General features: G+C 39.6%; 4 protein-coding genes across 5 annotated transcripts in view; 1 reads left to right on the top strand and 3 right to left on the bottom strand.

Moving 5' to 3' along the window:
- fzd4 (frizzled class receptor 4) overlaps positions 1–96 on the top strand; it is a 9327-nt gene extending 9231 nt beyond the window's left edge. The window contains exon 6 of the mRNA XM_046074407.1: positions 1–96. This exon is cut by the window's left edge and continues 3235 nt beyond it. The gene's annotated coding sequence lies outside the window, so the exon portion shown is untranslated.
- A 30553-nt stretch (positions 97–30649) lies between these two features.
- On the bottom strand, positions 30650–39060 carry rab38a (RAB38a, member RAS oncogene family). The gene is made up of 3 exons (XM_046074315.1): positions 38770–39060; positions 34757–35037; positions 30650–31442 (listed from the first exon to the last, which is right to left on the bottom strand). The coding sequence occupies exons 1-3, from the start codon at positions 38969–38971 to the stop codon at positions 31287–31289; spliced, it is 639 nt and encodes a 212-aa protein (XP_045930271.1). The 5' UTR covers positions 38972–39060; the 3' UTR covers positions 30650–31286.
- A 965-nt stretch (positions 39061–40025) lies between these two features.
- ctsc (cathepsin C) lies at positions 40026–50292 on the bottom strand. Its single transcript, XM_046074348.1, has 8 exons — positions 49772–50292; positions 49107–49252; positions 48122–48276; positions 45928–46083; positions 45490–45608; positions 43919–44050; positions 43220–43452; positions 40026–42429 (listed from the first exon to the last, which is right to left on the bottom strand). The coding sequence occupies exons 1-8, from the start codon at positions 49935–49937 to the stop codon at positions 42163–42165; spliced, it is 1374 nt and encodes a 457-aa protein (XP_045930304.1). The 5' UTR covers positions 49938–50292; the 3' UTR covers positions 40026–42162.
- Positions 50293–65525: 15233 nt separating this feature from the next.
- The window catches only part of grm5b (glutamate receptor, metabotropic 5b), an 87947-nt gene continuing 81383 nt past the window's right edge, over positions 65526–72089 (bottom strand). Inside the window, exons 8-14 of one of the 2 annotated variants that reach the window (XM_046073662.1) lie at positions 71977–72089; positions 71571–71717; positions 71021–71179; positions 70639–70764; positions 70018–70200; positions 68862–69028; positions 65526–66786 (exon numbers count right to left, since the gene is read on the bottom strand). The exon at positions 71977–72089 is cut by the window's right edge and continues 74 nt beyond it. In XM_046073662.1, the coding sequence (XP_045929618.1) occupies positions 65706–66786; positions 68862–69028; positions 70018–70200; positions 70639–70764; positions 71021–71179; positions 71571–71717; positions 71977–72089 (1976 nt within the window). In that variant the 3' untranslated portion in view covers positions 65526–65705. The remainder of the gene's footprint in view (positions 66787–68861; positions 69029–70017; positions 70201–70638; positions 70765–71020; positions 71180–71570; positions 71718–71976) is intronic. The other variant, XM_046073661.1, reaches the window with a different exon arrangement.

Raw genomic sequence — 72089 nt, 5'->3', positions numbered from 1 at the left:
TTGCTAATTTATCCTTGTAAAAAGTGACAAAAATTGTTATTTAAAAACACTTTTGTATCAGAAGAAGATGATGAATAAAAACGTTTTGGTTTCCAACATGGTGATGCCATTTTGTGTGTTTATGTATGAACATGTGTGTGTGCTACAAATTAGTGCAATAGAAATTGGGCTGCAGCAAATTTTTAGTTTTCATTATTTTTCAATATTAACTGATTAATCTTTATACAATGTTAGAAAATTTTGAAAAGCGCCTGTGTGTCAATTTTTCTTAATAATTAATTCATAGAATTAACAAACATGTAATAGATTCAGAGGAGGCATTAAAGATTAGACTGATGAGTAATCCTGCCTCAGTGTGACATATAGTGACATTTCCTTGCTTCCTAAAAGCCACAGCCAGCAAGTTAAGAATATGAGTGAGTGAGTTCGGGGTTCATGTAGTACATTGCATAAAGTCTTCTGCATGTCCTCGCATTTGTGTTCAGTTAATGGGTTGAGCAATGCTGCCACCTCTTGTCTGATGAGACAAATTAAATGCTTGTGCTGTATGAGGTACTAACGCTCTTGAAGATTTGTTTGCAGCCCCTTAAACTATCTAACTGTGCACATCTATACAGCAGTGACTCTGTTTTGTGTTTCTTTCGAACAGTTACTGTGGGTTAGGATACGAAAAATGCTCCATAACCACTACATTTGTTTTGAATCCACAGCGGAAACACATGATTATACTGTGTAAACATTACCCTATCGTCAATCACATCTCATCAGCTATGAACTTAAGACCCACCCAACACACGCTAACTTACAGCACACCCAGAAACATTCACAGGAGCACACACTCACAGCTCCTCTCACTTTAAAAGTTGTTGCAATTTGGTTTTAAAACTATACTTAATGCACGCTAGATTGCAATTTACCAGCGCAGGGGTAAAATTGCATCTAGAGAAACTGATTAATTCTGGTACTTGAATGTGTGTGTGTGTGTGTGTGTGTGTGTGTCAGCAAGTCCAAATATCTAAGTCTGCAGCTCAGATTGCCTTCCTGTAATTTACTGTGAGTGAATTGAGTGTTTGTTTAAGAACTCACTCAAAAGCCTGAGGTATAGGGAAAGTGACAGCATCTACTGCTCTATTGTTTCCAGATGTGGCTCCACTAACACACACACACACACACACACACACACACACACACACACACACACACAACATGCACAAGCAAGCACGCATGTTCACAAACTGACATGCACAATCACACATACACAGAAAGAAAAAGGAGGAGTTAAATGAGTTCAATGCTCTGAAATTCATACCCTAAATGGTGGTTTCTGTATACGAGAGTGTGCATGTGTATGCGTGAGTTTGTGGCAAAGCATACAACATGCTGCAGTTGTTCTTTCTAGTCTGTTACAACTTCCCTTTTCACTGAATGCAACTGGTCATTTTATCTCCAGGTTTCTCCTCCTAGGCAGCGGTTTCCACATTTCTGTGGTTTATTTAGAGATTCAGTGTCTACTTTCAACTCAACAGCTCACGGCTCACCCTAAATTATGATTTTCCAACCTTAAGAATATCAGAAAATTACATTTCTAACTTCAATTCTTACTCACAAATGACAGCTTTCACAGCGTAACCTCTGGATATCCGCTCTTGTGGTGACATTTGGACACAACCAGTTCATACTGTAAACACACACACACTGTTCCACTAGCGAACAGCATGTTAGTTTCTTTCTTTTTTTTACGAGGCTGAAAATGTGAAAGGGCCCCATTAAAATTCCTAGGGCTAATATTCCTGGGAATGTATTTTCAGAGTTGGGATCCCTTGTGTGTAATTGTGTGTATGTGTCTGTGTGTGTGTGTGTGTGTTCATGTGGGTGTAGAGGGGAGAAAGAGACTGGAATAAAAAGTGAGTGGGAAAGAGCGGCAGAAAGGCTGAAAAAAGGACCATGAGATGGAGAAAACTGAGAAAAAGAAGAAATTAAAGAAAAACTGAATATGGAGACAAAAATAGAGAAGAGAGAGTAAGTGAGAGGGGTTGAGTGAGAGGAAGAGGGGAAAAGGAAATCTGTAATCCTCCAACAGCAGAATCCTGCAGCTGTTCCCTCTCAGCAATGTTGAAATCATTTTCCCATTCTGCTCAGTGTCTATGTTGTATGAATCGTTTTGAGTAATGGCCACCACTAGGGATTCTGGGTGACGTAGTTGTCTTGGCCCGAGAGTCAATTCAGTGCAAGAAGGATTTGTAAATCCTGGTTCTTGGGCCAAACAAGCTAACGAGCAGAGACTGAAATCCAAAAGCCCGGCCAAGAGAGAGATTGGAGATTTATTCACCATCAAGTTGAGAACAGAGAGCTCTTTATGCATGGCAGGAGGGTGTGAAAGATTTTAGAATTTATTTAATGCCAGACAAAGATGTACTGTATGTTTAAAAGGTCAGGTCAGATAATTGAAAATACATATTATTGTAATTTCAAAGAACAATGCATGGTAAGCAGTGGTGGAATACGTACATTTACTCCAGTACTGTCCTTAAGTGCAAATTTGAGGTACTTGGACTTTACTTGAGTATCTCCATTTTATACAACTTTATACTTCTACTGCACTACATCTCAGAGGCAAATACTGTACTTTTTACTTCTGTGCAGTGAAAACCGTGTATTTTAAATTTAAATGTTTCTGATAAACTGAAGGATGAAGTGTTCCTCCATGGGTAGAGAACATTCTCTAAAAATAACTTACGTAAAACCCCCCTTGGATTAGCTGGAAAATGCATCGACACAAAGCTGACATAAATAAATAAACGTGATGATCTTACAGAAAACGATGCATTGCTATAGATGAAAGTGGTTCTCAAACCTTTTCATGTCAAGGACCACTGACAAACTGACAAAAATTAGATCACGATCCCCCCATTTTCCCCCATCTGATAGGAGTTTTGCTTTTAGATGAGACCAAAATAGTTATACATTCTGTTACTGTAATTACAGTGAAAAAAATGATTCCCCTATTTGCTACGAACCCTGGGATCCCACTTTTGAGAACCACTGAATTGAACTACCCCCAGTTAATTGATGGGGATTATGTAGGAATGTAAGTGTTTAATGTTATTGCAGTGTGACTGTATATGTGGATGGCTGTGTTCTGCCAGGGCACTGTGGTCCATCGAATGCCCGAGACAAATTTCTATAATCCTATATAAAATGACATAAAATATGCTCAACCTTAAACATCTCCAGCAGTAAAATGCAATTTACACATTAATGCACCAGTAATATTAATCCAGAAACATCAAATATAATAGTAAAAAACTGACAGGGACCACTTTTCTGCAGAATTTGAACTTTTACTTTTGACATCAGTAAAGTTTGCTGATTATGGTTACAATCTTAAGTAATGTTTTGAATGAAATACTTTTACTTGTAGTGAGGCAATGCTACTTTTATTTACTTAAAAGATATGAATACTTCTTCCACCTCTGATAGAAAGAATTATGTTTTGATATGATGGAACTATGTTGGAACTGCACTGAACATCAAGAAAACATTGATCAGTCAGGTAGTTCTCTGGCTTTACAAAGAAAAGCTTATCTGTATATTAGTTGGTCTGTGGTATATGGAAAGCAAAAACATGTGCATGTCTTCATAGTAGATTTTATTCCTCACAGTCATAATATGTCATAACCATAACCTGAAACAACTAACACTGGACTACACCTCATAAACCCACTTAACACATGTCAACTGTGCTACTGCAATCTCTTAAACCACATGCCTTGTCCCAATGTCACCACTAGATGTCCATCTTTGTCCAGACCACCTCCTTACCATCTGTGGCAGTTTTTTCAGTTTCTCTAACTGTAAATGTAAATGCTTGACTTAAGGTTATGCTCCCATTTATCTTAATGTTTTAATCTGTTTTAGGGTTAATCAGAAACTAATCTGAGAAATTTAAAATTTAAAGTTTTTAATTAACCACAGACATTGTATCCAATTTACCAGCCTACTGAGATCATCTCTACTGGTTGGCCAGAAGAGAAGCATAATCTGACGTAATTTGTAACAACAAAACCCAGTTTTAATATTTTACCTATGACTTTCTGCCAACCCAATTCTGATTTTGATTTCAAAAACATCCCAACAATTGAGAATGTATTTCAAATAAAAGATGAAATCGTTGTATTGCATTTATGGAAGGCAATGGTGGAATGTAGGATATTTATTTAGGGAATTTACTTACATTAGGTACTTGCAAGTATTTTTATGTGATGCTACTTTAAACTTTAACTCTGTTTCAATTGTACTGTATTGCTACTGTACTTTTTACTTCACCACATACAAGGTATTACTTCACCAGTTACTTGATGCTTTGCAATTTAAAGGCTCTGCCCACTTACACAGGTGTTTTCAATCACTCTTGTTTGAAATGATTAGACCTCTAGTCAGGCGTAAGATGGATGGACCTTTGTTGTGAATTACATGATGCTGGCAAACTCCATGTGCTAATAATGAATGTTGAAAGAACACCAAAACCAACAGAAGGGTGAAGGAAATGTTAGTCAAGCACAGTTTGTACATGCCCATGCAGTCGAGAGGAGAACTCTAATAAGGTAAAATGCACTTGTGTAGGGGGACTACATGTACAGGGGCTTTACATTTGTACTGTATGGACATAATACATAAAATATTATGGATTAAACTACAAAATAGTATAATATGTAGTTGGAATTTGCTCTGCCTCTATAACATTTAAATGCCCATATATTTTACTGTATCAGCAGTAGAAAAGAGTATTTTGTAATATTTCTAGTTTTGCTTAAGAAAAGCATCGAAATGCGTCTCCCACCACAGTTTGATCTCACAAATTTATAATTAAAACAACACAAATCAGACATCTCTTAACCACCAAAGATATTAGGTGATAAGTGAGCTAGTGAGCAACGACTCACAAACTGATAGCTGAGTGCTCACTTTTTATTATATGAAAGCATCTTGATTAATAACCACATAATACAGGTACATGTTTGTCTATCTCATATGGTACATGAAGAACACGTCAGGGGTGCTATTGTACAAAGGCTGTGCTGTTGCAAATGTGTTACAATGAATAAATACGGTACCATGTGGGAGAAAGGCTGAGTGATTCCATGTTATTTCAGCAGGACATTTATCAACTTTAGAAATGTCAACCGGTCAATACAGTCACTTCATCTCTGTCTCACTCTCTCACAGAGAGAAAGCAAGAGCGGGGGGGGGGTTATAAAAAAAGGGACTAAAAGGGTAGGGGGGGAGACCGAGGGAGTCAGGGAGGGAAGGAAAGAAAGGGCAAGAAGGGGGGAAATGAGTAAGAAAATGAGAGTGGTGGTGTTGTGTGGTTGTGGAGAAAATTCAGATGGAGGGAAGAGTCTAACAAGCAGAAAACAAATGAATCCATTGTTTTCCTCAATCAGAAAGCCAGTTTGGCAAGCTAAATGACTGGAAAATGACTCATACAAACACAATCCATCTCCAAGAGCCTGTCTGGGTTTGTTTCCTGTTAGTTTTGTCTTGTGTGTCTGCACTCAGAGTACAGAAATAGAAGGCATTGAAAGGCCTCCCTATGGTAGATCAGTTTCTTGGTGTCTTCTGCTGGTTTGTGGTATTAAAGCTGGGCTAGGAAATTTATTTCAGAAGCATGTTTTGTTATATTTGCTGAAATTCTCTTTACATTTGACAGCAACTGGCCTACCTACCTGCCCGTGCACTCACTGTGCATGAAAATACGTTTTGGAGGATTGGCATGTGAGGGAAGTCTGAAGGGAGGGGTATTCCTTTTTTGGTTGGATGCTTTCAAACTTTAGCTTCCTCTTGCTAGTTCTCCAACGTTGCCTAACCTAGCTTTTAAGGTATCCTATGGTATTTCTACCATGTTCATCATCTAAGTTAAGCATGTTAGCATGCAGGAAGGTCATTACTTACTAAAATTAAACTTTTGATCTGATGGTGCTGGAGAAAAAATCAGCCAGTCTGAACAATGTTTAATCTCTAGAACCATGGCTAATAAAACAAATCTAGTTATTATGACTTACTACTTGTAGATTTCCTATTACTTGTCAAAGTAGAGCAACACAATTAAAGCCTACATTTTAATTAGGAGCTTAGTATCCCCCTTTATTGCATCTTACATTTTGCAACATATGAACAGCTGGCCAATGGATTTGTGTGCAAGTTTGTGTGTTTTTATTGTGTGCTTCCATGCCTTTATTCCTCCATCCTGATTGAATGGATTGTGTGTCTGTATGTTTTGTTGTTATTGTGCCACCTCATGTTTGACAGTGTTTGTGGGTATGTATGTGTGTCTTTTTTTTGTTTACTCATGGGTCAGTGACTTTGAACTGCCAGTTTTAAACTTTATTGGATGCCTGAATAGCAATGAGACAATTATCTAAAGCCTATGATCCAGGACTCACTGTGCCCCGCTTATTAGAACTGGTCTGACACACCACAGCTGCACCCCTGTCACACCGATATGGAAATTAAGTGACATGCACACGCTGTGCCCACACAGACAAACACACACAGTAACAAATCAAAAGTCAGATAAGCAATAGAAAGGCAGGAATACAAAAAAGAGAGGCCTAGAGGGTAAATTATAGCATCTATTTTTCTTTAATGTTTAAACAGCCATATGACTTATAAATATATGACTTGTTTTTTAGAGTCTGTACTGTAAAATAAGCCCCATACTGAATCTATCATAGATTATTGATATCCTGCTTAAAACTATTACTGGGAACTTGGCTGCTCAAGCTATACAAATGTTTCCACTTTTGTAAATGATTGTACCTTGCAACTAAATCGCCAGAATATGAGAAGACAAACTTCAGTTCTGAGATTAGTTTTCCTTCAGTACAGACTAATGTCCACGCATCCATCCATCTTCATCCGCTTATCCGGGGTCAATTTGCGGGGACAGACTAATGTATCTAACAATATAGAACATTTTCTGCAGTGACACTAATAAAACTGTCAAAGATGGACTGGTATGGGTTTTACTGCAGCGGCACCTAATTTGCCCTGTCAGTATAATTATTGATAAAATGTTGAGTTGGAGAGTTTACCTTCAAATAGTTTGGAGGAAAATGACAACAATCACCTCACAATGTATAAACCCAACCATTTATCAAACGGGGGATTTGTAGAGGGGTCGATAAAGAATTTAATTGAATAATTCTAACCCCCGCCTTGCGCCCGATGTCAGCTGGGATTGGCTCTAGCCCCCCCGCGACCCTGTATGCAGGATAAGCGGTTGACGATGGATGGATGGATGGAATTCTAACCCCATGGGACACTGTCAGCCTCAACACTTGGAAAGCAAGTAAAACATACTGTAGGTTTAGAATTGGGGACATTTATTAGACTTATTTTTAACCTGTGGCACATATCCAACAGGCCATTTTAGATAAGTATGTCACAAAATCCGCCTTGGGGAAATGCAGAAAAAGTATTATTGGCAGTTTTCATTTGAAACAACTACAAAACTGGGTAAAAGGAAGAAAAGAAATGTTTTGAGAAATGTGTTTCCACATTAATGTAAGAATAGTACAGAATGATTCTGAAAAACTATTCGGGGCCATTTAGTTCTAAAATGTGAAACATACCAAGTAAAAATACTAAATTTTGATTATATAATAAATTACAGGATGTTAATTGAAGTCAATAAACGTGATGAAATAAAAGGCCCAAAGCTATTGGAAGGTACATCTAAAATCTTGTTAAAATTCATATATGGATGTGCAAAACATTTAATGATTCAATTAAATCACCTTATTTTAGTCTGCATTTTCTGATGCAAATCCAAACACTTGTTGGTGGGCATTCTTAATACGCAAATAAGGCTGAAAATGACATCATACAAACCGGTACCTAGGTGACAGTGATGTTGGTTCATTCATTCCACAGTGAAGTGATGATGGTGATTAAAAAAATTCCGAACCATTCACTGTATGTGCGAAGCAGAGAAAGACAAACATCTGAATAGCTTGAAGAGAAGCCAAAACAATTGGAGGAGAATATTTGTTCACCTCAACAAGCAACAGAGTAGTAACTTTATTTACTAAATCTTAGGGACAGTGAATTCTGAGGAAGCACGTGAACAGTAATTAGAAATGGGCACCAGCTTTATGTCACACTTTACACATACTTTACAAGACCGACATAATCACAGTAATAGTGTTTCACAGTATGTTTGAGACCAACAGAGAGACAGCTCTACTGTTATTTACAGAAGTTAATGATGCAAAGCTGCGACATCTCACAGATTCACCCACAGCTACAGCTCTAAGATTAAATACTCTAAGACATTGTGACAGATTTTGTGAAACTCTGTTGCTGAGTTCTTCAAAATGCAACAATGGAACCACAACATCCTGCAGATTTGCCTGTTAGTACATTTTCACTATTCATCAAAAACAAAAATACTTGTCTCTTTTGTTAACATTTTGACATGTCACAGTAGGAAAAGCAAGGTGTAAACAATCAAATTAATGATGGCTGAATTCTATTTAGCTGCTTCAGTTTTAGGGTCCTGGCTCACTGTCACACTGTCATGACTAAGTGGGACATTATTATTATTATCAATATATTAGCAACATCTGTACTCAAACAACAAAAACAAAATTATTATTAGAGCCTTCATTAATAATTTTAGTAACTTTTCAAGCAAAGATGTTGTTGTGGAAATTGTATATTTCCCAGTAAAGAATTAGGCAAATAGAAGAATGACAACAAATGTTGTCTTTTAATATTTATTAAAGAAAAGAACAAGGAAGTACGCAAACCAGCTGGTCCAGAGACCTGCCACCTAGGGCAGCTTCGAGCCTCTGGCCACAAGCAAAGGACAATCATAACATTAAAAGCAGAGTGGCCTTAACAACACCAGTTCACTTGGGAACGGAGAGGCATGAGACAAAACAATTCCTCAGATGTTCATACATTCTAACACACCCTGACATTAACTCTTGTATGGCATAGTGAGCAGTAGAGTGGCGCAGAAGTTGCCATCATTAGCAGAGGGATATAGACCTACAAGGTCATTACAAATGTCCTGTTGTTAGAGAGGGAACACCCTGAAATTAATGTCTGCTGTATTACTGGCAGAATAATGTTCACTAACCCTAGCCCTACAAGTTAAATGGCGCATGGCTAATGACTGACACCAGCTGCAGGAAAATGTAGCCTAGTGCTCTATGAACTGTGGTAGGCTGTGATACAGATTTAAAAAACTACTTTCTGTGGGTACAGAGTAATTGAAATTACATTGGTGACATACCCGCATAAAAATAATTCATTTTAAGTATAAGATTCTCATATGGTTATAAAATGCACAGCGTTCTGCAGAGCACAGGGGAAGAGGAAGTGCCTGCGAGAGATTGATGAAGCCTATCCTTTTCCATTAGTGAGGCCCAGATCATATATCTCATCCCTAATGAGACAAATATTAGCTACAAACCCAACCACACGCACACACGCTCCCACGCGCCTGTGTGTATATATACATATATAAAAGGAATACACACTATAAAAGCATTGACTGTACACAGTTTTTGGTCATACCAAATAAATATGTTGCTCTGGATTGTACTTTTTTGTGTTCCTCTCCTGTATAACTACATATACAGACACATACACACATGATTATAACTGTGTGTGTGTGTGTGTGTACGTGTGTTTTTGCCCAAGTAACCATTCAGCTTTGGCCTCAGGTAGGTAAAGTAGCTGCTGAATAATGCGGTTACTGTGCATCACATATAGTGAGAACATTCTTTGCTCTCTGGTTATTTCTAATCATGATGACGACTCTGGAGTTTAAACGCCTAAAACAAGAACAAAGGTTTGTTTCTGCTGCGGATGGGTTATTTCACAAATTGGGGTTTGAATGTAATGCCAGGTTTGCAACACCGGTATCACCAAAACCAGTAGTTTAAATTGATAAGAACTTTAAACCTTTGATGGCAGAGTAGAGAATGAAGTAAACCTACCTGGGTACTCTTAGAAACATTCATCCTTTAAATCTGTTTGGGTATTACTGGGGCCTCTCCCTCCTCTCACTGTTTGGTTATTTTATGTGCCCTTTCAATTATGTTTGATCAAATCTGTGGTATTATGGCTGTACCAGACAGCTTTTTTGCAAATATCCCAGCTGGGAACATTCTCATTAGCAGACTAGAAAACTGCAAAAATATGCTGAATTTTCAGCCAGAAACCAGCTGGGCCACTGTGGCCAGGTGATGGCTATCTCTTCTTCTACTGTCAGTGGGGATAATGCTGTGGTGTGGTTGCAGTTCAGCAGTAATTGCATAAAGAAGTTTTGAGCAAAACACAAAGGAAATAGACTGCCATGTTTACACTTAATTGCAGACCTACATTTGTAAAAGATGAGGGGTTCAGGTGGTTTCTGCACAAACTGGACCCTAATTATGTTACCCCCCAAAAGGCATGTGTACAAACAGTATGTGTGCGCTTGGATAAAGCGTACATAAGCACATACATAAAGGTCTATTTGGGACCACCAAATACTACACCACTTTAAGTATGGATGCATACCTGCTGTTCTGCTGTGCTGGCGACCATAAATTAAACAGTTTTGTTTTGGGAGTGGGAACATTGCCAAAGAGTCATACTGCCAAATAAGAGCCAGAGCTTCTCTCGTGGAGGTTTCAGGAAAAAAATCACAGATGCTGCAAATATGAACCTCGGGCATGCAATTTGCATTGCACATGCACTGACTTTAGTCTTTAAAAACAGTTCTGTCCCAACTCAGAAGCAGCAAGGGTATTGAATATGGTATTTATTGCATTGAATAACCATAAGAGCTTAATTGTTTTGTCTATAAAATGTCAAATATTTCATAAATGTCTATAATATTGGTCTATAAAATTGTGAAAAATACCCGTTGAAATTCATGAGAGCAGAAGATCCCATCTTCTTGTCTTTTTTGTTTGTCATCACAGGAGACTATAAACCAAGCAAATATTCACATATTAGAAGCTGGAAAAATGAATTCTAGGCATATTTGCTTGAAAAGTTACTAAAAGTATTAATCAAAGCTCTAATAATAAATTATGTTTGTTGTTTGCATATTTTTTATTATATATTTGGTTTGACAGACTTATCTTCCCCAGGGATACGCATCCTATCCCACCTTATCCTGACCTGTCCTAACCAATCCCATTTCTAAGTAGAGGATTATACCTGCTGAAGTGCAGCTATGAGAACAAGTTGGATTACCACCACCTGCACTTATCCTGGATGTAGATGTAACCGGGTAGACCTGTATCAGCCAATTTTGAGTGCAGTGGTAGTGTGAGGGGTGAGCACTTAGAGTGAGTGTGTATTTGGTGGGTGTGGTTTTGCACTTGGGTTGATTGCATGGGTATGGACTAATGGCAGACAGGTGTGCTTGGGCATGACCTCATCTGCAAACTATTTAACCAGCCACACACTAGGTTCAAGAGTGTTCTGTTTGTCTCCTGTGTGCAGGTAGAGTGATTTTGACTGTCTTCTTCCCTGGGGGTAGCTCTTGTTATGTGGGCTGGTGGTAGTGTCTGTATGGGATGGTTTATAAATTGATGTTGTTGGGTCTTCTGTTTGTCTCCTGTGTGCAGTGTGCGGGTGTGCTGAGGCTGCTGACTCTTTGCAAGAGTGTGGTACGCAGCTGGGTCGTGGTCTGGGGAGCTGCCAGTGTAGAGCCACCGCTACTTAGTAGAGTTACCAGAGGCCCAAGCAATGAGGCTACAACCGACCAGCCTGTGACCAACAGCAGACCCGTTCCTGTTGTGTTTGGCTTCGCCCACGCAGGAAGACGAAGTTGAGCACACCCAGCTACGACGAACTGCACTTCTGTTTAACTAACAGTTTCCCCCATTTGAGCTCTTTTTAACTATCTTAGCCTCAGTCTGGTTTTAACCCTTTGCATGTCCATTTTATACAAATAAATTTGGAGGTTATATTTTGTACAGCGTGTTTTATTGTTGCCCTCTTAGTTTATACACTGGTTGGTCAATTGGGAACTAGATTGGGGGTGTTACATAGACACTTGTTGGAAAAGTTCCTTCCACATACTGTGGCATCTGTTCAAGCCACTGGCTCCATCCTGGTATGACTAGAAAATCTATCCCCCAGCGACTGCAGAGGAATATAATAATACAGGTGACTGCTTCAGTGTGCTGTCAACCTTCAATGATGCCACCATGGAGCTGTCAGAGGAGGAGAGGGGCTCTGGCTCCAAGGCAAAACCACTATTAAAAATGATTGAATTCTCTGTCCTTGAAAAACATTCCTACTGTGACCACTCATTGCGGCCCACCTATCCACAGAGCTGCCGAGACAACAACATGGCTGAAATCATAGGGCCCGATTTACTAACATCCCGAATAAAGAGTACTAAATTGCGTTGCATTCTAAAATAGTGCACTTGCAATTTTAGTACCCATTATTGGTGATTTACTAAGAATTATTGCGTAGATGACAACAGGAGCAAACACAAAGGAGGTGGGAGTATTTAAATGAGGGTTTTGCTTGTTTTAATGGTTTCCGCCATGGAGAGTCAGGAGGGAAAGCAGCCACAGCGTAAAAACCCTAAGATTGCACTAAGTACTTGGGACAGAACACCTGGAAAAACTGCTTTGGGAAACCCCAGCAGAAACCGATACAGTATGCTAGATGACCCAGACGTGAGGAAATGCCAGCAAGTCGTGCTTCATCCAGCCAGAGTGAACAATCTCAGACCCTGATTAGGCATGGTGGTTGTCATGTCTGGAAACATATTCAGAATATATAGAGAAAAAACTGATTTTGAGGTAAGAAAGTAAATTTTTTGACCAAGACTATTTTTTGTCTAATATCTATACTATTGCAGATAGAATTGTTTGATTTATATTAGATTGAAATATAGTTTCTTAGGCAACATGTGATGCATTTTTTTCCTTTCTAATTTCAAACCACTATGGTAATACAGCTAGCTAAACATTGGCTGACAGGGGTGGGGTGGGTTATAACACTTCTTTAAAAAGTGTTACAACCATCCACGATACATAAAACTAGGTACTTTCTTGATTTTAATATTTTCCAGATTGCCCTATGCAGTCTGGGCCCACCAAACCCACACTCCAGGGTTACCAGCATTAATTTGTCAGCACTGTGACCAGTCCTCCCCATTCACATGTTGTACACATGTTGGCGTGTGTATCGTCACTCGACCTTTTCCATACTCGGTCTCCACCGGTGGAGAGGGTAGAAAAGTGTATGGGCAGCTTGTGAGAAGTGTCCGGTATGCTAAAGAGTAAAATATAGAAGTGCTGGTATACTCACCGGTACGGTGAATACCGGCCCACTTCAAGCACTGACTGACTCTGAATAAGAATATACACACATTGACACACACACACACACACATACACCTCTTTTTATTTAGACCTAAAGATGTACAGAGATGTTCTTTAATTAATTACATTGTAGTAGTATTTATTAAGTATACTTTTTAGTAAGTTTATTCTGTAGATAAATTTACATACACATACTGTACATGTGTGAGTCATCAGACAAAGGCTGTTATAGCAAGAGAGAAACCTTGTTCTTTTATATAACTACCTGTTTTGGAAGCATATCATATAGTATGGCATCTATTTTTGATTCTTTTGTGTGATTGTTACAACTTACCCCAGCATGTGTTGCAACCTACCCCGCTATTGGGGTAGGTTGTAACAAGGGAACACATTGCATTTGACATCAACTCACGAGGTCTGTGATATTCTTGTAGAGGATTGAATTGGTTCCATTTGTAGTGAACAAATGTGGGTATTTTGTATAACAATTTGAGAACTCTAGCTAAAAAATTCAGTGAGTTATAGATACTGAAGCAAAAAGTGTTACAACCATACCCGGTCCATGCCCCAACGCCCCATTCCCTCTCCGATACATACAATTGGTTTTGTCGCTATATTACGACCGGCGCGCTGTGAACAGTTGGTGATCGTTCCCTCTGGCTGGATGAATTTTACGAGTGATCCGTGCTCTACTGCAACTGGAGGCTCTCTGCAGCGCCACTCAACTTTCTTTACTCTTCCATCTCATGGAGGAAATAAATCAGGTCGAAACTAAATTTGCTTTATTGGCATGAATGTTAATACAACAGTATTGCCAAAGCTAAAGGAAAATACAAAAATATCTATTCATATAGTTCATCGAATAAATAAGATAAAATAATTGTATTTCTATATAGCCTATCAGATATAGAATAATATTATCTAATATTGTTAATACTCTACGTTTTCTTTCATTACGGCTGTGTCTCCTTCTGGCAACAATAACAGAAGCCATCTCTGCGCAACACTTGGCGGTTTGCACCTTCCTCTCAAACGTATTAAATACAGAGGCTGATAATGATGTCTTTTTCTTGTCTCTCCTCCATATTTCTGGGGACACATAAGCACTCATGACTCACTTGTGTTGGCTGCACATTGAGCCACCCTTCTCTCTCTTTAAAATGCATTTGCTTGTGTCATATTTGTGTGAGTCACCCACAAAGGTTAAATACTGCAGAACCCCCCCCTGTAGGTTAAGTAAGACTTAACGCTGAAGTGAGACTGTAAGACTACACAGTAAGACCAACTGCATTAGTCCAGAGTGGTAGCGACACTGAGGTCTTATTCTGTTTTTTTTAGAGCCAGAATTGACTTGGATTTGGCTGCTTTAGATCAAAACATACATTAAAATAAACAAATTCCAGAATGATATTCTTGGCAGTGTTGGGAGGGCTTCGAAACAGCATTTACACACAAGATTGACTTTTTTCATTATTGCAACATAGCTAAAAAGAAATTCTGTCCTTGGCTGATGCAAAGATCCAAATTAATGCCTTTGTTTAATCTACATTTGATTAATGTAACAATTTGATGACTGTCACTGAAAGTCTTCAAAAGGTTCCTAATGCTGCAACTAGGATCTAAACCACAAAATTTGGCCATATTTCACCAATTTTAGCTTCACTTTATTTGTATCAGATCAGACTTTAAGGTACTTCTTATGACTTTTAAAAATATAAATGGGTTTACACCTTCTTATCTCTCTGATCTCATTAAACCTTATGTCAAATCCTCTCCACTCTCAGGCCTCCGATGTGTCCCAGAGTTAAAAAGAGTCAGCTGGCTGCTGAGCCTTTTCCTTTCATGCCCCTTTTCTCTAGAATAATGTTTGTGCTGACATCTGAGCTAAATTCCCATATTTTTGAGAAAGACAAACACCTGACAACTTTCAATTAGTACTTATCCTTCCGTACTTTACGCCTCATATCTGGGACTAATTTGCTTCCGGCAGGTTGGTCTCAGTCTCAGTCCATGTTTATCCAGCCAATGAGAAGTCAACAACTAACAGACTGCAAACGTTTTGATATTGACTGCATTTCTCTAACCCTCTGTGTTTTTTGTGCCCTAAAAGCTGCCAAGCTGTGTATGCTCCCCCTCCGCTCTCTCCCTCCTTCCCCCTAGCCTTCTGAGGCTTCTCTGTGCTTGACCACTGGACCACACCATCCATGGACCGTGCTGAGGCCTTGTCATTGATCAGGATCTTTGTCGCCCACAGGAGATTCAGCCTCTCCCCATCTCTCCCTCTCCCTGTAGTTTGCATGTTATCATGGCTCTCTGTCTCTCTGTTCGTTTCTCCTCTTGGTGTAGGTTTTCCTCTTCTGTTTTTGTGTGACCAATCCTCTTTCCAGGTTTCCATGGTGGCGAGGAGGTGGTGTGGTGAAACTAAGAATTGCAGAAAAAACATGTGAAGACTCCACAATCAAACATTTCTTAGGGAGGGTGAGATTGCACGGGAGGCACTTTAACCTCAGTCTCTCTAAAATCCTGGCCACGGCCCTGCTTTTCACCTACATTCACTAGATATCGTATGACCTGGATGACTGACAAACCATTACAGACACAAAATGGGTGCCTTTGGCAACTGATGCAACTGGAGAAGTTAGCTTCAGGATTGCTGACAAGTTATTTGTAGAAGAAATGTTTGATTTTTGCCAGTCTCTTGCCCTGCTCTGCCTCTCAGTTCTTACCATAGTCTAGGGATGATCTGACAATACCTAAATAAAATGCCCTTGAAGCTGACACCTCTCTGGTTCAGACTACATAGTGAAATAAAAGCTGACACTTCTACATCTGTGGTTACATATTAATTGATGCTTTAGGGAAAATACAGAATAATCAGTCAAAGATTACACTAACGTAAAACCAATTAACCTACATTATGAATATGCTGTGTGCCATCTTCAGGTTCTAATTTAATGGTGTAGTCTGTGACTATAAGGAAATGTTTCTTTTCTTTTCCTTGTTTGTTTATTATGCTGTGTGATAATCCAGGTCTATAAAATGTGTTATTAAAAAAACTAATTAGCACCTTTCAGATATACAGCACCACTGTGTCTGCTTCAAGAAACGCACATAGATAAGTAACTCTTATAGGAGCAGCCATAAAAATGACTTCTAAGAGGATTGGTCCTGGTGGGCAGCCTCCCTGCAGTCCGAACTGACTCACCACCAGAGGGTGATTAGAGGGCAGCGCTGCACATGTTTTCCAATGATGCATGCTGATGTCCAAAACATATGGCTTCAGGTTTTGTTAAACAACTATAGAGTTAATCACCAGCCCAAGGAGCTCTGGCACTAATTGGTACTTATAAACCTCCATGTGTCTGGACTGTCCAGGAACAGCACATTGAGACTAGCTAGTGTACAATTGGTACTTAATGTCCCACTCCACCTCTGGATCCCCTCCCCTCTAACCAAATTCCCTGAGCCAGTTAATTTTGTCAAGTTCAACATCATGTTATGCTTCTTCTTCTTCTTCTTCTTAAGGCTGCTTTGCTCTTCCCTGTAGACACTGTCCTCATCCTTCATCTCGCAAATGTTGAGCAAATATTATGTTTCCTCCCCGTGATAGGATAGTCCTGGATGAAACTGGGGAATTCAGGGAGTCTCTGCAGCAAGCAGGTAGTGTGAACATCAGTTCATCACTGGTATGTTCTTCACATAGGGATTTACAATGAAACCACACAGCAGATTCTGAGAGAGATTATTTTAACAGGTGAAGTACGTTGACACATGCACACACAAACACACAGTTGAATGTAAAACCACATACATCAGTACACTCATGCACTTGAAGGGGTACCCCCTTGAGGAATAAACATCTCTCTCATGACCAACCGTACACACTGAGGTGGGTGATCAGTCTTATTTTACAGCAACGTCTAGGGAGCAAGTTGCAAAAATCAATGGTAAATATAAATGTCAGACAAAGCTTTAATGTCAGTACACCTAAAATGTCAAGAAATTCTACATTCACTCTCGCTTCCCGGGTCGGTCTACAGAGATACACACATAGATAGACACACACACACACACACACTGACACACCTATTTACAGACACACCATGTCAGTGATTCTCTCCACATTTCCATTTCCACTTCTCATCTTTTTTTTTTCATTTCTCGTCTCCTACTTTATCGTGTGGACAAAGATGGAGAGGTCAGTCATTTCTATCCCTCAAACACTTCAGTCCGTCATTAAGGGCTGAAACTAACAATTATTCTCATGATGATTATTTTCTAAATTCCTCGTATAGTCCATAAAATGTCACAAAAAATTAAATTGAATGTGAGAAATGAGTAACCTGTCCATTATAATTCCCTTAAGGCCTACTGCAAAACCCAAGGATATTCAGATTACATGATATAAAGCAGCAACTCCTCACACATGTGAAGCTTAAACCATAGATTGCTTGGCATTTTTACTTGAAAAGTGACTTAAACGATTGTCTAGTTGGCATTTCAGTTTGTTTCAGCTCTAATCTCAATAACTTTTGGCCAATTTTTCATTTACATACATTTACTGTTGTAATTCATAGACCCCATGGGGTTTCTAATGTTTTTGGTAAGCTTCTGACCTTTCTTGTAGTATCGCCATCTGCCCGAAATCTCTCCTAATAGGGAGAATTTAGTGAAATTTAATGAGCACACTTGGAAGAATGAAACATGATAATTTGTGAGCTTTGATCTAGTATCACACTCAAGCCCAACTGTCAAGTTTGGGCACATGATGATTTATAATCTAATAGGCAGATTGGAATCAAATTTGCTGAGTACATTTATGATCCTGAGCCTTTTAGCTTCAGTGGTAGTGCTCAAATTCAAACGCTTCTATTCTAAGGTGTAATGCAGTCGCTAGTGATTTCAAGCTCAGCACCATATTCCCTTTATTTGTCTTCCGCTTTCTCGACCTCCACAATTTAAATTAACCTCCTCTTTTTTAATCACCTTTTCCCATCTCTTCCTAGGCCACTCTCCTCTCCTTTCCCATCACCTGCCATTTCCCACAACATCTTGTTCCACATTTGTAATCCACAGATGTACTCATCCTCTGCTTCCACCTTAACCTCATTCCCAGTCTCTCCTCCCATCGTCTTCCTATTGAGTGCTGCTTAAGGCCATAATCTGTCTTCCAGTGCTCACTGTTGATTGGGTCCACAGGGAAATGTCAGCAGGAGACAGGTGGAGCGACTGGGCAAAGGGGCAGCTGTGACTGAGTTATTGTGTGTTGGTGTGTGTGTATGTGTGTGTGTGTGAGAGAGAGAGAGAGAGAGAGAAAAGTGAGAAAAGTGAGAAGAGAAGAGATGGCAGAGCATGTGAATATAGGAAATTTTCATTTTAAGTAAAACTTTTCTGTCAAGAGGAATTTTTCATTTTAAGTAAAACTTTTCTCTTCTTGTTGTGCTGCATGTTTCTGTTCAACAGACACACACATATTCCTTCTCTTTCCAATAACCGTGCAGGGGATTCATGTATTATGTATGAATGTGGATGAGGGGAAGGAATAGACAGGCTATGTGTGTGTCTTCGACTGTGTGCTGGGCAGTGCAGTGTGACCGATTGGTTGTAGACTCCCAGACTAAATCCCCTTTTAGACAGGTACATGGCTTAGATCGATACCTGAGATTTATAGGAGATGTGTTTGCTCAAGCACATCTGTGGTTCAATATTCATCTGTGTCTGTTTGTTGCTCTGAGTTCTGTATGCTTGTGGTGCAATTTCAACCTTTACAGCAGGAGAGCTAATTTACTTAAGTCCAGAAAGGCTCTCACACTAACTTAAGAAGAAGAGTAAAAGGCTGTTCTAAGCATATTAAACAAACTTGTATACCACCAAAGTTCCACAAACTTTAAAACGCAGACCTTATGACTGCACCTTGTTGTCCAGAACAAAGTTTTAATTCCTCTGCTAAAGACTAGCCCTTTGCAGCATATATGCACAAAACAGTGTAAATAAAGAGCCTCACTAAAATTATCAGATAAGAGGGCAGTCCCATGCAACTACACTAAAAACACCACCAACAAATAAAAAAGGCAATGGACACCACATGTGGTGTGAAATTACATAGTATTTCCTACACAGAATACTACAGAATATAGCATCAACAAGACAGACAACATATAGATAAATCTACATAAACACCATAGATACTGCACAGTTTTTGGACATCATGTAATGCTGAAATACACAAAGCTTGTTTGTTGGCATTCTCTGAGTTGTAACCATCAGGGAGTTTGTTGCTGTACTCACCAGTTTAAACAGCGCTGCAAGCAGGCCTCCATCACCTGCCCTTGTTCATTCTCAATGGATTGGGTCATGTAATCGATCCACTCAACCTCAGTCATTGAGCTCCTGAGATTTTTCTCATTTTTAATTTGGAATAAATAAGCAGCCACAGTGCTGGGGCGTGGTTTGCGACAGACAGCAGATCCAGCATGCACCTGTTGGCAACCATTGTAGATATGTTTGATTTGGGAACTTGCCGTGCTTGCGAGAGCAACCCATGATGATGTCATCCATACCTATATCGCAATGCTGTTTTGTTTTTGTACTAATTTGAAACCCAAGCTACAGCATCAGACTCTTGAGCTCAAATTCATCCTCAGCACTGCTCCATTGAATATAGTTTATTTCTGTTTACCATTTTTATTATTGCTTCTATATTGATGAAAATTGTCTGCTATGTAGCAGAGGGGAGTTACAAACCCAATTTCACAATATAACCTGTTATATTATAACAAAATAAATCTGCCTACCTACCTAAACTGCCTGTCTGATGATGAACAAATTATTAAAAATAAAAGCAAGACAACTGAAGACAGACACACCAAATACAGGATAACAACCAACAACAACATTCCTGTAAAAGGTATATATTACAAATATTGAATTTAATCCACAAACAGTTAAGTCCAAAGAGAAGCCTTTAATGCTAAGGAAGACTGAAACTTGACATTGATGGCTTCGATCAATGAAAAAGGCTCTGCTATCAAGCTCTCTTGTAACTCGTGAAAGAAAAATGAATAAATGTCATTTAGGTTGTTAATCACAGGAATGCCAGCAAAAACCAATAATAAAAGCACGCCCAGTAATCCAAAGTAAATCACTGTTAACTGCTTTTAGAAGTAACTATCATAACATAACATTCCTTTAGGATTGTTGGTCTCAATGCTCTGGGGGATGGTGAAGAGATGCTGGCCCACATCAGCCGAGCATCAATATAACATTGATGTGTAATGTGTGCTGATAGTCAGTCTTTCATGCCCGTTCCCATCTGTGGCTGAGGCTGTAATGACAGTTATGCTATGTGCACGTCAAGAGGAATCATTATATTTTAATACAATACAAACCTGAACTTTGTACTGTCAACCATGGGTATATTCAGCTCTGCTGTTTCATCACCGCAAATCTATCTCTCCTCTGTGTGCATCTGTGTGTGTGTGTGAGTTTGTTTGCAAAGGACAGTTGCAGGAGACAGTGGGCCCATGAAGATGTGCAGCAGGAGTGTCTGCCAGCCCCTGGCACTCCATCAAAGGCAACAAGATGGGGACAGATAGAGAAAAAGACATGAAAGCGAGACGGGGGTGGGTGGGGGGAGACGAAAGAGGGCTTGTGTTACAAGGCATGTGGCCTGTGTGAGGAGACAGATGTTTATGTGTGGAGGGGAGAGGTGAGCGCGAACACACGCCCTGTTGCATATGCTATTGCACCCCCCCCCATGGGATGAACAAACAGATGTGCGGAGAGGCTGCACTGGCATGCTGGGACTCTCAGAGCTCATCCAACCTTTCTCTAATGATATTCTCTCTTCTCCTTTCCGACTATCACCGTCACCATCTCCTCTTCGTCTGCTCATCACGCCTTACTTTCACGATTCTCCTACCATTGCTCAGTTAAAAACACATGTGTACCTTTGCACATAGTTATATGTTTGTATTTGTTTCTGTCACTAACTGATGTATGCCAGGTTTGACAGTGTCCTAAGCAAATGAGGGTGAGACATACAACAACATGGCGCTGTCCAACCTAAAAGCACCCCCAAAGCTCACTAATTAACTTGTTGTGTCGCATTTAATTTTTTATTACTATTCAATTTTGTCATGAACGCCACTTTATTTGGCTGCTCAGCCCTTCTTTTGCTAGATGTCGTTGTTGAGCCTAGGTTTTAGTATAGGTCTCTGTGCAGGCATTGCTCACATCCCCAAAACAATAAAGTGTTTGTGTTTGTTCAACTATTTCTCCATGTTTCATCTTTCTCCTGTCCATTTAGGTCTTCTCTCTCCTTCCTTTCTGTAAATGTGGACAGATGAGTATGTTGTCAGGTCTCAGCTGGTTTCACGCATTTGTCTTGTCCCTTATTCCCTCTCCCAGGTATATGGGTTGTTGCTAATACAGCTATAAATCACATTACATGTTGTTTGTGTATGTGAGGTAAGTGAGTGTGTGTGTGTGTGTGTGTGTGTGTGTGTGTGTGTGTGAGTGAGTGAGAGACTTCATTAAGGATCAGAGGGTAAAACAAAGGAGGGATGGTAAAGCTGAGACAAACATTGCTTGCTTCCAGCAGATTTCAAGGTGTATTTGGCTATATTCGGAAACAATTTCAGGTAAGAAATCAATTAAAGTGTCCCATTGTCGAGAAAAATGGAAATGGTGGTGTAGTTTTGTTGCAGATTTTGGACCCAGAAGCAGTCCCTTACAGTCACGGCCTTGACTGTGACAGCCATTTTAAAATGCTGAAAATATCTAAACGTTGTTTTCTGGTTTCTCATAGATTTTTACACAAGTACGTTGTATTACAGTCGCTGTAGCTCATTCTGTAGATTAGGTGGCTCATTAATGGTAGTGTTAGCGATTTCTCCACCCCAAAAAAACAAACTAAAAAAGCTCCCAACGTATGTTTGTAGAGAACAACAGTAAGTCTGGATTAGAGTGTCAGCTGACTGGATGTACATATAAACATGGCGCCAGACTGTTATTATTAGACCTTGGAAAGAGATTAAATGTTTTGGCTGATGCCGGTCAGATTCCTTGACCTTGCATGTGATGCGCAGCATTGATAATAATACCCTAATCTGCTCTCAGTGCTGCTAGTGTTACTAACCAGGAGCAGTGGGTCAGGGTGGGCTTAGGCTTGGACAGAAAAACATCACATGCATCCACCATCAAAAACACACAGGTACTACTGTAGCTACATTGTCAGATTGCTAGTTAATTTGAATATTAGCATGTTTATGTGATATTAAATCTGTATTAAATTTCTTTTTTTGGCCGTTATCACTTTGTGAACTCCTGAAGTTGCCTGAGGCAAATATCTAGCTTCTAACCTGACTGAACCAAACCAAAACGATGAGCTGAGACACTGAAACTAGGAAGCTCTGTACATCTGAGAGGAACTGTAGAGTGATGTGGGATGATTTTCTATTGGATCATCACCAAGAACAACACCTTTCACACACTTACAATACTAAATCAGATTTAAAAAATATAAGCAGAACTCCTTTATAAAAGTGTTTGACTTTTAATTTCGCATTGGCTGTCACTTGTATTTGTTTTCATTTATGACCTTCTGCTACACATGTAGAAACCAGAGAGATGGGGAATTTAGCACAGTATTTTGTTTCTTTTTTGCTTTTAACAATGACTTTATCTTTAATGATCATTTAATTAGCTTTGAAACAACCTCTAGCACCAGTGGGATACTAGAATTGCCTGAGGGTCACAAGCCTGACAGAGTTAAGTAGCCTCCGTGTTTAGATGCTAAGGCAGCTAAAGCTGTGAATTAATGGGCCGTGTGTGTGTATCATGTATGGCAGAGAGACAGGGAGGGATGGACGGAGGGAGGGAGGTATGGTGCGCTACTGCTCCTATGTAGGGATATCCCACCAGTGAGTCTGTACAGGTCATTTGAGCAAAAATCCAAGCATGCATACATACACATAAATAAAAACCCTGGCAGCAACCTTACCGCAATTTATTACTTCTATTTATATCTGTTACAGCTGTGGAGGAGAGGAGGAGTGAGAGAGAGTAGGAGGTGGAAGACTGGGGATTGGAGAATGCAGGGAAATGAGGCAAGAGGTAGAGAGTGTGGAATGTAGAGAACATCAGGGGAGAGAGAGGTAGAAAAGAGAGAGGAAGCACAAGGGAGAAAGAGGAGTGAGCCGGTGGTTTTGTTTAAAAAAAAAAACAGAACATGAGAGCAGGAGAAATGGACTAAGAAGGGCAGAGACAGACGAAGGAAGGGAGAGATCTGTAGGATTCTGGGACAGCTGAGATCTTGCGGAACAAGACGACATCCTCTGTTGCCATGACAACTGCCTCCACGCGAGCGACCGCTCGGTCCCATGCTTGCTCGCCCACACAGAGAGGAGGCACGCTCATAGACACAACTCTTGAACATGCCCTCAAACTCCCACGCACGCTACCTGGCAACTTACCTCTCATCCGCCCACCTCCATCCTCCCACTCTCCAGCCATCCATCCATTCACCCATCCATCTATGCAGTCTACCTCCCAACACATCAATATCCATGCTTCTTCACACTCTGTCTGCCACCCTTATGTATGTCCAGAGAGTAATTTCCTTCCTTTAGTAATTTCTCGGCATCAGACACGAAAGCACAGTGTTGAAAGTGCAAGTGCAGTATGCTAATGTATTTTCATGTAACATTTGACATGCCGATGTACAATAGTTTTAGGTTATCACAGTTTATTTAATTTTGCAGAGCATTTATCCCCAGTGCGTTTGTGTAGCTAGAATATGTGAAATGAGAGCTGGGAGTGTGGTTTGTTGGTATGCAGTGTTTGTGCAGTGCTACACATGCGCTGCTAGATAGCGCTGTAAGGCACCACAGAGAGGACCACAGCTGTTGAACTGAATCCACAGACGCCCACTGTCACTTCCAGAGTATGAATTCGTGCACATTTATTTGCATGTGTGTAAAACAAAAACACACACAAAACACACACACAGCAGAATGTACCAGTTTTTTAAATAATTGCAAGGACAACACACTCAGCACAAGGTCACATTAACATGGATATTCTGTACACAAGCTGTTCTGTACACATCCGCTAGAGGAGAGACAGTTGGCACAGAGGGGAAGGGCATTGCTGACCGATATTCCACATACCCTTTTCCCTGCCAAGGCAAAGAGAGCCAGCAAACATTCTGTCGCCACACACCCACACACACACACACACACACACACACACACACACACACACACAAGCATGTAGTGGCCTTGGCCAAAAGACTAGTCTCAGGGACAAAAACAATGCACCAGCAATCAATTTCCTGAGCAGAAAGGCACTTGTTATAAAGTGGAAACCATTCAATCTATACTGACATTTATTATGCGGCCATTTCCCACCTCCTTTTGCCACAATAGAAAGAGGATTAACTGGACATATTGGATGCAATTGTATGATAATGTGACACAAATATAACCATATTGTTTAACTGTGACACTGGCATCATGCGTCTGGAAAATAAACACAGTATATGAAAAAAAGAGCAATAAACAGCACAATAAGGTGAAACATGTGATTCTGCACCAAAGCGTGCCACAATCGCTGTCCGAGGTGCTGATCCTGGGACTGGCAGGGATGCAGAACGGTCTAGTTTACTCCTTGCCATCGGTATATTGACAGCAGTCTGGGCAGTAAATTCTGTTGAACAAAGCTGATGCATAATGTGTGTTGCAGGTGGAAAACACATGCCATGGAAGATAGCAAGACAAGGTATACTTCTTTTTGCACATCAATATTGCCTCTCAAAATGCACTCAGTGTGTGTGCTTTATTTACTTTTAGTATAAATCATACAGGGTCTGGACACTTCCTATTATTTTGCATTTCTGAAATGAAAGCAAAACAGTACAGTACACCCTGCAGCACATGATATATCATACACATGTCCACTAGATGCATTTTTTGGATGAGAAACAAATGTCCCTGAATGCTAATGACATTTATTTATTCTATTTTTTCCACATACTTTTCTGCATGATGAAAGGCAGAGGAACACACTGAATAGGTCAACAAGCTATAAGGGTAACACAGACTTAAAACCTCATTTCCACTGCATGGTACGGCTCTGCTTTTGGTATTAGGTACTTCCCTCAACATCGTTTTCCACTGCAGATAGTAGTACCATCTTAATGTAGGCAGGATTCTTGGCTAATCGTCACAAAGGCGCATGAAATGTCATCTTCCACATGACACAAACACAGGAACAATGGAGGACACTGAAGGGATGTGTTCTTGATTCTGGGTTTGATGATGTTTGTCACAGCAAGTTTATTTCAGAAAAAAGCTGAAGGCAGAAAGATAAAAGATTGCTAAAAAAAAACAGTGTGGAAATCCTACATCAGAGCCCAGATGGCGAGGGTTTCCTCTGTCAAGGAAGTGATGATTCTAGTGATGATTCTCCAGCTTGTAGTATTGACTCTTCTCGCTTGGAACCTCGACCGAGGTGAGGCCAAAAAATGCACCGGGTACCTTCCACAACATTTTTCCAGTGGGGTCGAGCCGTGCCTTAACATGCAGTGGAACTGAGGCATAACGCACAAACCTGTGGACAGTCTAGAGTCCCTATTCTAAACTTTAGTACTTAGTAGAAACAGGAAGACAATCCAAACTCACACAGTACGTGTTGTGAGTTTTTCTTGGTCTGAGTTGACAATGCTAATCACTGAGCCACAGTGTCACCTCATACACAGACAGTCTGTTCAAATAGAAAGCAGGCTCTGTCAGTTACTGGTGATCTATGTGGCAGTATGGACATAGAAAAAATTTGCCACTTAGGAAGGAAACAATGTCAAGTTTTCAAACCAGGCAGGGATCCAATTGCATTCTAAGCTCTCTGGGATGAGTCATCAAAATTAGTATTTGTTGTTTGTGTACATCCCAGCAGGCTCTGTAACTGTGTGAACCTTAAAAGCATTACTTCCACTTGCTCTATGCTTGTATATGTGGATCAACATCAGCCAGTTTAGTGAAAAGTGCTGAACTGAAAGTCATGTCACAGTTTTAAAGTTTGTAGATAACTAAAAGTCAAACTCTTACATGGCTTGACAGGAAAACAACTTCAGGTATTTTTCAGCCGTTTATTGTAGTAGTAACAGATGATGGCATTCATCTGATTTTCCTTTCATGTAGTGTAAAACACAAGGAGGCAGTTCCTGTAGCCTCGGAATGGTAAAAAGACCGGCCTTTTCTCTCAAATGTTCAAAACAATGTGTTTATCCAGACTTTTTTTTTGTCTGACAGTAATGTTAATCAGGTGAAACCATGAATGCCCTGCTGCTGAAGAAAGTATACAAAATAAGAAATAATGGTTACCTGAAATATCTCCAGCTGTGATAGTCCTCTAACTGGCCCTTTCTTTTTGAGTTCAAGGGGAGCAGAGCAGCCATCTTTAAAAAAAATGTAGAACACCAGTAATCTGCAATTTGTCTAAGGATTCTGAGGAGGATCAATGATTGGGTTAGCCAACAAGTAAGCCTTTTATATTGCTACAGATAGATGGGTGACCACTATTTCATCCTGCTTCACCAACTCATCTCCTTAAATCTTGATACATTTGTAGTTTTAGTCTCATTTTTACATGATCACTTTAGATGACTCAAGTCTGGGCTTAGTTGCTACACAAATTCCTTTTTTTCTAAGGGAATATCCACTAATTTACAGTGACATATCAATGACCTTATGAAAAACAAACAAAACACTAATTTTATACAACGAGTTGTATAAATTTTATATAACAAGTTGTATAAAATGCCCAAACAACATCACATCCTACACAGCTATGTCAAATGGTATCTGCTACAAGTGTGAACAAATCATGAAGCGTAATCAATAGTGCATTTGTTTGTGTATGCCTATGTGTGTGACCTGGGTCTGGTATTTGAGCAGATTCTCTCTCCAGCCGAGCTGGTTGTGAATGATGAGTCATCCAGAGTAGGCCTTTTGATATTCCACGTAGCACTCACTGAGACTGGTGCTGCTGCTGCTGCTGCTGCTGCTGCTGCTGCCAGGACTCACACACACACGCACGCACAGACAAACACTCACACTTATCGATCAAAGTTGGAGGTGCAGCCGTTATTTTCATTCATCCCCTGGTCTCCCCTGGCTCCTGCTATCGATTCCATTTTACTGTGTGTTTAATTCACAGCCAGAGTGCGCCTGCCACAGCCTCCATTTCCAACACCTCTCTCAATGTTTATCGACCATATATATAGTAGCACTAGCAGAGCTCAGTGCCTGTATTTTTTCACTGTGGCTGTTTACATTTTATTATTTATACTTGTATGTATGTATCATTGCTAAAAAATGAATACCCTTTATCTTCAAAGGGCCAGTTTTCATTTGAGAACAAGTGGCTGAATTTTCAGTGGAAGCCTGTGCACTTTTTTGGACCTCCAGAGGATTGTTTGACCATGTTTGTGATCAAAGTTTGTCAGAAGGAAATCTTTGCAAACTCCCGCTGAAGGCTATCGCAAACATTGAACACAATTTGCAATGCAATGACAGGTAAAGCTGTGTACATATACTATGTGAGTGTCTGAATTAGTGGGAGAGAAAGTGGGAGAGAGAAAGACATCCTGAAATCACATGCAGCTTATTTTCTCCTTATCCTGTATTACTGAGAGGTCTTGTGATTACGGTTTCCTGTTACGGTCCCCCCCACCCCCACTCCTCTCTCTCCCTTTTTTCTTCTTCCTCTGTTACATGGGAAAGGAATTGAGAACTACAAGGACAGGGCCTGTAAGCAAAGAGAAACGATACCATCACTCTCCCAGCATCTTGTTGCCTTAGAGACCAGCAGAGAGTGAGAGTTAAATCTGTGAAATCTTCTGATCATCTGTGTACGTGTGTGTGTTTCAGTGTGTGTGTGTGTATGAGGAGGGTGCCCGTGTGGGTGTACAGAGAAGTTACTCGGTTTCTGACACACAGCAGAGGAAGAATCCCTCATAACTGTGCATAACCTCTCTCCCTGCCCCCTCTGCCCCGCGTTTTCTCTCACAAATTGTTACATCAATGAGCCAATTATTACAAATTAGAGGGTGACACCGTCTCTCCAGCGCGTGCCCTCACTTCTTAGCCAATTTCCGACAGAGTCTCTGCTGAACAATAGATTGCGTCTTAGTCTCTCTTGGATGGAAAGAGACCACAGTGGTAAATGTGGCACAAACGTGGTTATCTATAGAGGGCTATTATTGACCAGAGTGTCTGTCTTGCAGGAGAGAGGAGAGGACTGGTGGAGGCAAAAGACGAAAAAAGATTTGGGTAACAGCACAGTAATATTTTGGCACAGAATAGGTACAAACATTTTGGTATGGAGCAACACCTTGTAAACATGTATAGGCCGTGTAGTCACACCATGTCAACCTGTTCTTTGCTCGGACAGCCCAAAATCCCAACAGCTCACAGAAATTATCATTGATATCAAGAAATTCTAGGTCAGTATGTCATGACCTTCAAAAGTACATTTTCAGATAAAGTACAATGGATAATGGATTAAGACGGTGTAGTGTTGAGTGGCTGCTGTCACATGGCGAGTCAGAGGCAGGCCATAAACAAGAACTATTATAGCCTACTGGAATCTGGACATTTCCTCTGTGAAATCGGATTTTCAGAATATTCGTGGGAGTGAGCGGTAAAATGTACAGTGAGAAATACAGCAGAAAAAATAATGCTCTTCTAGGGAATTAATGTTTTAAAGGTGGAGTGTGGGAGTTTTATATATAAATGAACATCTGTTATTCAAGCCAACACCAAGAGAGTTCACACAATGCTGATCAAGCCTATCAACACCAGGTAAATCTGTGTATTTTGCAGTTTAAATCTGGTGTCTGTGGTAACGTTCCCGGGCTGGCAAACTGGTACTGATGTTTTTTAGCACAGCGTATACATCATAAGACAAAAGTTCCACACTGCAGGTTTAAATACAGAGACACAGCATTGGAAATAAATTCTGTGGTTCAGTGCCAGACCACATTTTAAATGCACGAACTCGACAAAATCTGTGAATGATTTAGTTTAGTATTAGCAACCAACCACCTTCTACAGATAATCCACTCTTTATTTGTCATGTAGATCCAGCAATGTAGCTTTGAGCACAAATCAGGTTGTATGTTAACTGACTGTGACAGTGAATGATTTGAGGAATGTTGCGTAAAGGACATATGACCTGATTAGTTGTGAAGTTGCTTAAAACAATTTCCCTTTTATTTAGTAGGAAATTTGGTTCAAGGCAGGAAAAATCACATTATGCCTGTTTGTGGCACAGTTCTTCTTTATAACAGCTACAAGCTTGTTAGGGATTTAGTCAGGAAAATAACAGGGAGGTGTCAATCAAGCATGCTCTGGTCACAACCGAAAAACACACTAACTGGCAGGAGATATTAAAAACCCTGAAATGGATTTTCATTGCACCAGGGACCAGGTTTAAGCCATCTAAATGTCTGCATATGACTGAACACAGAAAGTATTTTTTATAATGGGTGAAACTTGTGAAACTGTAGCTAAAATATTGAAATATAAAGGACTAGGTTACACTTAAAGCAACACTATGTAAGATTTGGCGTTTTTTGCGATTTGGTGCCCCTACCATTTCAGAGTGTAAATTACTGCTGTCTTAAATAAGAACAGCTGTACATGTGCATTAGTAATCATTACATTATTTATGATCAAAAACTAGCAAGTCAACAACTTTGCTAATACTGCCAAACATCAAGCAAGTGAGACAACAGAAGACATAGCAAACTAGCTAATATTACTTAATAGTCCAACAGCGAGACAGCCAGCTTTGCATCTGTCTTGCATCCTTTCAGTACTTTTAGCTCCAACGAGACAAAGCCAGTCCGACATTTAGCCTACTCTTGTCCGGCTCTTGCTTTGCAGTTGTTATTTTAAAATTACTACATAATGTTGCTTTAAAGCCCCTGCACACCCACAGTCCACTTACATAAGTGTTTTCATTTGCGTTGCCTGATTAGCCTTATTATCATGGCCCATAGCTCCACCCAAATTCAACATGAACAGAGGTCTAATCAGACAGATTAATTGAAAGCACAAATAATCTGCACATTTATTTTAAAAAAAACATAAAATCACATCCAGGGATAGGTCAGTAAAGCAATAGTTTATTCATATGGACATATTGAAAACTGGATACATCTTTGGTTCTATAATCTGTCTCATCATACTGTATATAATATGTACATGTTTGTATATATATTTATATGCATTTATCCCATAATTAAAAATATTACAAACATTGAACAGTGGGATATAAATTTAATATAAAACCATTGAATTACAAGATATAACTGTGCTTTTAGCCTGTTTATCTGCCCAGAATGACATATGAAAAATTAAAAATTACAAAATGTCAGGGAGGGTCAAGGAGGAAGAAACAAGCAGAAACAGGGAAAAAAGGAGCAGGAGGCAAAGAAAAGAAGGATGACAAAGGGGCGGACAACAATTATCATGGTATGGACCTTTAGTACATGTATACTGTGATTTGCTGCGATCTTTCTGTGCATGTGTTCATTGACTGTGTCTCCATGGTAACCAAAGTGGCAGTGTCGAGGCTTGAAGTCGCCCAGAGGGTGACCTTGCCTTTGACAAGCACACACAGCTGCAGCCATCTCTCTTTCTGTCTCTGTTTTAGTACATCCATTTTCTTGAGCCAGATGCCAATATGTCACCCCCCCCACACACACACACCTTCACCGGAGCTACCAGACAGGAAAAGATTTGGCACCCATACACGCCTCTTAAAAAACAGCCAGTACTTCCCCCTCTGTCTCCTGCTCACAGACAAACTCGACTTTGTGCATAACGAGATACAAAAGGACTTCAAACTGTCAGGAAGTTTTTACTGGGATCTGAAGCAGGAGGAGCATGTCCCGCCTTTGTCCTTCTCTAACTGGGGGGTGATGGTGTCCAGGACTTCTGATTGGAGCATGTCATTCTCATTGGCGATAATGTGTTTCACCAAGCAGTTAGCTGCTTCATCGATGTTGATATTCTCCTGAAAAAACAGAGGAAAAAGTGAAGGGAAAAATAGAAAGAGCAACAGGAACATGAAAAGGTGGGGAGGAAAAAAAAAAAGAGGGATAAATTGATCAATGATCAACATTTTGTGCATCAAGAAAACCTGCGAGAGCAGGTGAGTGAACCAAACCAAACGGACTATTACTAAAGTGAGTAGATGGATGTCACACCAGCCAGCAGCCATCATGTGAACACAAACTGAAAAGGGAAATTTACATAATACAACTAATTCCCTCACACTATACTGGCGGGGAAAAACACAATGTGACGAGTGATCAAACCAGTATTGTAAAATTTGGGAAATCTCTGAATTTATGATAAAATACAGAAAGTAACTAAAAATAGTTCATATTTCTAAAGCAATATTACAATATAAAAGACAATGATTGCAGTGTATGTTCTAGCAGACAATAAAGCAAATGTCTCATGATTTGGATTTGATTATACAACATTTAACTAAAATACTAATATGTTAATATATGCAGACACTCGAGCAACATTTAAACTGAAATTAAATTTGATGATTCATCTCTCAAACTTTGAAAAAACTGAATAATACAAAAGAGTACACTTTCTGTGACAATAGCTTTGATTTGATGTTAGCAGGAGAGAATGAAAGCCTTTTCAACAAAATATAGTCAATGTAATGTTTTGAATAAATAGTACCAACATCAGAACAATTTTTCTCTATGTAAGACAGAAATGAATGCTGGAAGTGCTACTCATTCTGGTCTATTTTCTTCACATAGTGAATTTAAATTAGCCGCAACTTTACACATTAGTTTTGCACCACTGCACGTCATGTTTCCATGTTTGTATTTTTTTTATTGTAACAAAAGTTATTTTAAAGTCATTTTGCCTTAAGTGGATACAGACAGGAAGCAGGGAGTCGAGGAGAGGATGACATGCAACCAGTTGGGATCATATGCTCTATGTCTAGGCTACCAGGATGCCCATTTATGAAATGAGTACAGCCAACATTATAAAGCTAAGAGATAATCCTGGGAAACTTATCTTGTCTGATTTATAAGCCTATTCTACCCACCAAAATATAATAAAACACAAATGCAAAATGTCCATTCTAGACAGCACCCATACAAATAATTTAGAGCGATTTGGACCAGAGCTGAAATCTGAGTAAAGTAGAGAAGTGGTGTTAACCTGAGGTTTACGTGAGGAGAGAACAAGCAGTGGGTACTGATGAGAGAGACACACATGCACACAGTTTCTTAATATGTGAAGCGTGATGCAGCAGCAGTAGAAACACTAAATATTCATTAGACATAACTGTGCTCAGTAGGACTTGACATGGCGCCAACTGCAGCGCCCTGAACAAACCCCTCTGTGTGGCATGTCATGATCTATCATACTTACTGTGAAACAAATTAAAATATTCCAAATTAAAATAAAACAAAAAAAACACCTTCTCTACACTCTGCCATCTTCACTTCTTTCACTGTGCATTCTTGTGCATGCAGAGCGTGTCCCGGGCTGTTTAAGATAAAAGTTAGAAATAATTCTTCTGGCAGGTTATTTGGCTGTGGGCTCAGTGTATGTCAGCCATCACCCTGATATATTACAGACTGTAAGACACTCAATCAGCTCAAAAGGAAATGGTCCACGCCCTTGTATAAGTGACACTCACTTAATATTCATGGTTTATTGTTTTTTATATTTAGAGTTACAAATATGATGACTCTCACAGCAAAATGGCTGCACACTGAGAAACAGTTTTGTCCGGTTTTTAAGAAAACAAACACAAAGGGCTTTGGACTCAGCTCCCACTGTGTCACATGGCCGGTTGTGTTGCTTTTAAGTAAAGCTTCTCAGTTGCTTTAGTGGCCTTGATTTCAACAGCTTAACCCCTCAATCTTTATTGTTCTTTCACGGCAGCAATGATGGTTGACACTATTTCCAGTGGCCTCCATCATCTGTTTCTTGGTCTGTTTGTTTGTTTGTTATTTAGAAGGATATCTCAAAAACACATTTCAGTGATGTTTGGTGCAAAGTTATGCTACGAGCTAAGGAGCAAGTCACTAATATTAGAGTATTAGTGTAGATCCAGGAAAGGACTTTTTACTTATTTGAATGAATAAACCTTGCACATGTAACAACATGAATGTCTGTCCTTGATAAGGACACTGTAAGTATTGAATGTATGTATGTGTATTTTCACTGTGGTGCAGTTGTGCTTCTCCCACACCTATAGCGCAACTAAAGAAAACTAAAGAAGTAGTTTGTATGCACCATAATTGTGATTGTTTCAATTTTAAATGCAATACTGTACATGGATGCCTTAAGGGTCTGTGTGTGCGTGCAAGTGTGAGTGCGTGTGCATGTGCATTTTCATCCCTTACCATCTAGCTGTGAGATTCCTGCTCCACATTAGCTGCTATAATCAGGGTTTGTGCTGGTGTCTCAGTGTGTTAGTGTGTAGGTGGGTGAATTCTCAGCTCGTCTCACAATCAGAATTCACTTACCACATTCTTTCATTGCTGTCTGCATCATTGGGTCTTGAATCATATTGTACTTGTACTTTCAAATGGTTTTATATTTGTGTTTAATATTTTGTCAGTTTTATGTCTGTTTATCTGTGCACTTTGTGTCGAGTTCAAACATACATAAATACATAGGAACACATACAATCATAAATGTGCTGTTTTTTTTGTTTTTTTTTAACCTTTCGACAGTACAAGGGTAGCTGTTTCCCCCTCTTTCCAGTAAGCCAGCCGTCTTCTGGTTTTAGCTTCATGTTTAGCCTACAAACTTGAGAGTGCGTTCAACCTACTCATCTAACTCTCTCCCTAAATGTCGAACTATTCCTTTAATATCTCTGTCAGTCAGTAGAAAACCGCTGTTATCTTCCCTGGACATTCTGTCTGGATGATAGAGCACCTGAAGCACCAGTGCAGCCGACCTGAAATCCCATAGTAGGAATGTGTGCCGCGAAAAACTCTGCAGAACTCACTGACAGTGGCTTCATTTATATGCAAATACTGAGTAGACTGAGCGTCTGTTAAACTCAGCACTTTTTCATATCCTGAATGTGCCTCTGTAGTGGCATCTCCACAGGGTGATCAGATGCCGGGTCTGATACAGTTGAGAGGGCAGGGAGTCAGCTGCTTCTCAAGGACATCTGAACAGGAAGGATGTGCCCGCACACACGGGCTTGACCTTCTCCTGTTGAATGCTAGTCTTTGTATTTACAGCACCATCATGCTATCTATGTCAGTGCTCTGCTTTTATGAGTGTGTGTGTGTGTGTGTGTGTGTGTGTCTGTGTATTTCTCACCTTAGCAGATGTCTCAAACCATCCCACAAAGCCGTTCTCCTGGCAGAACTGCTCCATCTTTATTCCATTGTTAGTCAGTACGTCACGACCCTGGTCACATTTATTAGCCAAAAGCACGGTGGCTACATGTTTCCCATTGGCAAGTGTCAGTTTGGAATCCAAGTCCTCCTTCCATTTGGTGACGGCATCAAAGGAGGCCGGCCTCGTGACGTCAAACACAATGAATGCGCCCATAGCCTCGCGGTAGTACACGCGGGTCATGTTGCCAAACCTTTCCTGACCTAGAAGACACACACGGACAAGGACACAGATGTAACGCAAATAAAAAGGAATATCATTTGGTACCACTATAAAGGTGTATCATTGTGTACTTTTTTCATCCATTAATTTTGTACAGAGATCAGCTACATGCTGGCACAGGAAAAGCTGCAAGTGATGCAGTGTCACTTTAACAGCAAACAGAAAGAGGCTTGCATTCAAGTCATCCGATTTACTAATTTTATCACACTCCTGTCTCATACTACGCAAGCATTTGTAACATACCTCACCCACTCTCACAAATACAAACACACACAACTACATGCAAGTTTTTACTGGTAAAAGAGATACAAAAACAGAGAGATAAGATGCAGACACGGATAGAGGCAGGATGGGAGGAGGAGATGTGTGTGTGTTTGTGTGTGTGTGTGTGTGTCCCTGCCTGTGAACTTGCCTGTAAAAATCCCTGAGGGTAAAATTAATTCGATAAGCTCTGTTGGAATGTTGTATCCACACTGATTTTCCCATCCGTAACTTCTGCTAGAACAACATCAGTACCAGCCCCGCAATCAGCCTGTGGGCAAGACATTTTCACACTGTGGTCTAACCCAACACCTAAACTGGTGCTTCCCAAAAACAGTTTGTATCGTAGTGAAGAGTTGAGGAGTTAACAGTGATTTACATGCTACTGCTCTCCAGCACAGGTGGATCAGAGCACAGGGTCAGCTGCAGAACAGCTGGGAGGAGGTGTGCCTTGTTCAAGGACATACAACATCAATATATAACATTTTGTTATATTGAGAAATATTGTAGTATAGTATTATCATATACCAAGTGAAAATCTTCTGTGTTTTCTATTACTACTATACGAGTGTTTTCAGGGCAATGACATTATAGAGAATGTTTTTAAGACCTACTAAAAATGGTTTCAAAACTTAAGTATTTTTCTATAACATTAACTATTCACTGCTAAAAATGTAATAATTTAAGTTAAAGTTCAAAACAAAAACATCCTATTAATGAGTTTACCACTTAACAAACTGCTTCATCAGGACTGTGTGGGTGTAGTTTGACCAGATTTGACTCACAGTTGTCTGGCAACATAAGCACAAGTGTAATCACATTTTGATTCAAATGTTGTTAAATCCTGATTGGAGGCTTTCCACACTCACACTCCTAAAAACAAAAACAGAAATACAGTAATTTCTCATGTACAATAACCTAAACTATTAGCAGAAAAGTGTGTGTTAATGTAGAACTGCAGTACAGAGCCTGTCAGGGGCCATGGGCAAAAAATACTTTCTCTTCAGAACCAGATACTTTCTTGTGAGCAACAGATACTTTCTCATAAGAACAAGATAATTTCTCATGCGCACCAGATACTTTATTAGAAACGTGATTTTTTTTTTTTGCCCATGTCCCCTTAGGGGCTCATAGTAAGAAGCTGATTGAGAAAGTAGGTATTCTAGACCTTTAAGGTTAGCTTAGGTAGGAGTGGCATTGGCTTCATTAATACGGATTAAATGTCGCAATAATTCAGACAGAGATGAAATAGAGCTCTTCTTGGTATTTTTTCAAACCTGGTATGCAGCCACATACTTCCACAGCTGATTTCTAAAGGCTCAACAGTATAAAACCCCTCCAATAAGCCTTAAACCAGCTTCACACACAACTTAATGCTATGTGCCTCTGTAGCTAGCCCTGTCACCCTGTTAGTCCAGGCTGTAGAAAAATGGCGGCCAAAAATAGAACGGTTGAGGTTATTATTTGTCTTGGGAAATGCCCAGAAACAGCAAGTGATTTATTACCTCTGTGGCATGAGAAAACTCCAGAAATGCCAGGTGCAAACATAATTAATTTAAAAAAGTACATTTAATCTACATATTTGCTTTGTAATCAATATGTTTATATGACATCATCTCCAAATGTCCTTTCTTTGATATTAAACTAAATTGAGAATGACCATATGACCCTAAACTATGCTGGACTAAGATTTACAATTCAGAGGTTTCCATAACTTAACGGCGAGTGTCGGGAGCATGTACTGTACTGACCTATAGCAATGTTCTCTGAGGGAGACACTCAATTACACAACCTTTAGTTCACAATAAAAGCTTTCTGTATACAAGAGCTCTGGCCTCAAATCTCCCTCACATGAGTTTGAGACACATGACTTCTCCTGTGCGCTTACTGGAGAGGGCGCACAGGAGGGGAGAGAACAGCAGGTCAGAGGATTCTTCTAAACCTCAGCCGACACTCATGTGAGATGAGACTGCTGTAGCCTTTAGGTTTGCTATCTTACCCAACAGCATCCCACTCAAATGCCTTTATTATTTCTGAATTCTGTGCTCGCCAACAGCAATCAAAGCATTAAATACTCATTTTCATTATCTTATTTTCTAATAAAGTCTTTCCAGCCTCAAAATCTGAGTGAATGAATCATAGCTGTAGCCAAATAAATGGATATACATTACAAATATTAGAAAAAGATACATTTTAAAATGAAATATATATCAAAGAACACACCGTAACATACAGGTGAGGAATGCCATATATAGAGAAGAGGTGAGTGGCCACTAGGGGAAAGTTAAAATTACTGTTGAAGAAATGTATATATTAATGTATGAATGTGTGGGTGAATGACTTGGTGTTTTGGGTAATAAGACATCCTATAAGATGTCTCAAGGCTAGTTTTAGAGCAGGACAACTACAGTAGGTATTGGTGATGAGGTGACAGCTGCTTTAAAAGAAGACACAGGCTGTGCTCTCTGCAACTCCTGAATAAAAATGATCAAACCAGAACCATGATATAAGAAACATTCATACATCACACATTTGTGATAAACGTAAATAATAATGCTAAGGCCAGGAAATGTTGCTTATTTTTTGTCTAACATGAACTTTACCCTTTTAAAACACAAAGACAACTTAGATGCCAAAACTATACAGCCCACCTTTAACTACATCCTGATTATGAAAGCATGGGTTTGATGTAATAACAACAAACTATATATGAAGTATATAAGGAAACTTCTTCTTGTTGCATTACTAATTGTAGAAAAGCCTGCCAAATGATTTACTGTGGGTGATGCCAACAGGTCAGCTGGTACACATGAGGAAAATTAACACTGCTTAAAATTCTTAATGTCAGCCTTCTACTAAAAAAGGTTAAATAATAACTGTGAGGAGACCGTCTCATGCTCATTCTGTCGTTTTTATAACTAACCTCAAACCTTCTGTATACCTAGAATATTTCAAAAGACAGTAAAACAAACGTCTCCTTCTCTCTCACTTGAAATTAGTGTTGCCTTTCCTGAAGGAAAAAGTCTAGGGTTTCCTTCTGAGCAGCTGACCTCTCATGAATCATTAACTGGAAAGCTTTGTCTCTAATGCAGTGAGGATGGGAAAGGATTGTGAAGCATATTCATTCAATCAGTGATGTTGATGGGAAAAAAAACGTAATTACAAATATAATTTCCTCCAGGACAAAAGCTAGCCATTAAATATTATCAATAATTAAAACCAATAAACTAACATCCATTTATTTTTGACCAGTGTGTTCTATCATTTAGGCTATCGGCTACTTCTTTAAACATCCCAGTTTATTTATTATTTTAGACACTAAAATACGTCTTGTCTCAGTGCTGTGGCTCACTTTATTTAAATTTCAAATGTCTTATCATATTTTCCACAGTGCCATATTTGTTTGCTCTCATGTATATCTGTTATTCCTTGCATAAAAGTTGGGACTGTACCTGCAATGTCCCACAGCTGCAGGCGCACCGTCTCCTGGTCCCAGTTGAGGACTTTGAGCGCGAAGTCCACCCCGATGGTGGCTCGGTAGTTGGGGCTGAAGTTGTGATGGACATACCGCTTGATAATGCTGGTCTTGCCGACCCCGAGGTCCCCTATCACTAGAATCTTATACAGATGCTCCTTTTGGTGGTTGTTCTGCATGGCGACCGAGAAGGGCGAGAGCTGAGCATGAATCCACCGTAATGGAGAGGACAGAGGAAAGGGGGGTGAAAGGGTTGAGAAGGACTCACTCAGGACAGCGCAGAGAGAACTGAAGAGAGTTGAGAATGAGAGACGGGGAGGTAAGGTACGCCCTGACCCGCAGAGCAGAGAAGTCTGGACCTTGTGACTCACGCAGGGGAGCTGCCTGGGAGTGCCGGGAAGAATTTAAAACCTCCAAGCCAAGTATTTAGATTAGGCAACTTACTTAAGTGTAAGTAGTAATGCAGCGTGAAAGACTGCATTACAATTATTAAGCCCATTTTTTTAAAAAGTAGGTCTATTGTCAGCAAAATGTACTTATAATAGCCTATGAAAAGTAAAAGTACTCTTTAAAAAAAGTATTGCGCAGCAAAATAGTCCCTGTCATTGTTTGCTATTGCCTATTAAATTATTGAATTTGGTTACTGATGCCTTAACATAAGTAGCCTAACATTTTAATATTGCAGCTGATCGAGGTGGAGCTATTTTAAACACCGTTAATGAAAAAATAATAATTTTTGTAAGATCAAGATGTTAATGTCATGATGTTATGTTAAAATCTAAACACGCAAATTAATGAGCTGACAGATACATGTACAAAAGCACAATATTTCCCTCTAAAATGTTGTGGGGTAGAAGTACAAGTACAGTAGAGTAGCATTACATGCGAATACTAAAGTGCAATTACAGTACTTGAGTAAGTCTACTTTCCACCACTCCAAGTCAGAGCTGCACATTGATCAAATTAAATGTGAAAATGAAACAAAGATTTACTCACATAGAAGGAGCATGGTCCTCTAAATTAACCATTTGGATTCTGGATTTTCATATAGTAAGTTATTATTAGATATTATTGTTTCACTAACTTGTGGTTTGTTGTAAGCATGATGCATTTGTTTATATTGTGAGAGTCTTAAGTAGAGAGAAAATGGCTGATCAGCCCCAAAGATAAAGATGCCAGCAAGACTGATATAAAGTTGTGTCCCATCTTCTTACAGACAAACAAAACAAAGAGTGAATTGAAAATGTTTTTATTCTGTCAAATTAAAAAACAAAACAGTGCAATTTTCACAATACAATGGGAACACTTGTTTACACTGAATGAGAGGCAGAATAAAAGGCACTAGAATCAGTTAGATCCCTTTATTAATTGATTATGAAATCCCTTTAAAATGTTCCACAGGGAAACAAGGACAGAAGATATTACAGCTCTCCACTGTGCTTCCCTGAGACAAAGAATCTGGGTGCACTAGACGAGCAAACACAAATGACCCACTCCTCAGTTGTCAGTTCCCTTTAAAATTAAAACAAGAATTTTCTACACATCATGATTTGTCACAGTATGTACCGACCCATTTTAATTCCACGTTTCTATCGGCAGTTACAGAATTATTTGAATCTTCCATAGGCAGCGAATGAGTGATTGCTGAAATCAGGAAACGTTAAAGCAACATAGTAAGCTGATGTGGTAAAATCAGCTCAACAGTCTTTGGTACTAGGTCAAGAAGAAAAAAACATCGAAAGAGCAGAATAAATGTTTCCCTCCAATACAGGCAACATTTAAGGTGCTGGTTCTCAAACTTCTTCACATCAGGGATCACTAAACTGACAAAAATTGGACCACAGACCCCCATTTGATAAGATTTTGTCCCATGGTCGCCGACCTGAATTTTGCTTTTAGAGGTTTTATTATAGAAAGTGGATGAAACATTCTGTCATTGTTACTTTTTGGATGGAATTATAGTGAAAATAAAGTAATTCCCTTTTTGCTGGGGACATTCTGGAGCCCCCTCAAGTCTCCCGGAACCCATTTAAAGGAACCACTGCTGTGAACAGTATCTATCAGTACTAAAATTAACAACAAAAAAAAAACAACAAACAAAAGAGATATTTGTGCCTCAATTTATGCTTGTAATTTATGTGATTTATGATTGTATTTGCTACAGTGGTTGGGCGTTGGATAAGCCAGGGTTTCCTGGAGATTCTTAATGTTCATCTTAATATTGTGCAATTTTCATGCACTGCTTGTCACAGCTAACTCCACGTGTTAGATTAGGGAGGAAGAAGACAAACATGTGCCATTTTAGACTTTAGCTTTAAATTTCCAAGCATACACTGTAAACAGCTAAGCTACATAGGTTATAAATCTAAACTTGCACTACTGAGTAGGGCTGCACGATATAGGAAAAAAAAAAAATACTTCCAGTTTTCAGTGATGGAAGATAAACAAGCCTCACCGCGCAGCTAAGGCTGGTGAAACTGTCGAGCAACAAACTGATTTATCTACTGTAAAACTTAAATGAACAGCCCAGACTGCCTATATATTTGGGACAGGCATCTAGAATTCCTTTTCTGCAAAAGTCGTGTTTAGAAAAGATGGGAAATTGGCTACTATCAAATTGTTTATTTAAACCATGAATACTACTTGTATAACAATTAAGCTATTGAATAATATCAGTTATAAAATCATTAATTCGGTCAATCTGAAAGAATCATACTTTGGTGCTCATGGTTTCCATAAAATGAATGATTGAATTGTGGAGATTCTAACCAATCTAACTAGCATATATCCATATTGACATAAGTTTAAACACTTATTTATATGCGTGATCTAAGCAGCTTAGAACAAGCTCATGCAGGGCGACCCGGTGGGCTTCAACGAACTTTCTATAAAAATCTAAATCAGGCATCTAACTGAGACCTGCGTTTTTCTGTCAAAACGTGTAGCCCCACCAGGCCAGTAAAAGGGACAGGTGTTTAATTGGCACTCAGGTTTTAAAAAGCCGACTTGTGTAACTGAACGTTTTACGACATTATCTGTGACAGTAGCAGTGTTGCATACATGTTGACAGGCAGGTGATCCACTGTAGGGGTGCACTTGATCAGTTTATCAAACAACTAAAAGCAGGCGGGGCTCATTTTCAGGTTGTGGTAGGTGATTAGTGGGGCCTGCTTTGGTTGTTTGAAAAACTGATGATGAAGTGCAACCCCGTGTTTGAATTAACTTGCCTTACTTCACATTGCACGTCCTGCGATGTGATTATAGCACATGCACACATCGCGATGTCAATATTGAAACAATATATCGTGTAGCCCTACTATTAAAACTAATCATCAAGACACCCATTCCTCCCATCCCGAGATCACAGCTTCTACAGTTTGGGGATAGGGTTGGCTGCGACTGCAATGCTCTCGACGGCACACTCATCACTTCCCCGGCGGATTCGGAAGTAGCCGTCCTCGCCCCAGCCGGAGCCCCAACTGTTCTTGACAATCCAGTACTTCTCTCCGGTTTTGTGGCAGCGGCCATAACCCACCAACAGCACGGCATGGTTGGTCAGCTCGAAGGGATTGATGGCGTCTGCAAGACCTGTGTGGTGGTAGATGCCCTCCTTATAATTCATGAAGTCGGGGTAGACCTGTGGAAGGATAGGGACAATTAACTTTTCATTTTGTGTCAAATTCAAGCTATACCTATAAAAGCAAGAAGGTATACAGAGTTAAGGAGAAACAATTGCTGGGGTTGTTAGCTCTGTCTGTTAGCAGGTGCTAGCTTAACTGTGGTTTGGTGTTAGCAGGACAAGTAAACCTGTTCTTCCAGAGAATTAGCAAATGGCTTTTGTTTGTGTGTGACATAATACTATATATGGTTAATTCAATTAGATGGATTGACAAAACAACCCTGTTTAGAGATGCACAAAAGCAAAGAAGCTTTGCAATACAGAAGTATTGCAATGATATCTTGCAGGGTTTCCCTCAGTGTTTTTTAGCCAAGGTGGGCCCTGACACAAAGATCACCTCTGCTAACATCAGAAAAATGAACACACTTTTGAAATAAAACACTGACCATTAACGTGGTTGTGAAATTTACCAAATGTGTGAACTCTCTTTTCCTTTTTGGTGTTAATCCAAAAATGTGAAAGTCTCAGAAAGGTCTTTTATAGCCTAAAAATCATTTGCTTCTTAGATTTATCCTTAAGGTGGTCTTTGACAAGACAACAAGATAATGCAGTAAATTTAACTTAAACTTAGATAAAGTTGCCAAGTTAAACTTGATTTTGGAAAGAAACAGCGTCTGAGTTTGAGCGAAAATAAGGGAAGAATTAAACAATTTCTCAGCTGATAATCCACGCTGACCTGCTGCTCATTTAATGAACACATACTGTATGTAGAGGAATAGCAGCATGAAACAGTGAGCAGCTGTTGTACCTCTAAGGCCACTCCCATGGGTCCATTCTTGACCAGTTCCAACATCATGGCCACCTCACTACAGCCGCCATAAAATCCACCGACGTAGTAGTATTCTGCAGTGTAAACACGGGCGCAGTTTTGAGGAACGCCACACGGGGAGTCCTTCGCAACATATGGAAAGCACGACTCGTCCACAATGCCAAAGTCCTGTACATACTTCCCAATCAGGTATGGGAACCCACCATCACAACCTTAAAGAGGAAAGATGAATGTTAAATAGGTATACCATTCAGAATTATCATTAAAAGGAATATTTCTGGGAGGTCATCTTGACTTCTTTACAGGGGGAAATCTCTTATATAGTCCAAGATGGTACAATTAAATGGAGGCCTTTTCCAGGACTCTTCAAAATAATTAGTGAAAATACACTAATCAGGGCAATTAGAAAACTGCTTGACTTTCTAAAGGCAGTTAGGATACACTTTCCAAAAAAAACACTTAAGCGCTACTTGGTCTGATTAGGGAGGAAGGCTGCCCAGAGATTTCTACATACAGCAGTGCTAAACATTTCCATAATTCATGTGCATCGTGTAAATGTTCTAACTGCGGCCCAGGTCATAGTTTCAATATCCTGCATAAACTATTTGAATGTAAACTGAATTGATATGGACAGGAACTAGTACTTTGTTTTTTTTTTTAGATTGAGTGTTTATTTACCTTGGGAATATTCAGAACAGGAGACCACTTGCTGCGGGCTGAAGATGGGCGCCTGGCTGTTGTTGGTGAGGATTCGAACGCGAGCTTCCAGCATTCCCATGGTAGCAAAGGAGTAGCAGCTTCCACATGACGCTGAAACAAAACATCGGAGATTTACACTAATGTTAAATCTGAGTTAAATCACAACAGCACTGGAATAAATCCTAACTTTGTGAAGCTTCAGGTTTTGTTGACTTTCCATGTCAACTCTAGTCATTTCTGAGGCTGAAAGGTGAGGAGAGGTGGTGTTGTACTAAATGACATTATATTCTGTCCTAATGAATGTAAATAAAGTGCAAAAAACATTGGAAACAACTTATGATGTGATGCAGCGACATCCCTTGTAACGGTGCAGCTGCGCAACCTGATGCAATCTAATATAACAACCCTGAAATTAAATCCTCACAACTGTGCACTTTTATAGCACATTTGTTCAAGAATACATTACATTAGTCAGTATTTAAGTTACTGCCCCAGTGTACTTATCTGCATTAGTTGTAATGCATAATAATGGAGCAGAGACAGACACACTGATTAAAGTCAGTGGTTGCCATCTGTAGTGTGGGATGTTCTTAATAAAAATGTTCTGCAGAAAATCAAATTAGGTCAGAGGACAGAGGCTGCAGGGATCTGCAGGGAGGTTTTATTGCAGTAATGATTCAAGTCAGGGCGACACTGAGAACCGTTTTTATTTGTGACCTTAAGTCTCTTAAGACTAATAAGGTGTAACAACCATTCATTTAATTCAAAGATCTATGCTGCTGAGAAGCGTTTGCGGTCCTGATATTTTATAAAAATATGATGTAATCACTTTCTGAGACGATTCTGGAGAAAACAATGTGATGACAAAGGTTTGTCATGTTTTACCCACAAGACACAAAGGTTAGAGATCTGACAGGACTCATGACGGAGCTCGAATTCGTTACAAGGCCAGTAACACCTGCATCTTCCTTTAAAAGTCAATATTGGGTTGCAAGTGATGTTAAGAAAACAGCCATGTTCCTATACAAGACCAGCCAGAACATTTTCTCCTCAATCCAACCAATTTTTGTGAACTGAAATGGAACCTACAAAATCCACCTGACTTGTACCATTGAGTCAGAATAAGCTCCACAGCACTGCACAGTGGCTTAGAGGGCTTCTGTTGAAACACTCCAGCCCTCTACAGATCCTTAAACCCAGCCCTACAGAGGCCCTCTCAGACACTCAAAATACTCAGCACGCATAATGTCTCCACTCACACACTGGGCTGTGCAGAAACACAGGAGGAGAACAGAGAGCGGACCCAGGCGAGTGGCTGGCGAGCTTCTGTTTAGTGTTAGCCCTTACCGACAGCTGCTGAAGTGTAAAGGTTTGATTTCTGTTGTTTGCATCTTTGTTTCTTTTTTACATTTCTAATATCATGTCCCCAGGTACAATTCAGTTATTTCTCCATCCTTTTAAAGAGGATTTTTTTGGATGTTAACTAACAAACTTTGCATGTCAGCACTCAACAATTTCAAGGTTTCTGCAGGACGTTAATTGAATATCACCTTGGTTTCGCACGGGGCTGACAAAGTTAACTCCGTCAACGTTTCTCCAGTCCCAGTGCTCAGGGAGAGCTGCTGCCATCTTGGCTACATCAGCTTTCACGGGCACAGGGCTTACACGCCTAATGTAAAAATAAACAGTCACATTTGAATCACAGGGGCATTTTACATAAGACATTTTGCATTGACAAACACAGATTTACAGAAAATAACTATGGAAATTAAATGCACATAAATTCACCTTATGTAACATCTGTTAGCCAAAGTAATATCTGAGTTCAGTTCAAGCAGATGTTGATTGTGCTGGCCTCACTTCTATTGTTGGTACAGGGTGTGTTTATTTTGCACAGACTGATTGCCTGTCACACACATTCCATTAAAAGTAATAGAGGGGCCATATTATTCTTTCTGATATTGAAAACATCACAAGTAAATACTCACATGGGGATACGGGAGGCGGGCCCCCCTGCTCGGTAGTGCAGCTCCTGCAGAGTGTACGTCTCATGCTCTGGGTAGTGGACAGCCTTCCAGGATTTCTGAACTGAGTTGATGGAATCAATGAAGTCCAGATTGTGTTTGTAAGGCTTCTGGAGCAGCCTGTAAGGTGAATAATGTCACGTGATTTTTTTCATGTTATCTGTTTTAGGGGGGGGAGGGGGATTCATCTGCCCCACAAACAGAAGAAAAAAAAAAAAAAAAAAAAAGACACTGCAAGCAATTGTTGAATCACAATACGTTATTAAATTACACAGTAGCACTGTGACCCCTTTGTTGGGGGCCCAGTAGCTGAATGGTTAAGGTACATACAACAACTCTGCAATGACCTTTGTTGCATGTTGTTCCCTTCTTTCGCTCCTCATTTCCTGTCTGCCTCTACACTATTAACTGTCCAATAAAAGGTAAAATGTCAAAATAAAAAAAAGAGAACACAGAAAACTACCTTTGTGAGGCTTGTTTTTATTGATGGATCTTTGTGTTAAGTTTTGCCGTAATATTTCTCTGTGCTGCTGTTGCATTAGACTGCATTATATAGGAAGATGTTTCCAGTTGTTGTTTTCTTTAACAACTCCTGAAAGTTTATTGCCAGTACTGCAGGCAATAGCATTTTTTTGCAGTGGTACTGTTTGGGACAGCATACTGCAGATGTCATATGTTCTTGTTTGTTTGCCCACGGTTGTTTTTCTTACTGCTGCTCACCATCATTTCACTCAAATATTAATCTGTATTCTTATTAATATGTATGCCACTAATATACAGTGTGAAATGTTTTAGTCTTTAAATCATTAAGAACATGCAGCCACTGAGTATGGCCCTCTATGCATAACAACCTCTGCTACTAAGTGTAACTTGGATAATAAAGAACAGCAAAGATATTTTGCAGTTTTTCATACTGATGTCAGAAACAACTTTGTAAAGCAGTTTCAGGCTAAACAGTTCCCTCGAGTGCTGAAGTCTATTCTAGAAAGAAACTGTCTAAGGAAGGTAGTACAATTCCCAACACAAGTCATTTTCATCCAGACTTTGACATGGCAGACCTGCAGAGACCACTGCATCCACTACAGAATTATCTGCCGAAAAGATCCTACTGCAGTTAGCAAAAGTTTGGCTAAGAGAAGATCAGCGACTCCAGCTTTGACGAGTGTTGCAGTTTAAAAACATCTTATATTAACAAAAGTGTAATTCATTACAATGGGTACAAAGATTTATATTTCATAGAGTAAGATGAATAGAACTAAGTATAAACTTTTCAGTTGCAATTGTGAGCTTTCTGTATGTGAGAAAAATACACCATGGTACAGTTTGAAGTGTGAAGGTGTGGAGACGTTTTGCCAATTTAGTGACTTTCACAGTTCAAATACACACTGACCAAGAGAAATACCTTTCTTTCCATGCATCCCCCTAGTGCTTGTAAGTTGTGTGCAAAAGGTCTAGTAGGACGAGTAGGACGTTGAGCCTAAAATTTAACTTATACTGTGGGTATTAAGGACTGGATTCTTCTCAGTATGCAAAAACTTGTTGAATCAATGCTTAAGAGCAAGCTGGGATTAAAGACAAACAAATTTTTATGATTTATCTAATTGTGTTAGAGAAATATACTAATATCAAAGCTTAAAATGGTTGAACAGTTTAAGATAAATTGGTTTTTGGTGGTTACCTCAGACAACACAGTGGACACCAGTGATTTAAGCCCCCCTGGTTCCGAGAGAAACACTTTTTTGTTCTGATATATTTATGGTTTTAATTACAAATAAACTTGAAGCTACTGAAACCCTGTAACTTGACACTTTAGGTAACCTGGTTTGTATCCAACTGTAACCAAAGAGTCCAGGAAGCAGCTTTATGTTGCCAGAAACTGAGTCAGGAAGTTGACTGCACATTCATTTCTGGATCAAGTCTTTTTGGATCAGTAACAATCATGCTTTAACTCATAGAATTCATATTTCTCAGATAGAAATTCAGATTCCAAGGTTACTGAGGGTGAGTGAGGCTAACTTAGTTCACATCAGAGCAGGAACGAGGGAGAATACTGCTTGACCCTGCCTGTGCTAAGATTCTGAACACACTTTCCCCTGTGAGTCCACTGAAGCCTTGCTCGTATTTTGGCGGATGTCCACAGATATCATAATTTACATACCTGCTGCTAAACACTGGTTTGTAATCTCGTCGGGGTGGTACTGGTTTCTCTCTCTTCCCTACAAAACAGGCCCAGTTGTGTCCCAGGACATCATGGACCCACCCTGGCAGGGTCTGGTCACAGTAGCTTGTCACCTTAGGGCCATCCTCAGAGTACTGAAAGTTTAGTGAGGCAAACAGTTTAGGGTTTGTCGTCCAATATACAATCCTGTCATATGATTTTATGCAAATACAAATACTCATGTTTTTTAAAAAAGGACAGTGAATTAACCTCAGATTACTCCATATAAGGTATACTATTATCAATACATTATTCTGATCAGAGTTATAGGTTTGAGAAGGAATTATGTTAAGTCTAAAACAGCAAATTTCCCCATTCTTCTCATCCTCCTACATCAAGCTAAATCAAGTCCAGAAAATGGAGAAGTGGATAAATCATCAAATCATAAATCATCAAGACAGACTGGCTGTGACACTTCCCTCAACTCGGTGTCATGTGAGTAATGACAAATAACACATGACTGAAGGTTTAACCTTGAATATAGCTGCTTTTAAATAGTGCATAATGCCATCAAATTTTAGCCTGGCCTAGGAGTATTGAAGCACACATATACGTTATGCATATTTCTAGAAAGTGTTGTATCAGATGAAGGGAGAGGAAACTGAGTGACAGCAAAACTAAACCTTTAATGTCATTGGACCTGGACAATCGCTAAGCCACAGTGTAACTTCCTGTGCACGTTATTTACAAAAAGCACCACAAGTTCTCATTGCTTAGAATGCCTAGCCGAACCTTTGACTACATGAAGTTAGTGATCAGTGCATAATACAAGCTGAGTTATAACATAAGAGTGGCATATTAACTAACTTGAAGCAAGCATTTTCAGTGGACTGCAATGAAAACTTGACAAGCCAGGAAAGTACTCGTTTTTGCAGGATTACTATTGCAAAAAAAAAAAAAAAAGAAGGAGAGAATTAGTTTTTACCTTGAAGAAGGCAAACCATTTGTATCCGTTAATGACCACTTCAAAGCCCTGGTTGTAGATGAGTGTGAAGAAGCCAGTGTGCCCCAGCTCATCTGTGGCTACAGACAGTTTCTCCAGGGTCAAAGTCACCGTGCTCGCACCTGTAGCTGAGGAAGAACACCACAACATACGATGTAGAAGTGTTTCACTGCAATGAATGACTCGACTACAGCCAACTTTTCGATTTCCAGTCCTCAACAACAAAGATTAACACAATACTCCTAAAATATTGAGACTGATCCTGTTACAATCTTACAACGTTAACATAACATTCTTGGGAGTATGTGTAAGCATTATGAGATAACCCTTTTCATTCATATATTTGTAAGAAGGTCATATTTAAAATATAAGTTACACACCGTGACGGAACACCACTAAAACAGGATAGGACTCAGAAGTACATAACACACACCATGTCAGCAACAAGGGTATATTAAACAAATTAAAAGCATGAAAAATGTAATCATTTTACCCCAGACTAACGTTGCACAAAGAGGAAGTGTCGAGCGAATTTGAAAACCTAAAATCGGCAGGCCCTAACATGTCACATGATTTCCAAATGGCGAAGCTACTAATGTTACATCTGATCGGTGTGAGCAGTTTCTACTGTGTTGGAGGGCTTTTACCTTCAGCAGAGCAGTTGATGGTCTTGTCGCGTCCGCCTTTGGACACCTGGAACACCCATGTCCCCAGCAGGTCCTCATAGGTGCAGTTGGCTGGTGTGTCACCCCGTGACCCTTCGACCCAAAGCAGAAACACACACACCAGGACACCGCTCAGCCTCATCCTCATATACAGCTAGCTTACCTGCCTACACTAACAAACACCTTAAGAACTACGCAGCCAGGTCTACGTCTTCTGAGAAACGCCTAAAATACTGACAGGGTAACGTTACTTTTCTGTACCACCTGTCTTACTTTGGCTTTCCTGCTACCCCCTGTACTCTCCCCACTATTTATGCAAACTGAAACTTTTTCACAAAGATCCACATTTCAACTTCTACGGTCAAGCTAGGTCACTGAGACGCAACAGTACAACGCACATGCGCAAGATTAGCTAGCATTTAATAACCGTTGGCTAGCTAAAGTTCTCGGCAAACATATATTTCGATATTATTCCTTATACAGGATTACTTCCAGCGCGTGTGTATTATTTCAATTACATATATATGCGAGCTCTCAGCCCTCTATAAGTAACTTATCGTGAGTTTTACACTCGTCCACTTCTTCTCAGTCTACCGAGATTTCAACGAACAAGGAAGCACAAGTCAGATACCCTCTCGTCCTCGACTCTCCTTTGTCCTGCTTTTATCTGTGCTTCGTTTTTGGTTTCGGTTTCCTCGTCATGTGACCCACCATCTGGGGGCGTGCGCAGTAGTAGCGTTGCTGATTAGATTTATGATCTTTTATGATTATGATTATTTTTTATGATGTGATCACCAAAACATGTACGTATATTGACATTTTGGTAAGAAAATTATGTTAGCTTTAATAATTTCTAGTTGAATATCAGTACAAATGAAATAAAATGCATTTGGAGGAAGTGACATAATAGTTTTTTTAATCTGCTAAAAATAAATAAATAAATAATAAAATACAAATATTGTAGGAATATTTAGCCTGTTTACTTATTGTTAAACTGTTATACATTCTTTAATCATCTGTGTTTCTTGAAAGTGGGCTTTACTTTTACTTTTACTTTAGTTTTGGTCATATTGTTGGCATTTTGCACACATTTTGTCATTGCAGAAAAAGCACAGCCAGGTAATTTATAACACAAGGTACTCCCTTTGTTTTTAGAATCATTGGAACAAATGTCTTTATGTGTCTTAATGACTGTGCATTTATATTATGTTGTTGTCCTCATATTGGATTTTTTAAAAATATATCTATGCTGATATAGACCTATCTGTCTGAAATAAAGTTAAGTTGAGAATTGAATTAACAACATTAGGTGTGCGAGTTCCAAGGTCCACTGAAATTATTTGATAGTTAAGCGCTAGCCCCTTCCTGTAAAGGAACAAAAAAAAGGTAGTGTCCATGTAATACATTATTTGAGTGTCAATGATGATGAGGCAAAATTATGATAATTAAGTGTCCAAAATATGAATTCACTGCTCACTATTGAGTAAATACTAAGTGTACATTATATGGGGAGTTAGTAAATGAGCAAACCATTGAGATTCAAACACAGCCATCATGTCTGCCTTGAAAAAAGCCGATAGGTTTCATTGCTGAGGTTTCCATATTTTAACCAAGTTATTTTAACCTTTCCCATCACTTCAAAATCAGCCGTTGCATTTTATGACTGCACATGCACTCAGCTATGGTAGGGTTTAACTGCAAAATCTAATAGTCATTTTCACATGAAAGTTTGGTTAAAAAGATCTGTAGGCTATTAGTAATTTGGTCATGTACCAACAGGGTCTGTGACGCCTTGTGTGATGAGCCAGAAAGACCGAACGACATCACACCAGGAGCCGGCAGCGAGTGGAGCAGGAGCAAATTGCCCTACATGAAGAGATGATCTGAGGTTGATCCAGACGGTGCTTTTGAGTGTTTGAACATACTGAGCTCCAAAACTGACCTTTTCTATGAGTTAATGTAAATAGAACAATAAGGTATTCTTCCTCCCTTGAGTTTGCTGTTTAGTTTAGTTCCTGTTTATGATGTTGTGTTATTCTATGGGGGGAATTCTCTCTAAGGTTGGTCAGAGAGTCAACTCACCCATTTGTAAGTGTGTATGTGTGTGTGTGTGTGTGTGTGTGTGTGTGTTGATGTCATTGTATCCTGAGAGGTCTGTAGTTAAAGGGGTTAGAGCTTATTTTAGCCAGCGGGCACTTAAGGGAAGTGCTGGAGGCTTTGATCACCATAGTAACCATGACATAGACTGACTCATCTCCTTGACAGACCATAATAAGCACTCATCTGAAGACAGGACTGAAGAGGTATTAGTCACGCAGTCTCATTAGTGACATTACAATGTGTGGAAGTGTGGCATTAGTGTGCGCATGTTATTGCGTTTATGTGATGGTGTGCGTGTATATAAGCGTGCGAGTCTATGCAATAACAGAAAATAGAGGAGCAGAGCGACAGAGACGGAGGGAAGCTGCTATGAATGTTAACAGCCTGAGCCCACTGAGCTCCCTCTAAGAGTGACTCATTGAAACTCGTGTTTCAATCTTGATATTGTTCTCGCTTCCACTGGCAGGAAATTAAAACTCAAGTGACTTTCAGTTCTGCTATATTGGCACCCACAGATTTGTTCCCTGCTTGCTTGGTTTCCTCTCTCTCTCCATCACAGTTCTTCTGTCATGCCTTTTTGGTTTCCCTTGCTGTTGGTCTCCGTAATTCCAACTTGCGTGGTTTAGTATCTTGTGCAACACACAATACACACGCTAGCTCAGGATTCTGCTTCATATACACACATACAACAGACATTCATTCCATGAACCTGTATACATGCCAATTCAGTTATTTTCATGATTAATCGATTTTCTATTTGGTCTATACAGTGTTATAAAAATGCAAAAAACATTACATTTTCCCAGGGCCTAGTGTGATGTCTTTTAATATATTGTTTTATCTAATAAACATTTATAATCACACAACAAAGAGAAAAGCAGCACATCATCACATTTGAGAAGCTGGAAAAACACAGAATATTTTGTATTTTTGCTTGAAAAAATACCTTCAAGTGCAGATACTTGTGTGTGAGTTTTTGCGTTTACAGGTATACAGTGTGTGTGTGAGCATAATAAACATGCCTCCATTTGTGTTTCCCTTCTTTGTATTCCATGCACAGTTCCTCACTCCCTACTACATAGACAAAATGCCCTTCCTTTGTGCCTGATCATTCCTTTATTTTGTTGAGGTTAACATTGCATTTATGCAAATTTAAACTCTGAATGAATCACTGAATTAATGTAAGTGTAATAATAAATGTAATTTATGAAACCATTCGCTCCGGTCCCCAGTTCATGTTCAAAGCTGTTAAATACCCGATGAGCATCTGCGACTAAATTGCCTTTAATTTATATATTAACATGCTGTTTGAAAGCCATTCGGCTCCTCATGCTTCACCTAGAAAACACTTTCAGTCAGTGTGTTAATCATGTTTTAGTTCTGCTTGATGGGAGCTTTATGATGATTTCAACTAAGAAGGTTTAACTGTTCACATCGTGTCTGACAACACTTCTCAGCAGTACTAACATCATTGCCTTTTGTTACCCACATTGATCAGTGTGAAAAAGGATGCAAGAGCAGCATTTCATTAAGTTGGAGGTGTGGGTGGAGCCACTCCATCACAGAGTGGGGTTGGCCACTTCAGCCTTGTGGTGTTAATGTTAAATCCTTCACATTTAAATTAAGTCCTCTGGTGAGGCTTCACGGTCAGTTACCTTAGCCATACGCATACACCTACACACAACAGAACTGCGTGCTGTGGAATGAAATGCTTTCACCTTCCTCATACATATGTCCGTGCCCACACATGCATACTATGTAGCAGAGATGATATACGTCCACGCACGCACAGTGTGACACTCATTGTTAACCACATGCTGTCATGACACCCCTTGCCCACACAAACTTTATATAGTGTCTGACTACACTGAACCCACAACATGCCATTTACATAGAAACAAACAAAACTGTCCATTCTTCTCTTTTTTTAATACACGCTAAATTCTTATTCTCACTACAAGCACAATTATTAATTTGCACATGTAGGAAGTCAAAGGCACACCCACTGATTTTCTTATGGTACCAAACACATGGCACAGTTCCCAGCTATAAGGGGGCGTAGAAGAGAACGGGGCCTTTGTAGACACTATAAGACATCTAACATCCTCAGATACATTTTAAAGCATCAAAGATCAGAATTGCTTGTTCCTTATAAAATCAGGCACAATTAGGTATTCATTCACATGAAACATGCCAGCTGAAGCATTTATGGACGGTATCTTTGACCATGTGTCAAATCATTGATCGTGGTTAAAGAAATATTTTGACCTTGAAATCTGGTTAATCGTTTTCGTTAGATGAGAAGATTAATATCATTCACATGTCTGAATGTGAAGCTAACAGCAGGAGACAGTTAGCTTAGCGTAGCACAAAGACTGGAAGCTGAGGTAAACGCCTAGCCCGGCTCTGTCCGCAGGTAACAACATCTGCCTTGCTCATGCTAACTAACAAATTATATCTAGCATCAATGTAATACAGTCTTGTCGTCATCATGAGGTTGAGTGGAGGCTTCAGGAAGTTACTGTGACCAGCCAAGAAATAATGACACACATCTCCCCACATAAAAACACGGGGGCAGCTGTCGCTCAGGAGGTAGAGTGGGTTGTCTGCTTTTTTAAATTAGTTTAATTTATCAGGGACAGTGCACATTAATAAAACATCAAAGTAAATGCACCAGAGTTAGCCAAAAGACTTTTTTTCATCTGTAGTCCCTGGACAGTTAGTCAACCAAAACAATCTGCCGCCATCTTAGATTGCTGATCACAGAGTTGGCTATTTGATCCCCATCTCCACATGTTGACCCATCCTTCAGCAGCAAATTCCCCCTGATGGCTGGCCAGCACCCTGCGTGGTAGCTTGCTGCAATCGATGTGTGCTTGACTGGTTGAATGAGCGGTTAGAATGGCGCTTAGAATGAAAGCACTAATAAATGTAGCAACACCTTTTTGTACACACTACACTAAACAAGATGCAATGTGTAAATTTGTGGACTTTAGCAGTGCTGAAGGGCAGATTTTTTTTTACCTATTTAGAGAACCAGGCCAGCTGTTTTCGTCTGCTTCCAGTCTTTTTGCTAGGCTTAGCTAACTAGCTGCTGGCTGTAGCTTCATATTTTGAGTACATGGGAGACATGGCAGTGTTATCAAACTTCTCGTCTAACACTCTGAAAGAAAGCGAACATGTAAAGTTTCTCTTGGTTTCAAAGTGCCAAAGTTGGATAAGAGCAAACTGAGCTGCTGCTTACAGGCCCTGCAGCCACTAGTAACTTCCAAACAATAAACAATTTTTTAGCAAAAAAAAACTTTTTTCTATGTTTTACCATGTTTCCATAACAAGAAATATGTCTTGAAACAGATTTTTTGTTTTTATCAGGTAAATTTATTCTCCAGTTGTCACTTCAGCATCAGTAATTATTGATAAGTCAATGAAAAGCAAGTTTATTGATACACAACCTTATCTCTGTTTGCAGCCAATGACATAAGAGTGTAAACTGGGAACAAGTTCAATGTAACAAGTTTAAATCTTTACTAAAGAGAGTTATTAATGATGCTACTTACAGAGATAGATGTGCAGTAAATATTGATGCAGACAATACTTGAATAAAGCAATCAGTGACTGAGCAGAGCTGTTGAAGGTGTTGGGAACATATTACATGTACGTAACAAACCAATTTCTACCTACAAATTTCTTTTATTTTGTTTTCCCCCCCTTTTCTGTATTTCTGCCGTTTGCTTATTGCCTTTTCACCCTTTCCATTTACTTGAACAGTGGGTCATTTGCAACAATTTCATTTTGGAGAGAGCAATTTCTTTACTAAGAGGTGTAGAAAAATAAAGAATAGAATGGTGGAGAGAAGTGACAGAGAGAAATAAAAGAGTGTGAATTGGAGAGACCAGGAGGATATGGGGAGAGAGAATGAAAGATGGCATGGGTAATTTTATTGTCTTGACCTTTATGCCTTCAGTTAAATGAGTGAAATGTTTTTGGGGCTGATTCATAGCGGAGCCGTGTCACACTGGCTGCCATGTAACTGTGACACTGAAACAGACAGAGGAGGAAGCAAATATCGCAGGAGCTCTCAAGTTAATGTCTAGCAGCTTCCACTGACCGGGTTCAACTTCAGTCCAGATACTCACAGACTGTTAGTTCATTTATCGTGGGCAATAAAACTGGGAGTTTGTCCAACTACTGGATGAAATAAAACCAATGCAGACTGGAACTGTAAGGTGTGATAAACCTTTCTTTCTCCAAACTTGAACCGTATGTACTATGTTTCATTTCCACCGATTATGTGCCAACGTTTGCACAATGCTTGCTGCAGTGTTAAGTGTACTAAAAAATGAAAATCTCACTGCGAGGAACTCATTAAATTCAAACACAACATTTTTATAAAGACAGTGACCAAAAATGTTATTTAATTGGCCTCTTAAGAAGGTCAGAATCTGAAGTTTTGAAGTTTATACAAATGTTTTTAGCCAACAAAAAAAACATTTATTGTTTTACTGGGATTCATCATTTCAGATCAAGGCAGATTAAAGCTGAATTTGCCAGGTCAAACATTGCTTTACTTCACATTTCTATAAAACATATAATTACTTAGAGATAATTTTTACCCTATAGGAGATATTGGCAACTACTTTCTGCCCCCTCAGCTGTAAATGTCATCCATTCTCAGCTGTCTTTTGAATGCGATCGTAGAACAAATATGTTCCAGGGAAGAAAAGAGAAGCCATGTTGAATTTCCAGTGTTAATGTAGCAGAAACCACTTTTAATCAATAAATATTAAACAACCCTGTTTGATACGAATATTTACAGTGTCTGTCTGATTTAGTTATGATGTGGATAGACTGAGTGACCAGATGTTTTTGACCCAGGATTAAAACCCTGGTGTGCAAAGTCAAAGATGGGTTGACTGTTTGTTCTTTATACTGCATCTTAGTGCTAAGGGTGTGTGTCAAAAAGGTTATAACCTTCTTATTATATAATGAATCAGTAAAAAGATGGAAAAGACAAGGGTGTCAATCATAGTTTTTTTAATAATGATTTCAATAATGACTCAGAGGTACTCTGTAGTACACTTACACAATGTTTTATCAATGGCAAAAAAAACAACATAAAGCAAAACCCTCTCTTTGTAAGTTTCCCCCCCAACACCATATCCCATTGCCTGTCTGACTCAACAGCACTGCTGCATGGTGTTCACACTGACTGGAGGGTTCCAGAGTTGTTGCGTTACATCCCAGTAAGAAAAAACACAAAGAGAACCATACCATCATAAAGAGCTGCAAGTTAATGAGTTAATGAATGCACTGTGACTTTTCTTTTTTTCATTTTAAGAAGGCTACTCTAGCTCTTTCTTGGTGCTCAGTGGGTGGGCGTTTGACTGCAGCGAGTCAGACTATGGTGACTTTTAAAAATCCAGCTGTTAATGCCAAAGTGCTGCGGTAGAACGGTGTTTCTGCAGAAAAGTGGTTCTTCTCAGATCCCATTAATGCAGCTGCACTTCCTGCCTTGCATCTCTTCTTTGTTCAACAGCTCCTCCTACTTATGACAGATGGAGAAAAGCTAAGGATGAAATGTAAGGACAGAGGAATCATTGTGTTGCCAAATGGGATGCACATCAATCATATGAAAAGTTGTTTTATATTTAAACTTTTTTGCATTTTCTGTTTGCCAGCTGACGCTTTTGGTCAAACTATTATGCATGCACGGTCCAATTTGCTAACTTTGATCATCCCCTCTGAAAACACCAATCACCTACAAAATGAACATATTTATGGATAGGTGTACCCACAATTGTGCCAGAGTTGATGGGATTTAGGAATTTCATAAAATATCACTTTAATCATCCAATGTTAGATAAAACACTTTCTATAATTATGTGAACCTTTGGCTCCAGGCTTTTATAAAAAGCTCCCTACTCCTCATTTCTTGTGTCCTCTGATAAACAAATACATGGTGTAGTTATATTAAGGTACAGGAAACATAACACTGCCCACTCTCCAATTTCTGTTCCCAATGGCCACAGATCAGCCCAGAGACGAGCTTCACAGGCATCACAGCGGGCCAATTTGGAGTGAGGAGATAAAGATTCATTAACTGGGGGATGAGAAGAACTCTTTTTGGCCAAAACTGCTCTTGTTCTTACTGACAGGTCTGTAGGGAGCCTCCAAAAAGCATGTGAACGAGGCCTCAGTGTCAGTGACAAACAATGTGGCCCAGCACAATCTGAAGGCAATTCATTTAGATATCAACCCTTTCAGGGAATAAACCATGGTATCTTATTGTTTAATGGCTGATGGAAGTCTAAAGCTTATTTGTGGGGAAAATCAGTAAAATCGAACATAAAAATCTGAAGTAGAAGTCTACAACCTGCCACCTCACCAATCATCAACTCACCCAACTAAAAAGCCACTAAGAAACACACTGTATTTTCCAGCTATGTTCTTACAATGCACACTTCACAAAGCTGTGTGAAAATATTAAATAGAGAATCAAATATCCAAATATAAAACCGTCTGCCATTATCACATCAATATAAAGCATCAAAGTACATTCTGAAGTTCTGAACATCAGAGGGGAGGGGGGAAGCAAAAACATAACAACAATGCTTTAAAAGTCATGTTCATTAAAAGTAATTCACCAACTATCCCGAGGGTGGATAAACACTACAAGGCTTCCTCAAGAAAATGATGGAATTAAAACCATCTTTATCCCATTTACAAAATATTGGAACAGTTTATGAAAAAAATATATAATTAGAAATTTTCTCCACAAATGAGCATGTCGATATAATTCCAGTTTATTCATATTTCTGCAGTGTTTATCCACCCGAGCTAAAAAAAAATGCAGTAGCACTTGAAATAAAAAGATGAGTGAAAGTTGGCACTGAGTGGAGGCGCTTATGTTAACAACACCGTGATTAAACACCACTGGAGTCTAGGGATATACTGCAATCTAAGCCCGACTTTGCTGTTATTTTTTAAAATAAATAACTAGAATACATTTATCATACATTTCCATTTCCATAATAGTCACTTTCTAGTTGTAAATGAATTTAGAAAAAATATATTAGATTCTACACTGAGTACAGGGAATTCAGCTCATTCCACTTCCCTTTAATTACGTTTATGCTAACCCATCATCATTTTCAAAACGAACCCCAAACTAGCCGCTCGAATGAGAATGGTTGAATTAAGGTTTTGTTAAATCTGGGTTGTAAAAAAATTGGAACATAACAACGCCTTTATTTTTATGCAGATGCCTTAGTTGAGAATAAGAGAAATTTGTTCTGTGCTCAGATCATCCACCTCAGTGTTGCTGAAGAACGCAAAAAGACCTATGTTTGCTTACAAGCTCGTAAAATGTCACAACCCGAAGTCAGTAATTAAACATGATCATCTTGATTATCTCAAGTGATCAGTAAGAATGTAAACACCACGTCATCATTTACTTATGATACCTCAAACACTGTACTGAAAATAGAATCTGTCAGAATTTTAAGGAGGGGGTTTTAATGGGGGATTGTGCTTGTGTTTGTGTCCACAGCAGTAATCCCAACAAGATGGTCTATGAAGAATATAAAAAGCACGCAGCATAAAACAATATCGAAATATCAGCCACAATGGTGTTTCTTTGATCCCATCATGCCCTGCAAAAATACCTCTGTTATATGGTGAAATGTCACACCTCAGTTTGGTTTAACTCTCTTATAAATTGAAACATGGGATGAGTTGGTTTAACTAAATATTTTTTACAAACCATCAATACACAATTCGGCAACTTGCCTGCTCTGTATGCAAAACAATATTATCCCCTAAAGACACACACAGACCTGCTTGATAGATTATTCCACTTTCTCATAAATCCTGAAGCCAAATAAGCACATACACAAACTCCTCTCTTACTAATCAATATAACACAGTAGCTAATTTCTTAAGGGCTGACTTATAACGCAACTCCATCTCCGACTGCCTAAAATAAGTTATTTAACCACATTGGCTGAGGAAACAATCACATATTAAAAGACACATGTTCTTTACTAAGTTATAAAAAGCAACATTCAAATCAGCAGCTTCCGACAAACTTGCAAAAATACTGTTGATGATTTTTAAGACATCGAGTTGTTCCGTCCTTTAAAGACTGCACCATTATCAACAGTAGGACTCAGTATCCTTGTACAATTATCAATACCGGCTTCTAACGATACTTCTTTTGAATTTTCCCATATTGATTTTTTTTGCTGTAAAATAAAAAAAAATCAGCCTAACTCTTAAATAACCAAGTTCTGCAAAATTTCATGAGGCATTTACTCTTAGGAATGGGTATCATTAAGCTTGCATCCTTACTAGTTTCTTTTGATTAGTGTGCTAGAAACAACTGAAACAACAACTGAACTAAATCAACACAACTGTGAAGGAATTTACTGCTTTGCAGATAGAGGAAAGAGGGGCCCGTTGATCTCAGCCTCAGTGTAAACAAGAATTTCAATACCCAGCCCCACCCAACACTTTTGTTCTTACTTCGCATAAACATCTTGTGATTTACTCATTTCATTATCGCTGTTAAAAGGCAAGAAACTATTTGTGATATCCACCAAACTGCACTCACAACAAGGTGTTCATCTTGACTTGATTGAATTATGTGAGACAGTGGCCTGACAAAACAAACTTCTTCCAGCCTGCCCTGACAGCGTGTACAACCATTTGTCTATGCGGTGTTTACACAGTAAACATAGTTCTGTTTTCTGTATCAAATCAAACAAATAATCAGGCAGGACAGTGGGAGAGGCTGCTCCATCACACAATACTGCCAGTCAGACTGATAAAGCCCTAAATCGGGTTTTTGTGATCCTCCTAGGTCCTTCTTCTGAAAAACTGTCTACCTCATCAGTACATTACTAATCTGCCTACAGATGCTGATTCTTGCAATCCAAAATTAAATGATATTGCACCCTGAAACCAAGGCTTTTAAAAAATATATTATAAAGAACACTAGAAGGAAACATGTGACAGGCCCATAATTACGGATATCTGGCTCTGAACCAGGGTTTAAGGATTGAGAGACAACCAGTGAAACAGTGACAATTTTCAGTCATAAAGTATAAAATAAATGACCTTGTCTCTTTTTTTTTTCCTCCTTCTGATCAGCAGATGAGCATGTCTGGATTAAAAGTATTTTTGAGCGCAGGGATTATCAATCCAATTCTTTAGAGTGCATTTACAAAAGTAAGTCAGCCAACAGCATTTTGGGTAGACATCATCAGGAGATCATCTTCCAGGCAAGCATAAGACTTTTCTCATTATCATCATCATTTTTTTGGCTAAAATACGAGGCGGAAATATCCCTAACTGAGATCACCCCAGATTAACGTGAGTGATTTTTATGATCCTTGAGGCAGGGCTAAAATGTGGTGCAACAGTATTAGTGCAGAAAGCTCACAGTTTGTCATCAAAATGTCCTGTCTGCATTACTACTGAAGCTCAACTTTTTATTTCCATAAAGGGGCGATACTCCGCATTTGTCATGGAAAATGTTAGAAACGCCCAAATTCACCAGGTGTAAATATCCCTTGAGAACTGAAGAGATTGGATCGAAACACAAGATTTGTCAAGATGTTACAATAGAGGACAGATTCATTTTCATATCCTTGTGGTTCAGTGATTTTATATCGGACTTACAACTCAATACCTGCATTACTTTTTATGCCAAATATATGAGGCCATGATTCTCTGCCTCACTTTTCTTGCAGTTTCGTAATAAGCCTGCTGCACTCTTCTAACTATCCTTTTTAATGACTCATTTTAATATAAATCGATACCACTAACAGAGGCCTTAAAAGAGAATAAGATAGCAGTAGATGTAAGTGCTGATCCTGTCTTTTTCTGCAGCGGTAGCACACAACTGTCGAGCCTCACCCAGGGGTGCTGTTAACATGCTGCTGAAGTGCTGAAGCAAGCGCCCTGTTACTCTCTCAGCATGTTGTAAACACTGTCAGTGATAGCAGCACATAAACCAGCTCCTCCCCAGTAACATCTTAGCAATGGCACTGGTTAATTCTTTTAACAACAATTCAGGGTCCAGACTGTTAAAATTAGATAAGCAGATGTAGAGGTAATGATTCAGACAGCAGTTTGAGACAGGAACCAATTATGTCAACAAGTATGACCAACAGTTCTCGTTACATGCTTTTTTTTTTTTTTGGTGTCAATTTCTCTCCCTATCATACTGTAAGCGATGTCTGTACAATTATCTCAGATGTTGATTGATCACTTAGTAAGCTGATCACATAGTTTTTCCCATTTGGGACCCAAGAAAAAGTTTATATTCATACTATAGCTACACCAATTCAGGTTTGTATCCTAATTAACCGGCACACGTCTTGATAAACAGCAAAAGAGTAAACAACAATTAATGGCACACAAACTAAAAGTTTAGATCAGAGAGTGAACCAGAAATTCATGGTGGATAAAAGTGAAATATGTGAGAAGATAACAACAAAAGTAGGGAGTCGTACCTTACATAAAGATTAAGAGAAGAAAGCAAAGAAAAATGTCAACTTATCCACCCACCATCTTCCCTGTTGAATTCTCCACCAGAGATTACATAAGTATGAAAAAGAACAACAATCTAAAACGTTGTTTAGGATTTCAGAAAAACCCCATGATGTGCAACTTGTATACATATGGATAATATTGCTTTTACACTGGAAAATGTGGAATATATAGAAAATATCCAAAACAATAGAAACAGTTTTACATTTACATTTTTTTTTTTTTTTTTTTATGAAACCACGTATTTACCCACGAGCTAGTAAGCTAGACTCTCCCTAACCCCTTTGGCACAATAATCATATTCATATTAATTATTATTATATTGTTGAATTACAAGACATTTGAATAGGAATGGTCAGTCACACATTCAGAGTAGTAACACAGTTTCTGTAGTCGTAACACATATTGGTACTGTATGATGTTATAACATAGTTCAAAAACATCTTTTTTTCCTTTTTTCACCTTTGTTGATATGTAAATAAATTTACTTTCATCTGAAACAAAAACAGAACGGTCTTTGCATGCCCTTATTATTTACAGAATCACTTTGTCTGAGTTTGTTCTTGCTGGCTACTGTAGAGCAGAAATACTACACTCACGAGGAAATCAGACCACGGATCACATCTGGATCAGTCAGCCAGGACAGCAGATGAACGCATATGCTGCGGAAAATATGAAGATCATGATTTACAATAATACACAGGGGTTGTTTTAAAGTATTGATTTTTTTTTTTTGTGTTGTGATACCAACAGTCCAATTATCTTAAATTAAGTCAGATATACCAATCAATGTCTTTGATGCAGAGAACATGCCTCATATAAAATATCTAAAAATGTTTGTGTATCACAACCTTCTGACTCTTGTTGTTTATGAGTGTTTTTCTCTGTGGAGGGAGCTGACAAAAGCCAAGGCCCCATTTCTCAAAAGCATCTTAGTGAATGCATTCATCGGCACATTTTATATCCCAGTACTACTCTGGGTACTCACTCAAATTCTGTGAGTAGGCATGAGTACTTACAGTGTTGGCATGTGTAAGTACAATTTTCCATTTAAAGGCATATGTTTTTATGAAAATCTGAAACATCCAAATGAGATATTTTAGTGTTTTTTGTTCTGTTTACCCATCACCTCAACATTTATGAATGGAATATTAAGATGCATAAACATATTGTATTGAGGTTGACCTTTACGCTAATATCAAACTGTAATTCTCACCATATAAACCAAACCCTGTCTCCTACCAAAAGCAAAGATATACTAATATTGCCAAATACCTTTTAGAGATAATGTAATTACCACCTGGACTACATTCACTTGCAACATTTTCCATGACAATTTATATTAGTCTCATTAGACCTCACTTTAAAGCAATTGATTGACATTTTGGAAATTTACTGAATCGCTTTTTTAGATTAGAAGATCAAGACCAGTCTCATCTCACCTCTTTTGCTGTTCTGCCTCTCTTTGTAACAAAAGAGTGAAGAAGTTCAAAAGGGTCTTAGCACCTCTGCAACAGATGACCCTGGCAGAAGCCGAGGAGGAGGAGGCTCTCTCTCCCTGTTTGAATCTATCAATCTGTGCCCACTAAGGCCCCATCTACATTAGTCCGTTTTAGTTTAAAAACGGACAATTAAAATGAATACGATCTCCACCCACACCAGCATTTTGGCTGCGTATCAGAGTTGATCTCTGTCTATACTAAAACGACTGAAAATGCACATCTAGTGGTCGTTCATGTACACTGGACATGTGCATGTCGGTGTAAACATGAAGCAGATGGTCTATTCTGTAGTTACAGAAGATTTGGCGAAAGAATAAAGTACTACAGACAAAGAACTACACCAGATTTTATTTTGCATGCACCAATAATGAGCTGACTGTTACTGATTGTAACACAGAAGTTAAAAGTTACTGTGATGGCGGAAAACAGCGTGCACTACAACGCTCTTTCAAAACAAAAAATAGGGTCGGCAGTGTTTTCAAACTTCTCTGTTTTAGGTCTTCATTTTCGCCATTTTAGTCTGGATGGGAGGTGCAAACGTAGCAAATTGTCTCCATGTTAAAACGAAAACACAGTAATGTGGATGGGGCCTTAATCTCATTCAAAGGACTGCCTTTGATGAAAGAGTGCAACACTTGTGTCCAGCTGACACATTGTATGGAATGTATGAAATTTCACAAACTAGAAAAAAGCTTTGGGGTCAGTTTTCTGAAAGTAGTCTACCTGAACAACATTTAATGACTAAGATGTTCAGGGTAAAACAAGGCCCGGTCTAGTCAATCCCTCCTCTCCCTCTTTCTCGAGTCGCAGAGGTAAAAATCGTTTGGTCCCAACTACTTCAGCAATCATGTAGAAAACATACATTCAAACTTCTGAAGAAAACAAACCAGAAGAGTAGAAAATACTGAAATACTGGCAGGATAAAAGAAAGCAGCAAGAGAAAGAGGGACTGAGGAAAACAAAGCTATGTGGAGCGGACAGATCAGAGAGCTGAATGAATAAAAAGATGCTTTTTGTGAGAAAAATCTTCAGAGTAACATACAGCCTGGTATGTTAACACAATGCACTTTTGTCAGAAGCATGTTGGATTTGATCAAAGACAAAATCCATAACTTCTCATATATTTACAGTGTTTTTCCTTACATTGTATTTGTTTGTGTGACTGTGAGTGTGTATAATCATATATATATATATGTGTGCCCTTGATAGCCTCTGTTTAGTGTTTAGTCCGTACAGGCTTAAGGAGTCTTGCCTCATCAATACTGCTGTCATGTTGCCATTTACCTCTCATTAACTAAGATACAGAAACAAAAACATACTCATACGCACACATTTACAATCTCTAATTAGTTGATAGCCATTTTTTCTTAAGGCCACTACCCAAACCTAAATGCACATTGCTCTAGACCTTCGAGAATGATTTCAGGCTTTATAGACACCAAAGCACTGCCAAGTTATAGTGGCCATTTTTGCAGTTCTTCACGCCCCACTTGTGACAAACAGCACTAAGAAAATACAACGTGGGCAAGTGTGTTATACTTGCATCCCACTGCAAACATGTAAACACAAACACAGCCAACTGTCGCAGCTTGGTGTCTTCACCAACCAGTCTTCCACGACTCCTTTACTTCAGGTTTTTGCTCCACGTAGGGACAAATGGATTTCTGTACTTCCATCTTCCCTTACTCTTTTCTCATGTTGACCGTTGCTGTTGAGTGCTCCTCTTCACTTCTGCATTTTCTTTACTTGTTGTCTCTGTCTCACAGTGAGGATGAACTCTGGCTGTAGTTTCTGAGTGTCAGTCTGCTGTACCTGGGCGAAGGGGGAGAGGGAGGAGGATGGGAGGGAACTGGGGGGAGACACAGGTCTATCTCTGAGATAGCTGAGCCACTGCTAGATGCCAAGGAATCGCGGAAAGGCGACGGTGGAGTCAAAGCAATGAGCTCCTCATCCAACTCCGCCCTCCTCAGAGGAGAGTCGGTGAGGCAGGTGATGAGGCCTCCTCGCATGGGGGAGAGAGAGGGGGAGGTCTGGGGGTGAAGAGGCGGCAGGGGGTAAGGTGAATGAGGAATAGGGTGTGCAAGACACCCACCTCGGCCCCCCAAGCTGGACTCGACAGGTGGGAGGGGCTGGACGTCGGCGTAGGTGGTGAGGGTCGGGGGCATCTGGATTTCACGGGGTAGCAGATATGGGTCGGTGGGGTGAGGAGAAGGAGGTGTGTGTTTGTGCGTGTGTGAGTGCGTCGGAGAGGGGGACAACATCATGCTGTTGAGCTCGGTGATGTTGGCGGTGAAGCGGTTTACCACACAGCTGATCTGATCCATCAGTGAGCTCTGGGGCTCTCCCGGGTGATCGTCCACAGTAATCAAACGGCCGTCACTCCCAGCGACGACAGAGCCGCTGCTGGAAGGACCACAGCTGCTGCCGCTGCCGCCACTGCAGATGCTGCTCTGGTACTGTGAAATACCAGTCATCGGAGGCTCCTCCCCAAAACCCGCCCCTAGCCTCTGACTAACCGTGCTGATTGGCGAGGGTGTCTGTGGTCGGTATGTGATGGAGTAGCGCTCCTCTGCTTCAGAGAGCTCGTACAGGGTCTTGTCTGTGACAGTGTCAGGATGGCTGGGCAGGGAGGACATAGAGGGGAGGGAGGGCAGAGGGACATGTGGGGGCAGGTCGCCCCCTCCACAGTAACGCTCCTCTGACGTTTTCGAGAAGGGCTTGATGACCGCAGTCTGATTGTTCTCCTTCTTCTTGATATGGAAGGATAGCCGCTGCCACAGGTGGTTGCCACGTGAGCCACTGCGCTCCGTCTGCGCCCAAGACACTGATTTACCGTTGGAGCTGGAGAACAGGAAGGACACGGAAGGAAAAGAGAAAAGAAATAAGGGGCTGTTTTTAATGGTTGGAAGTAGATTTGCCACCTTTCATTTATTAGTTAATTTGATGTGGAAAAACTAATTTAATTGGTTTTTCCAAAAACAAACTGCATTTCCAATTAATGGTTATATAAATTTACAAAGAGTTACAAACATTTTTTTTCTTTATTTTTAATTTAGAAAGGGGCAAAAAGTGAATTGATTTGTGTTTAGGTCCCGAAAAAAGAAGCACTGAACATTTCTTTCACTTCTTCCAACTGCAGACTCCAACATCTCCTTGTTTAAGTATGTATTAAAGACGATCTTTCTACATGAATGACATACTAATGTTGCAAAGGATAGACAAGGCAATTAAATGTATTTTGTGGATTAAATCTAAAAGCACCCATTAGTAGTAAATTTGCATTGTGAGCCAAAACACTGAAAAAAAACATTAGATAAACTGTGCCTGCTCTATCTTAGTTCCAATTTATTATCCTAGATGAGTAATGTCATTTAATAGATACAAACATTTTCAAATGGAGTCTTGATTCAACCACAGAAAATCAGTTGGACATCATATGCAGTGTAATTTCATTACAATTAATTTTCTGTTCTATTTTGCCCGACAGCATGGTCTCCATTCATTTTTCTTTGTCAGGTTCTCTCCATTGCTATTTCTCTCTCTATCTTTTAATTTTTTTTTTCAGTTTTCTCATCAGTCACAGCAGTCTGTCCCCTGCCCCTCTCCCCATTTTCTTCCTCTCATCCTTTTGTCAGGTTAATTAGTGTGATTAATCTATAGTGGAACTGATTAAACCTCACACCACTGTGACAAGGGTTGAAAAGAACTCAAATCACCCTGGAGACACACACACGCGTAAAACGCACACATTCACTGTGCTGTGATCTACTCATTTGATCCCATAGTCTCTTACAGAAGGCTTTGGAGCAAGGTAGGACCAGACCAGACCTGCTACTAACTGAAACACATGCTGCACAAAATACAGTAGTGCTTAATTGATCTTATCTTATATCGTATCCAGCAATGAGTCTGACTGACTGATCTGTTGAGGAAAACCATGCACTCTTAAGTAGCTCAAACATTTTATTCAAACAACAGTCATTTATTTATTTCTTTTAAATACCCCCCCCCCCCCCCACCACCACCACTTGGTCTGCTGGTTTCATGTCTGTCTGCATCTGTTCAGACTACACAATGACAGCATCTCAAAAGGGAACTGCTTCCAGCCCCGCACTGAGGAGATAGACAGCCCTGCCAATTACCACCACCCACAGAGGAAGATAGGACCAGAAGAGATGGAGAGGGGAAGAGAGGAATAAAAGCAGAACAGAGGAAGAGAGCAATAAAAGATGGAAACACTCCTGACGCTTCTTGTAAGAGCATGATTGAAATCTTGCTTGCCAAGCGGGGTGAGCTGAAGTAACCTGCTGACAAACGAAAATGTGTTCTTGTCTTTTTTCTCCCCTTTCATTCTGGGCAAGTAGCTGTGCGTCACTCCCTTTGTGTCCTTTGATCGGTTACTTGTCACTGTAGATGACTTGTAGATGGCCTTAAGCTAGCTGTGAAAGTTATTACGTCTTTCTTTTCAAACTATTCCGTATCTAGACTTTTCTTCTCTTTCTTTTGCACCACTTCTGTTTGGCATCTCTCTGTCCATTCCCTCCACCCCCTTCCATCCCTGTCATCAGACTTCTCTTTCCGAATTTCTCCTTACCCTCCCTTCCTCGGTTCACTCCTCTCTCTCCTTCTTTGCCATGTCATCATTAGGCAATTGTCTGCAGTTCATGTTAGGGTCAGAAGAACAGTCAAGCAGACTCAGGAGAGTTCAGAGAATCAATCTCTCTTTCTCTCTCACACACACACACACACACACACACACACACACACACACACACACACACACACACTATAAATAGTCTCAGAGTAGTGTCATTACAGAAATGCTGCCTTGGACTCTAACTGAGGAGTAACCTGGCATTAACCTGGCCAACAAGCCTCTAGTGTATACACACACATGCACACACACACATATGTACCTGAGTGTCTCTCCAGTAGAGCCTCTGCGTTTCCACAGATTAACCAGACTAGAAGAACGGCTGGCGGCTGAGGAAGATTTGCCGTCACCCACGTGCATGCGCACTACTGTGCTAGTGGTAAAGGCACTGCGCACGTTACGCTCTGGTTTTGCTAGAATGATGTACACCTGATATGAAATAAAACATAATGTTATTTAAGTTCTTAAAGAAGACCATTAAAAAAAATGAAGACCTTCATAACTGCGTCTGTTGTTGGAAATAATTTGATGCCGTCTGTTTACACAAATCTGTCTTCTAACAAATGTTCTTTTTAGAGTGATGAGTGGTGAAGGCTGTTATGACTGACCTTAAATGTGAAACTGCAATAAATATACAATTCTCAAAAGAAACAATATTTATTGAAATGTTGTTATACTTTCTCCTTGAGGCACCACAGGGATGTCTTGCTATTACAAGTGGGAGAAAACACGATGCGTGATAATATTTTAAATGAGCTTTTTCACATCAATGCAGGCATTTGGTTAAAATTTAATTTCAAGTTTCTATTTATTTATTCAAAAACTTAACTTGCACTTACTTTCAATTACATGGTGTTTACTGGGAGCGCTGCCTGTGCATTGGTAGATATGGTCGCAAGCAACTAATATTTTGGGGTACTTTATCATCACATTTAAGTTCTTGCATGCACAAGGGAAGAAAAAAACAAGGAAGTTGAGGGAGGATGACGTAAATATTCACGTGTACTGTAGGAAGTGAACTGCTTTTCTATAAATAATAACGATTTTACTTAATTACTTAAAAGATCAGAAGACATCAGCGTGTATTATTGAGGTCATAACTTGGATGCCTACCACGTACAAGAAATTGTCATCTTGGTCTGTTTCGACAGTAGTAATTAACTGGTAATGTAGCATAAAAGTAGTAATACTGCTGCTATGGTTACCTGAAGTTTAATATACCCTGTGCGCTGATTTAGAACGATTACAACTGCGGCATGTTTGAAGTTCCCTAATATACACTATTAATGGACACTTGAAAATTTTATTTACAGAAGCTTAAAGCAGAAACTTTATGTTTAGGGAGTCTGAAAAATGTAAAAACATATTCATCTAAAAGGTGAATGAGTAGAAACTGTGGATTTTAGGCTCAGGCTTACCTTGGGTACGAACATGCAGCATAGAGCCACAGTGGCACTGAGGCTGACACTGAAGCACATGGTGATAATTTTGTAGTTGGAACCAAAGTAGATGGGTACAAAGGCCAGCCAGATGATACAGGTGGTGTACATGGTAAAGGCAATGTACTTAGCCTCATTGAAATTAGCTGGGACGTTGCGGGTCTTGGAGAGAGAGAAAGTGTAAGCAAGTAGATTAATTTCTTATTTGTAGTTGAATTGTTCTGTAGATTCTGCCTTAAAGGTAGGGAAAGTGCACCTCATTAAAGATGGGGTCATAACCATTCGCTACCAGAGTTGTACTGGTTTTCTCTGCTTTGTAAACATGCTTAATGTATTTGCTTGACTTGCAGTGTATTTCAGCTTTTGTCTCCATTTACCACTCTGCTCTCACACTCTACAGAACATGGATGGCTGCAGGTCACTGATAATCAAACATTGACTTTATAATGTATTTGGTGTAATATAATTTATTTACGCCTGTTGAAAGGTTGTAGAGCACCAAACACAAACAGTGGTTCAATCATTGCTTTTCACATTATGTCTGGGTGACTTTTCACTAGTGATATTGTCAGTTGTAGTTACAAACACTTAAGCTAGTACCTTGAAGGCATAGAAGGTGCAGCTGAGGATGAGCAGACCATTGTATCCCAGCGGGGCAACCACGGCCAGGTTAGTGGTGTTGCAAATGAGGTTGACCTGGCGGATGCTGGGGTAGTCATGGATCACCTATAAAGACAGCGGAGTAACCAGGGCATGAAAAAGCTTCTGCTACAAGCATCACTTTTCTCTTCCAGAACATTAAAAATTATGTTTACAGATATGTAACAGTGGAATTAAAATAGATTGGGCAAGCAGTACACTTTTACAAAATAACATTGCCATTCATTAAACTGCCTAATTGTGAGAACTGTTTAACTCTAAGCGTGTTGGTAGAGCTTCAGTTTGATACCTGTTGAGACACACACCTACACTCACAGCTTACCTCAGGTGGCTCCATGAGGAAGAGAGCTACGATGATGCCCAGCTGCAGCAGTATGAGGAGGAAGGCAATGATGAGCTGAGCACAGGCAGACATGAAGCGAGGTTTCTTTGTACAGATCTTTTTCTTGCTGCCTGCCAGGATCCGAGCGATGCGGTTTGTCTAGGGTCAGATCGCAAACACCATCAGTACCTTTTAAAAAGCTATACTGAACATAATGTATCTATATTCTGGCCATCTGCTTTCTGTATTTCTACACTGCTGCCAATGTCCTTATGTAGACATCTGTAGACAAGTGAACAAAACTTTGATAAAAAAAAAATATTGCACACAGGAGTAAAAAGTTTGTGTGGAAACTGGAAACTATGTGATTTCTTATAGGAAGGCTATTGTTGCCTGCCTTTGTTCAATCCTACCTCCATGTTCCCTCAGCCATCATTCATGGGTAGGATAGACTTTTGGCTCTCTCTAATGTTATGGTGCCCATATCCCCTCATTCTAACCATTAAGAAATGGAAGAGAAAAAAACTGCAGTATGAAGGGACTACGGCACCTGTGTTTTCCCCTGTTTCTTTCTGATAAGGTCTACAGTTCTGCTTCCACCCACAGATGTATCCCTGCTGCTGACTCTCCAGTATCTGAAGCTTTTCTGTGGCTCTTCCCCACAGACCATTGATGACCAAGAGAGGTTAGCATAGATCTAATGACAGGGGTATTCAAGATTCAATACTTTATTGCCATGTCAACATGATTGATTGGAATGTGTCTTAGTGAGCTCACTTAAAACAATGCAGAAAAAGACAAAAATTGTAAAATCACTCACTCATAAAGCACGTAATACATTAACAAAGTGTAAACAGATAAGGCGTAGATTCCATGTCTGTGGAGGTAACTCCTTTAGCCCTACACCACTCACAACTGCTGTACCCTACATCTCAAATCCTTAACTCAGTCCTTACCTTGGTGACAAGCGCAGAGTAGCTCATGGCAGGTGACAGACCTATTCCCAGTCGTTGGAGGTAGCAGTGGATAACATGGGGTTTGGCTATGAGGCTGAAGGTACACAGGTACC

Source organism: Micropterus dolomieu, linkage group LG17 (assembly GCF_021292245.1).
Source record: "Micropterus dolomieu isolate WLL.071019.BEF.003 ecotype Adirondacks linkage group LG17, ASM2129224v1, whole genome shotgun sequence".
Taxonomy (NCBI): Eukaryota; Metazoa; Chordata; class Actinopteri; order Centrarchiformes; family Centrarchidae; genus Micropterus; species Micropterus dolomieu.
Note: the sequence above shows the minus strand (reverse complement) of the source record. Positions and strands in the feature narration are given on the sequence as shown.

What these genes read in the sequence shown, in the direction of transcription:
- ctsc (XM_046074348.1), bottom strand. Translation starts at nt 49,937, where the DNA reads ATGAGGATGAGGCTGAGCGGTGTCCTGGTGTGTGTGTTTCTGCTTTGG. An exon ending in CCCGCCTCCCGTATCCCCAT is followed by an intron (nt 45,609 to 45,927) that starts GTGAGTATTTAC and finishes TTTTTACATTAG; the next exon opens with GCGTGTAAGCCCTGTGCCCG. An exon ending in CTGTTCTGAATATTCCCAAG is followed by an intron (nt 43,453 to 43,918) that starts GTAAATAAACAC and finishes TTCCTCTTTAAG; the next exon opens with GTTGTGATGGTGGGTTCCCA.
- rab38a (XM_046074315.1), bottom strand. Translation starts at nt 38,971, where the DNA reads ATGCAGAACAACCACCAAAAGGAGCATCTGTATAAGATTCTAGTGATA. An exon ending in GCAGCTGTGGGACATTGCAG is followed by an intron (nt 35,038 to 38,769) that starts GTACAGTCCCAA and finishes TGTGTCTTCTAG; the next exon opens with GTCAGGAAAGGTTTGGCAAC. An exon ending in GGTTTGAGACATCTGCTAAG is followed by an intron (nt 31,443 to 34,756) that starts GTGAGAAATACA and finishes CTGTTTTTTCAG; the next exon opens with GAGAATATCAACATCGATGA.